The 72,089-nt window shown below is 36.3% G+C and overlaps 1 protein-coding gene across 5 annotated transcripts; it reads left to right on the forward strand.

The window, feature by feature from the left end:
• Window positions 1-4,730: 4,730 nt before the first annotated feature.
• On the forward strand, window positions 4,731-49,278 carry NEDD1 (NEDD1 gamma-tubulin ring complex targeting factor). Of its 5 annotated transcripts, none has more exons than XM_024127290.3 (15): window positions 4,731-4,808; window positions 7,046-7,189; window positions 10,086-10,180; window positions 14,286-14,402; window positions 17,218-17,358; window positions 29,671-29,900; window positions 31,550-31,751; window positions 32,132-32,327; window positions 35,893-36,021; window positions 38,374-38,421; window positions 39,353-39,555; window positions 40,421-40,574; window positions 41,513-41,669; window positions 47,663-47,729; window positions 48,210-49,278. In XM_024127290.3, exons 2-15 carry the CDS (start codon window positions 7,054-7,056, stop codon window positions 48,312-48,314), a joined length of 1,980 nt encoding a protein of 659 aa, XP_023983058.1. In that variant the 5' UTR covers window positions 4,731-4,808; window positions 7,046-7,053; the 3' UTR covers window positions 48,315-49,278. The 5 variants fall into 5 exon arrangements, with proteins under 5 accessions (XP_023983058.1, XP_028346267.1, XP_028346266.1 ...); XM_028490466.2 differs by lacking the exon at window positions 4,731-4,808 and adding an exon at window positions 4,832-4,851; XM_028490465.2 differs by lacking the exon at window positions 4,731-4,808 and adding an exon at window positions 4,899-5,075.
• The last annotated feature ends 22,811 nt before the right edge of the window (window positions 49,279-72,089 follow it).

The following is a 72,089-nucleotide window of genomic DNA, read 5'->3' on the forward strand; positions in this document are numbered from 1 at the left end:
TTTAATAATCAGGAGCAGTTAGTCCCTGAGATATTTTTAAATAAAATCTATTGATGTTTAGTATACAAAAAATAAACTGCATCATTTAAAATATACCCTTTTATGAATTTTGACAGAGATATTGAAACCACCTTGAAACCACCACAACAATCAAAATAAAGAACAATTCCAGGGCTTCCCTGGTGGCGCAGTGGTTGCGCGTCCGCCTGCCGATGCAGGGGAACGGGGTTCGCGCCCCGGTCTGGGAAGATCCCACGTGCCGCGGAGCGGCTGGGCCCGTGAGCCATGGCCAATGAGCCTGCGCGTCCGGAGCCTGTGCCCCGCAACGGGAGAGGCCGCAACAGAGGGAGGCCCGCATACCACCAAAAAAAAAAAAAAAAAAAAAAAAAAGAACAATTCCAATTCCATCACCACCAGTTGTTTCCTTGACTCCTTACAGTCCATTCCTCCTTCCACCAAGGCAGGGGCTGCACTGCTTTTTGTTACTATGGATTAGTTGGCATTAAATGTGGATCGATATCAGGGTAGGCCCTCTGACTTTGCCTTTTAAAAAAAAGTGTTTTGGCTGGGTCATTTGCATTCCAAAATAAAATTTTGAATTAGCCTGTCAATTGTCCCACACACAAAATAAACCTGCTGGAATTTCATGGAGATTAAGTTGAACATATAGATTAATCTGGAAAAACTTACATTCTAGCAATATTGCTTTCCATCTCATTAATATGATATAGCTCTCTATCTAGGTTTTTAGCTTCTCTCAACAATGTTTTATAGTTTTCAATGTATAGCTATTGCACATATTGTATTAAACTAATTGTAAATATTACATCCTTTTGAGTGCTACTGGAAATGAAATTGTAATTTTTATTTCATTTTCCAATTGTTTATTTCTAGTATATAGAAATACTACTCTAGTTTTGTATATTGACTTTGCATAAGCCTTGCTAAATTCACTTATTGAGTTCTAGGGTCATTTTCCTGTATGCCTTATGATTTTCCAGTACACAATCATACTGTCTGCAAATAGAGTTTTACTTCTTCCTTTCTATTCTGTGTGCTTTTTCTTTTCTTTCTTTTTTTTTTTTTCGACTTTTTGCACTGGCTAGGGCTTCTAGTAGAATGTTGAATAGCAGTAAGACAGGGCATCTTTGTATTGCTCTCAGTCTTAGGAGAAAAGCATTCAGTGTCTTGCCATTAAGTATGGTGCTAACTGTGGGCCTTCCATAAATGTTCTTGAACCGGTTGAGGATGTTTCCTCTCTTTTTTTCCTAGAGAGTTGATAATCGTGAATGGATGCTGAATTTTTAAAAATGCTTTTGCTTTATCTATTGGCATAATTATAATGCGATTCTCCTTTATTTTGTTAATATAGTGAATTATGTTAACTGGTTTTGAGTGTTAAACCAACCTTGCATTTCTGAAATAAACCTTACCTGGTCATGATGTGTAACAATCCTTTTTATATGTTACTGGGTTTAACTCACATTTATATGTGTATATATAATTTTTGTCTCTATGTATGGGGGATTTGAGTCTATTATTTCATGTAATGTCTTCGTCTGGTTTTAGCATCAGAGTAATACTGTCTTTAAAAAAAAATGAGTTTAAGGGATATTCCTTTCTCTTCTGTTTTTGAAAAAATTTGTATTGGGTTGGTATTATTTCTTCCTTACATGTTTGATAGAATTCAACAGTGAAGCCCTCTGATCCTGGAGTTTCCTTTGTAGGAGAGCTTTCTTAATTACAAATTTAATTTCTGTAATACATAAAGGACTACTCGTTATCTATTTCTTCTTGTGTCAGTATTAATATTTGTGTCTTTCAAGATATTTGTCCATTTTGTTATGAAATTTATTGAAATAAAGTTGTTCATACTATTCCCTTATTATCTTTTTAAATGTCTTTTGGTTCTGTATCGATAGCCTCTCTTTCAATCCTCATATTGGTAATTTGTGTTTTCTCTTTCTTCTTGATAAGTCTATCTAGAGCTTTATAAGTTTTATTAATAATTTCAAAGAATCAGATTCTGGTTTCATTGATTTTTCTCTGCTGTCCATCTGTTTTCATTTTCATTGTTCTCTAATCTTTACTTTAAAAAAAAGTGCTCTTCTTTTTCTAGATTCCTTAAGAGAGAGCATAGATTATTGATGTTGGATCTTTTTTTTTCATAATATAGGTATTTAAACCTATATATTTTTCTATAAGCATTGCTTTGCTGAATTTCATAAAGTTTTGTATGTTGCATTTTACTGATCATCAGTTTGAATATTTTCTAATTTATTTGTGATTTGATTTCTTCTTTGACCTATGCGTTGTATACAAGCAAAGGTGTTTAATTTTCAGATGTTTGGGGCTTTTCTACATGCTTTACTGTTTTCTATTTCTATTAATTCTATTGTGATCAGAGAACATACACTGTATGATTTATTCTTTTAAAATTTATTGAGACTTGTTTCATGACAGCATATGGTCTATCTTTGTAAATGTTCCATGTGTATTTGAAAAGAATATTTATCCTGCAGAGGTTGGGTACAGTGTTCTATAAATGTCAGTTAAAATACTGTAGTTGATTGTGTTCAGATCTTCCACATCTTTACTGATTTTTTTTTTTTTCTTCTCTGGATGTTCTATCAATTACTGAGATAATTCTGTTAGTCTCCAACAGTGATTAGGATTATGCACGTTCTTTTTTCCCCCTTTAGTTCTGATATTTATTCTTTCTTTAAAAAAATTATTTATGTGGCTGTGCCGGGTCTTAGTTGTGGCATGCAGGATCTTTAATTGCGGCATGTGGGATCTTTTCGTTGTGGCATGCAGGCTCTTAGCTGCAGCATGCGGAATCTAGTTCCCTGACCAGCGATTGAACCCGGGACCTCTGCATTGGGAGCGTGGAGTTTTAACCACTGGACCACCAGGGAAGTCCCTGACATTTATTCTTCATATATTTTGAACTTATGTTATTGGTCACATATTATTTATAATTAATATGGCTTCTGGTTTTGCTGACCTTTTTATTGTTATGAAATATCTCTCTGTTCCTAGGAATATTCCTTGTCTTGATGTCTACTTTTGGAAAGCTGCATATGTTTATATAGTTCATATATCAGTGAGGTCTCCAACATTTGGCTTCTATTACTTGTAGACTGTATTATACAGAACTAGGAAACACTATGCGCATAGATAGACACAGCGGTAGGAACAAGAATGGCAGGACCATTCCACAACCATGTCAGGTAATGAGGCTGTAGGACCACCAGCGAGAAAGCAGCAGAGGTTAACATTTGGCCCCTTATGCTCTTGACAATATAGCATAATGGTTAAGAGCACAGTTTTTGTAGTCTTACGGTTTAAGGTTTAACTGCTGTCCATACCATTACTTAACTGTGTGACCTTGGGCAAGTTACTTAACCTCTGTTTCTTCATATGTAAAATGCGGACATATAATAGTACACGTGTTTTAGAAACATAAAATTACATATATATAGTATATATATACACACTTTATATACATATCTACACACAGAAATATATAGTGCTTAGCAAAGTATCTGTTCCATAAATATTTTTATGTCATTGTATAATATATAATATGATATATTGCTATATCATATATTCATATATTTTAGTCTCCACTTTCCTGCTGACTTCAAATTTTCAGAGATTTAGTTAATTGTCTTTTCTTTCTCCTATTTGCCCTTATTCCTCCTGCCTCTACTCCTACTCTATTTTCTTATTTCCCAACTTTTTGGTCCCCACCCCTGCCAACATGTATTCAATAACCTCAAGAACTGTAAACTACAATTAAGGCTGTTGCTGCTTGCTGTCTTTGTTTTGAGGCTCCCCATCAATCTTTACAGCTTGTCTAGGGCTTCAATTTCTGCTCTGAAAAAATTTCTTCTCTGCATTTATTAGAGTTTTCTAGTTATGTGCAATATTGTTGCAAATAACCAGGGCTTACATACCTAGTTCAGAAACACACTCCAAGTATGTACTTGTGCTGAAAGAATAATAACACTGTTTACAGAAGAAATGCCCTATATTTTTAAAAAGGATTCTCAGCAGAGCTTATTAAAAGAAAAAAAAAAAAAAAGCCGTAGTAGAAGGGGAATATGAAAGCTCAATTCACCTACTCCTTTTTCCACTCTGAGAAGCACCTCCTTCAGAAGAATTCCCAGCCAGATGGTGTTCGATGTTCCTGACCCTGCAGCATGATTTGGAAAAAAGATCATAGGTTTTGAAGTCGGATAACTCAGACACTTAGGCTTTCTGTTATTTCTTAGCTTTTCTTAGCATGTCTCCTGGTCTGTAATTTGCATCGGCTATTATCGGCTGTCCATGGTTTCCTCTTCAGGGAAGACATTCCCAAACCCACATCCATGTTCATTTCCCTTTCATACATTTTGTACCTTTCCTCTGAGGCAACTCTCAGACTAAACTCAGCAAGCACTGTGCACCCAGAGTCTAGCAGAGTGCCTGGCACACAGTAGGCAGCCAACGAACAAATGGATGACAAAAGGGCAGCAGCCTCTGGCCCTAGCGCCATCGGTGGGGCGTGGAGGGAGCCGCCCAGGCCCGCAGATCCCTCCCAGGCGCTAGGACCAGGACCCCCACCCAGGCCCAGCACCGCCCCTGACCCTGTCCCTGCCCCTGGCCACCAACCCGAGCCATAGCTTGGGGCAGCGCCTCTCCCGGTGACGCCATTCGGGGGCGGGACTTCCGGCCGCCGAAGTTTAACAGTCCAGGCGGGAACCGGAAGCCTAGCGCCGGAGAGGGCCGCGCCGTGGTGCCCTGTGTACGGCGGCTGAGAGGTGAGGTTCCGGAGGGCCCGGGGTAGGGGCCGACGCCTGCCAAGTACTTGCCCTCTACTGGTACCCGCTCTCAGGTCACCTCAGGGGGCGGGTCGGAGGCCCCTGGGGTCCCGGGGCCCCGGCCGGCCTGGCGCTCCGGCCGGTTGCCGGGCAGGGGTGCGGAGGCGCGTTTGGCGCGGAAGTGCCAGGGAGCCGCGGGCCGGGGTCGCGCACCTCCCCCTGCGACGGGCTCCGGTCGGGCCTGAGAGGTGGCCCCGGTCAACTGGGGTAGGTCGGTGGCGGCTCTGGGGGCTGCGTTGCCTCCGGAAAGTTTGCCGCTTGTCCACAGTCCCGTTCTCTTTTTGTAAACCTCTCAAATCCAACTCGTTTAGCAGGCGCTCAAATGCATTTTACGAGGTAACCCCAGTTGAGCAAGACTCCTGCAAGTAAAATGCATTTTGGGTTTTTACTGAAATTTGTAGAACTTTTGTTTAAGCTAAGTCGTAGTGGAATTGTTTTTTGTAGCCGCGCTCCCCGAATCCGGGGCCGACGGTGCTACCACCTTGTGTCCTGACAGCTCAGTTTTGATGGGAGCCTCTTCCAGAGGTTGATACGATGCCACGCCCTTAAAATGTGCTCAGTTCTCGGAAGACTGAGGTTGGTGGGCCCTTCCCCGCTCCACTTTGAGAGGAGGAGACCGACGTTGAATGACTTGGCCAAAGTGACTGTCACCTAACTCTGGGGCAGATCATCTGAGCCAGGTCTAAAGGGATCTTTCCGCTACATCACGCCGCTCAACAGGAATGGTCTAAGATTATAGTAAAGATATCTTTCAGTGGTTTTTACTGGGTTTACAGATGCCTTTCCAGCACTTCACTGTTGTTGAGTAGGGATCCGAAAGGGCACATGTTGCCACCTGTTAAGGCACCAAATCCAGACACTATGTCTACATTTCAACAGATGACTAACGGCTCTTAGTAGAACTGTATTTATCTGATGAATGAAGCATAGTGAATCACATAGATGGCTTTTCTAGTTAACGAAAGTTTTAGCCTCTTTATAAACATATTGAAGATTTTGTCTCTGGAGAATGAAAGGGCCCTGTAACTTGTTGTGCCTTTAGCTTGTCCTCTGAAATAGAGCCTGCTCCTCATAAGTGGATGTTTTGTTGATGACTTGGGAACCGGTCTGTAGTGTCACTTTTCGCGCTGCTGCACTCTTGCACTGTCCACACCAGGAAGGTGTGAAGGGTATATTTCTAGGCCCCCGTCCCTTCCCTTCCCCTTTCTCCCAGGTATTTCTCAGCATTTTTTTCTTACCCGTCATGCATTACTACTTGCCTTTTGTCTTCTAGACTGCCTTGGTTTATGAAATCACTTTGTCAGAATTCTGTGTTTGAACTGTATACTGGGAACAGATAATACAAGCAAATGAATTGTAGACCTTGTGTTGGTATAGGGACTTAGTGACATCTTCTTAGGCTGTATTTGCTAATTTTAGACTTATTTGGAAAACCTGCCATGGCGGGATTCTGACCTGCAGGAGTGCTACAGTTTATTATAAATTTTTTAAAAGGTAAGGAAGTTACCTATACAACAGTTGTTTGTTGAGTACCAGCTTTGTGCCAGGAATGTTTCAAGACTGGTAGTAAACAAGATGAAATCCCAGTCCTAAGGATCTTTATTTTGTTCAAGTCAAGTCAAGGGGAGTCAGACATGAGAATAAGACTGCAGATAGCAGGAAGGGCCATAAAAAATGAAACAGGGTAGTGGGATATAGGACAACTGGTATGGAGCAGCTTTAGCCATGGTGGTCAGGGAAGACCTTTCTGAGGAAGAAACATGAGCTGAGACTGGAATGATGTGAAGGAGATGACCTTGGGAAATCGGGAAAGACCATTCCAGGCAGATGGGGCTGCAAACAGAAAGACTCGGAGGTGAGAAGGAAGGCCAGTGAGTTTGGTGGCCCTGGGAAAGAGAGGTAGGAATGTTACAGCAGGCCAGTTTGTGTAAGGCACGCTAAGGAGGTTGGATTTCATTGTAATTGTTCTGGAGAGTCATTGGAAAGGTCAGGTAAGAGAATGTGATCTGGTTTATGTTTTAGAGAGATCACTCCAAAAACTTTGTGGTGAGCACAATCTCTGGGACAAAAGTGAACGAGTAGAGCCACTTATTTTAGATAACATGTCTCATTTTAACTCTTTTTTAAAAACCTATCCTTAATTGTTTTTAAAATATGTTGTTTTAAACTATTTGCAGGTGCAGTCATGCAGGAAAACCTCAGATTTGCTTCATCGGGAGATGATGTTAAAATATGGGATGCTTCATCTATGACATTGGTGGATAAGTTCAACCCACACACATCACCACATGGAATCAGCTCAGTGTGTTGGAGCAGCAATAGTATCTTTTTCTTTTTTAAACAACCACTTTTTGTTAGGTTAAACAACCAGTATCAGTGAAACTTTTGCGTGTGGTCCATAATGAGAAATATATTGGGCATAACTGTGAAATATAAAGTGAAATAGGAATTTAGTAAACAGTATATCATATGATGCACACTGATATTCTCTGTTGATTTCATTAAAAACTTATTTGCAATTCACTACATTGAAAAACACTGCTATTAAAAATATGTTAGCTACTAGATGCAGATCATAGAATTAGTTTTGTTATTAACAGTTTGTTATTGAATCAAATGGAATAAGGTAGGTAATGGTGGGAAAAGTTCTGAAAGGTTCTGGAATGATGTTTTGCATCTGTGTTTGGATATTTGTGGATCTGGTTGGGAAATTAAAGATAGAACTTGAAGGCAGAAGCAGAGGTTGAGGGAAGAGATAAAAATTGTCAAACATTCCCATCTTACTGATGTATTCTCTGTATTTCTCTTCCTTTCTATCTGTGATGAAAATAGTCTTGTTTCCCAAAAGGCAGGAAAATTATCTAGATTGAACTTTCCTAAGGTTTTTATGTTTCTGATTGACATCCTCCCTGTCTTAATAAGTTCCTAAATGTGGATAAAATGAACTCATAAATAGGGATTTCTCAGTATCTCACTATTGACATTTTGGGCAAGATAATGCTTTGTTATGGAGGCTGCCCTGTGCATTGTAGGATGTTTAGAAGCCTTCCTGGTCTCTACCAACCAGATGCCAGTAGCCCCAATGGTGACAGCCAAAAATCATCTCCAGAATTGCTAGATGTCACCTGGGAGCCAGAATCACCCTCGGTTGAGAACCATTGCTGTAAACAAAGTATTCTTACCACCTTTTGTTGAAAATGTTCTGTATACTTGGTATGCTAGAAATAATCATTCGTCTGTGGAACTTATAGGCATACACTATTTCTTAAACAACAGATTAAGCTTTAACATGTGTCTGATCTTATCAGTATCAAAGTGGTAATATTCTGCTTCCTGATGAAAGTAAAAATATCAAAGCTTTAAAATATGAATGATTCATGAACAAAAACATTAGAAGTTTTCATGCTCAATCTAATTATTTTTGCAAATACATAACAAAAATGATGAATTTTCTTATTGAATTAAATTTACCTCTTCATCATTCCTTGATTTTGTATTAAAGTAGCAAAATAAATAACTTTGGTGCTCTATTAATCAAACTCATGGTGAAGGGACTGCATTTTTGAAGGACTCTCCAGATGTATAGTGGGGTAAGATGTTTTAAAAAGAGTCACAAATATGTGAGGTTGCTTCTATTATTAGATTTTCATTATGTTTAGAACTTAATTTTCCTTGTTACTCACTGCATAAAAGTAGCAGTTCTTAATGAGATTTATTATTTTTTTCCCCAAGGAGTTTTATTAGGAGTTGATACATTTACTGATAAACCACTTAATGGTCTATCAACAAAACTGATGTAACTATGTGATGGTGTCCTATGACTTTTGGAAACTGGTCTTATTTCTGTATAGTTTTGTTGTACAAGTACATGTGCACTGAAAACCTTTGTATAGTTTTATACCTATTGAGGCTTTGATGCCTTCCATAGAGGTTAGTTACTGAAGACCAAGGAATTCCCAGACTCAGAGATTTAGGGACCACTTAGCATGGATCCCAAGGACAGCGTTAATGGTGAGGTGCCAGGGAGATTAATTTTCTTTTTTTTGGTTCTCTAGGTAATATTCCTCACTTTCTCATGATTTCTAAAACTACATGAGAAATAAAAGGAGTAACTAGAGTACCCTCTTGTATTATTTTCTTTCAGTCCTTTCTTTAATATATTCTAAGGAGAAGAGTAACAATAAACATAGGAAGAAGCCAAGGAAAGGGAAATGATTTATTTTTCTCAATGCTGTAATATCTAGGTAGGTGGAAGTGATTTTGTTTGAATCATATATCATAATAAAATTACAGTCTATGGTCTGTTCACAAAATATCTGAATGTTATGTAAATCATCCAAAAGTAATGCAGTTAAGACTTTTCTTGTTAAAAGTATAGGTTTAAACTTCTGATATTTTAATTTGTTTTGACTCAAAATCAGATTGTTGGTCTTGGTTATATTATTGTATTTAGTCATTTTGGTTTTAAAATACTTACATTGTTTTGTGTTTACTGATTATTCCACTTATAATTTATGTAAAATAAGGAAAATATAATTTTAAATTATTAAATTAAATTTTAAATAATTATTAATTTATTTTAATAATTTAAAATTATATTTTAAATAATTTGAATTTAATTGAATTGAAATAAAGTCAAAACTCTCATAACATAGTTGCTGTGTAACCACACTTATTTATATTTGCTACATATACTGTAATATTCTTAACACATTTAAGATTAAAACACTCTATCACAAAAATTCCATCCTGAGAAAATATCAGGCTTTATTTTTTAGTGGAAAAATAGGAGACTAATGTGGATATTTGCTTCCTAGCTTAAATTGGTATCAAGCACTGCGTTACTAAATAGCTATCTTAAACAGTATTTATAGATGAAAAAGCTGATTGATATTTGCCTGATGTTGCTATTATCATGCTCTCATTCTTGAAGGATAAAATTAGACCTTCTGGCCTACACTTTGAAAATGGAGTAGTATTTCACATGGGTTAAATAGCTTTCAAGCGATAGCAAAATCGGAAAGGATAGTTCTTCCCTGCAGTAGTAGAAAAGAGAATTAGTCTTAGTAATTAGTAATCTGAGCCAGTTTTGAAAGCTAATGTATCAGCTATATTTGTTGCTTAGTGTGCTTGCTTTTATCATCTCAATTCTTATAATGATAGTCGAGTGCTAGAGCTGCTCATGGATTGTTCGATTCTCCGTAACTCTTCATTTAGATAACTTTCTAGTGACAGCATCTTCCAGTGGTGACAAAATAGTTGTTTCAAGTTGCAAATGTAAACCTGTTCCACTTTTAGAGCTTGGTGAAGGGGTAAGTGGTTTTTTTTTTTTAACTTTAAAAAAATCTTAGTTTTGCTTGAGTGGTAATTGCTTATTTATTATGGTGCTGACAACTAAATATAAAGGTGTTTAAAAGCATTATTCTTAACCTGAGCTTAAAATAATACAGTAACACTTAAAGGTGAAATAAGTGTGCTTACTGAAACATCTTTAGGTAAAATAATATTGGGTACTAGGGCAGCAATCAAGGACTTAGATTTCGTCAACTAGGCAGTTACTTTCTCCATTTCCCCTCTGTGGGAGGTTCTCTGGTATTGCTGTGGTTTTTTAGGATGATGTTCCACCAAGGTCACTGAGTTGATTTGAGCAAAAGAGTCCTAATGATATAGCCCTACCTTTACTGACATTGGGCTCAGGACTGTCAGCTAAAGAGCCTTATCGGATGGTAGCCTTCTGCTTTAGCTTCTGTCCACATGGTACTGCCTGAGTCTCCCCAAGCTCTCCTGCGACAGGATGCCTTGGTCCCAGAGCATTTAAATGAAGCTCTCACTATATGTTCTTACCCTTTAGTTGTACAAGTTAATCCCTCTGATTCAGGATAATGCTGGCTTTCTTATTTCCAATCACACACTTCTTGAAAGCTATTTCCATTTTAAATAAGATCTAAATAAAAAGGAATAAGTAGTTAGTTGGTAGCTTGTTCTTTTTTTAAATTTCATAGTTTTCATAGCAGACTCTAAACCATTATGAATTGTCATAATTTTACACACTGGAGTAGATAAGGCAGCCCAATTAATAATTGTTCTACTCCAGTTACAGTGGAGTAGAACACAGCAGAACATTGGAATATAAGCTCATCTAACGTAAAAAGGACTTAGGATTTCTATCAGTCCTTTCACAAAGGTATCTGTTGGATTGATCTCAGCATCAGTTCCAGCCCACAGATATTAAGAGACTGGGGCAGAGAGAATGTCTGCTAAGGGTAGGAATGACGTTTGCCTATCAACCTCAGTAAGTGAAATTGAGGCAGAGAGTGTCGCTGGGCAATAAAGGCAAACTGTACTCTTCAAGAGCAGGCAGAACATCTTAGTCATCTTTGGATCTTCAGATCATGTCAAAGGTGGGCAGCAAACATTTGCTGAATTAAATATCAACATCAAAACAATTTCGATTTCCACCTCTACCACTATTTATCTGTCTATCTACACACATGCGTGCGCACACACACACTACTTTTATGCGTTGCCTTAGAACCAGTTTGGGACCTTTTTTTGTTGTTAATGTGTAAAATATAAAAATGATATGATATTTACAAGTGTGACACCACTTTAAGGATTTTGTGAATATTTTACATTAGTTGCTGTAGTTCTGTTTCCCACAGTTAAGTCATATCAGAATGCAGGTTGATGAAAGTGCGATCATTGTAGTTATAATTTAAATCTGCTTTAGTTTACTTACAAAAATATTTTACAACCATTGGTCTTTTAGTCTTTATTAGTAATTTTCTTATAACCTATTAGTGTGTTGGTAACCTTTGCTTCATAGGATCCAAGTCCTATTACTTCTGTACCATTTGAGATATTAGACCTTTGCTCATTGGGAAAATAAAGTTCTATCCTACTTACTTTAACATTATTTTTAAGGTGGAACTTTATTAAGTTTCATATTTATTTTCTTTGATTTTGTATTTTACCTCTTTAAAGTAGACATTTTGGTCTTAACAGTATTATAATGGATACGATAGGCTACTATATAGCCTAGAAATTTGACCTGATGTTATTTTCAGATTTTAAAATTCCACACATTGCTTGTGTCTTAGGGTACAGGATTTCTGTAATAACCACTCAATTTCCATTAATTATTTAAGTTCATTAGCTATGTTAATAATCTATTAACATAAAAAGATCTTCTATCATGGTAAGCAGCTATAAATACAGGTTTTGTTCTGAGCCCTTAAGAATAATTTGAGTGGTTTTTGATGATTAGAATCCTAATATATTGATCTTTGATGGATGCCCTTCTTGTCTGTCTTTTCAAAAAGGTTATTTTGATAGCTCTTAGCACACTGTCCTGATCTGCAATGATAACCAGATTCTAACTTTTACTAGTCTGTTTAGACTAAAGTCAATTCCTAGAATGACCTGCAAGAGAATTATAGCGACCATACTGAAACATTGATGTAACGTGCTCCTGATATTTTTGTATGTGTTAATGATTTTGACTCAGTCAAAATTTCAGAGCTGGAAGAAGCCTTGGGGGAGGGAGAGGGGGTTATCTGCACCCTTTTAAGGGTGCTCTCTTGAGCAGAGGATGTTTTTGAGATGCATGGACTCTCAAGAACAGTAGGTCTAGTCCTCATCTCTCATTTCTCAGATGTAGAAATGTAGGCTCAGAAAGGTGAGATGACTTGCCTAAACCTACATAGTTTGCTTTTTAACCTTTAACTAAGTCACAAAATGTGCCCTCTGGAATTCATTTCTCTTTTTTCCCCTCATGGTATTCAGCTGGAGGTGAGAATAATTAATGTAACTACGCAGTGTATCTGAAAATTAAATAGAGAAAAACATGCAATACTGTGCTCTTTGTAGCATAGTTACTGATGGTACTACCAGATAGATGACACTCATAGATACTCATTGTGAGAAAAACTTGGTTACCTCTGTACTTTAGCCGTTTGTTCTATAAATATTTATTGAACAGGGATATGGTCTTTGCTCTAAGGAAACTGACATTCTGGTGAGAGACAATAAACTAGTAAACAGAATACTGAGTATAGTGATAAGTTGTTATGCAGAGAGCTAAAATATATTGAGATAGCAAGTTACGTTAAGTGGCCAAGGGAGGTCTCCTGAAGTTGTGGCATTTAAGTTGATATCTATTGACCAGAAGCAGCCATTCAAGCCAAGATTCAGGGAAATTAACTTTCCAGGCAAGACTAGCTGTGTAGAAGCCTTGAGGCAAATATAGTGTTTACGGAATGGAAGATGGTCAGTGTGGGTAGAGAATTAGTGGATAAGGAGGAAAATGGTGAGAGACCAGGTAAGAAGGGGCCAGATGAATAGGGCTTTGAAAGCCACGTTAATGATGAGTTTGGAATTTATTCTAGGTGTGATTGGAAGCCATTGAAGATTTTTAAATGAGAGACACATGATCTGATTACATTTCTTAAAGGTCACTCTACTTATGGAGCATGGGATGTAAAGAAGCAGGAGTGGAAGCAGGACAACCAGTTAGGAGGCTGCTGTTGTGTTTTGTCAAGGTTTGGATTAGGGTGCTAGCAGTGACAGTAGATAAAGGGGGGCCCATGTGGGATAGATTTTAGGCTTGGAGTTTAGAGAACTTACTGATAGATTGGGCAGAGGGAGAACAAGGAATCAAGGTTAATTCTGGACTTTTACCTTGAGGAACTGGATGAATGGGACCTTTACAGTGGTGGGGAGAGTGTAGAGGTAGTTTCTGATGACATGATGTTTGAGACTTGGGCCATTAGGGGGAGATTCGCTGTGACACTGGACTAGTACCTTATCCTCTTTATAAAACTTTGCCCCTGCACTGCCATGTCAAAGAATTAACAGTTTTTAACAGTTTGATGTCATACCTTAATAAGATAAACAAACCAACCTTTGTACCTTGTAATTAGATTAATGTCATATCAAGAATAGTAGCTATAATGACATACCAGCTACTGTGGCAGTGCAGGGGCTCTATGAGGGTTTTAAACTAGGCATTCTTTATAGTTCCCTCTACCTTAAGAATTTTCTGAGCTGTGGGTTGATTTTAATGTGAGATATTCTGTGGGAGGCTAAGACCAGGTTTTATTAAAGGGAAATATTAAGGGCAAGTAAGCCCTGATGGGAGCCCAAGACTTGCTGGTATTCCCTAAGCTTCCTCTGTCACCACCTTTCTGTGCACTAGAACATGAATCTGGTTGATTTCCTTAAAGCCTTTTTGAACACTCTGCAGACTATTGATTCCATGTGACAGATAATGAGAGGTGAATCTTTAGTACAAGAATTGGCATGTTTATAGCATTTAACTCAACAAATATTTTTCATGTGCTTACTAAGTGTTGGGTGAGACTTGAAAGTCAGCTCTGGGCTCTGTTTGGTTAATGTGACTTTTTATTTCTTTAATAGCAAAAGCAGACATGTGTCAGTTTAAATTCAACATCAATGTATTTGGTAAGCGGAGGCCTAAATAACACTGTTAATATTTGGGATTTAAAATCAAAAAGAATTCATCGATCTCTTAAGGTAAGCAACTTTTTTTTTTTTAATCCTTACAGAAATGGGTATCCCACAATGTGTTTATTAGGAATAGTTACCAAACTTTTAATTTTGAGCTTTTATGATAAAAATAAGCTGCTTCAGAATTGAAGTGAGATTTGTTAGGGAAAATAAAGATGCTATGTAGCCAAAAACTTAATTTTTTTGGTTTATTTTTCCCTCCACGTATGTTACTATATTGCTATATTGCTGGGGTTAAAACTTTTTCCTTATTTTTTCACTTTGGTCTGCTCTTGTGTGAGTGAACCACTTATTCATTTAAAAAAAATGGTTTGTTGTCATGAGAGATCTTTTTAAGGCACTTTGAAATAATGAGAGTGGTTTGGGGATGACAGTATTTGGGGATATGGCTTCTTAGTTCTCTGCTACAGTTTGTATGTATGTATTTTCATCTTGGTAATGAAATGTTTCTAAAATAGTTTACTACTTACAGTTAGTGTTTCTTTAAATAGTTAGCTTTTTGCAGTTTCAGAAAATGAAAATAATCATCATGAAAGCCCCTGGTCGCCATTGTATTTTTGGACTTCTGTCCTTTTAATATTTGGAAGTTCATTTTTTAAATTATTTTTAATTTTTATGTCTTTTTAAAAAGTTATAATATGCAAAATTTTAAACATATTTTTGTCTATATACACACATACCTATATACACAGAGAAAGAAATTCCTTTAACTCATCATCCATGTATTCATCACCTGATTTCAGTGATGATCAACTCATGGCCAGTATTGTTTTATCTATGTGCTCATCTACTCTCTCATCCTCAGACCTTCAGAGTATTTTGAAGCAAATACCAGAGATCATTATAATTTTATTACATATCTTAATGTCATTGAGTTAATTCTTACTAGAGAAATAGTATATAGAAGAATGGTTTTCTCTTAGCTAAGTTGAAATATAATCTTATGATTGCTGTTTAAAATATTACTTTTGGAAGTTCATTATTTTAAGTATTAACTAAACTTTGAAGAGTCTTCAGGAAAATTGAAAAGTTGCCAATAATGAGAATACTTAACTTTTATTGAATTCTTTGACATGCCAGCCACTGTGCTTAACATATTTTATTCTATCTATTCTACAACTCTGCAGAGCAGGTAGTATTATTCCTAAGTACAGATGGAGAAACTCCAACTCAGAGATGTTAAAGAACTTGTTCAATGTCAAGCACCTAGTAAGGGCAAAGATGAGAGGCACACTCAGATATTATTCATTGTTTAATCTTTTAAATTATAAAATAATTGAATTAAAGCTATTTAGGGGGATATACCTATTATGAATAAAGAATATCTTAAAGAATTGAGAAGAGATTAGAAGTTTGTGGCCAATTTTATCACACAGTGTCACACGTTTTAGGAGCATCACTTATTCCCATCCCTCCTTACATGGCAAAATTCTACTCATTTTTCCATCCTCAGCTGAATGACTTATTTTCCACAGTTGAAATCAGGAAGACACACCTGCCTCCTTACAAAGTCATAGAAATTGTATTGGACCCCACGTTATAATTTCTCAAATGGGAATGATGCCTATATGTCCACTCCTTCTTTTTCCTTTCTTATTAGATATTCTTTTCCTCAGGATAGCATTTGTTTGATTTAAAAAAGCAGTAAAATGTAAATGCATTTCCCAGCATGCTTTAAGGACCATTTGAAAAAGTTGTAAAATAAGTGGAATATTATAGCTGCTATTCTTGATATTACCTTAATCTAATTACAAGATACAAAGGTTGGTTTGTTTATCTTATTAAGGTATGACATCAAACTGTTAAAAACTGTGCTGATCACTATGCTCCTAGGCTAGATATCTCTAATTTAATTTTGGAAAACATAGTCCTTGTGAACTCAGTTTGTTTAAAACTGAACAGTTTTATTTCCTCAAAGTGGATTCCCCTTTGGATTTGGGAGACAGTCGAGTATAATGAGAGGAAAATAAGCTTTGGAATATGACCTGGATTGAATCCTGGCTCTACTGGCAGTTCTGTGAGCTTGCGCAGTTTCTTAACCTTAGTTAACTCATCTATCAAATGGGGAAAATGGCCTTGCCTCCCATGATTGTTCTAAAGATTAATAATAATATATAAAACTCCCAGTCTTAGTCGGTACTCAGCAGATGGAAGCAGCAGCCATCAAATCTCAAACATGCTTTGCTCATTCTGGCTTTGGGGCTTTTGTTTTTTGCTCTCTTCTATTTTGCGGTGTCAGTTTTCTTTCTCCTTCCCCTAACTTACCTCTTATTACTTTTTTTAATGTTGAACTCAAGCTTTCTGTCTTCCATAAAGCTTCCTCTGTCAACTCAGTTCACAGTGATAGCTCTCTTTCCTCTGACACTTCGCCTCTGCCACTCGTTTAGCACTCATTCTGCCATTTGCATGTTCACTTAAATGTCCTGTCTTCTCAGTTGAACAGTAATATTCTCAAGGGCAGGGACTCTCATAATAATCAACTTGCAATAAATGTTACTTGTCAGTGGAAGTGAATTCTTTAAGGTAGACATAATGCAATTTAGAAAATTACCTTTCCTTTTTGTCTCTTGTTTCAGGGTGCCTGACCATTATTATGGTTATGAAAAATAAATCTTTGTTCCCTGAAAAGACTTGGTGTTAATCAGATAGTTTACTACTCATTTGAGTAATTTTGTTGGGGGTTATTTGAGGAAAATGTTAAAGCATATATTAGATTGACAAATACATAATAGTTACAAAACATGAAATTTACAAAAAACCATGAAAATATGCTGTTTGAAGGTTGTGTGGCACTGTATTTACTTTCATTTCTCTCATTCAGGATCATAAAGATGAAGTAACTTGTGTAACATATAATTGGAATGACTGCTACATTGCTTCTGGATCTCTCAGTGGTGAAATTATTTTGCACAGTGTAACCACTAATTTATCTAGTACTCCTTTTGGCCATGGTAGTAACCAGGTACAGTATGGGTTTATTCAAAATAAAGTTGATAAGATAGATTTTTTAATTATCTTACATAAGACAATGAATTTGAGTTTTTAAAATTGAGTATCTTAAATTTGCATTTAGCTCACTCAAACTTCGGTAGCTACTCTTTAATGGTAGTATGTAAAAGCTAATTCATACTAGATGATGGGTGCTTATATGAGTTCAGTTATGCCACTGAATAGTCACATGCTCCTAGAACTTAACTATGTATAACAAATACAGATAATTGTTAATAGATTAAGCCCAAAACATGGATATAATTATGACATTACAATTATAGAAGTGTTGCATACCTTAAACTATGTCAGCTACAAGACAGATACTTATGTTCATAAGTACTCTGTTTGGTGGACATGGAATAATTGTATTGGGTTGGCAAAAATTTGTTTGGTTAATGAATCCATTGTTCAATAAAGTTCTTGGTGAAAATGAAAAATGTCTTTTATTTTTACTTAAAACCGAACGAACTTTTTGGCTAACTCAATATTTAGGCACAGGGTAAATTGAGTTTTCTTTTTTGTTTGTTTCAAGTATGTGATAGAGTATCAAAGCATATTTATGTATTTCAGGTTAATATGAGTATTTAGGGAAAATTTTTATAAAGGAAAATTAGTCAACTATTGAATTTTTTTCTTTATAAAAAATAAGTCTATAAAATTCTTAAAAGAATAAATTCAGTTTCTCAAGAAATCTAATTCTTGGCTAACTTTCCATGAAATTCTCCACAGGAATTTCCAATGAGGTGAAACTTCTTTTAATCTTTTTATTGTAATCACTTTGGCCATAAGTATTATTAGATAAAATATGGGAGCTCTTCAATTTTGAAAAGCATTAAAATCATTATTTGAATAGTATTTAGTGTTTAAGGAAAATTTAATGGATATTAAAAATGTACAGAAAAAAGTCTTTTCTCAGATTTCATATGTATTGAGGTAATAAAAGAGATGTACATATAAATGATTTTATGGAAGATTGATGAATAACATTCTTATGGTGATCCAGAACAGAGAAGACTGTCTGATTGGGAATAAAATAGAGAAAATTGAAGGAGGGAGCATTTCAGCTGGGTCTAAGGCTTCTAACTGATTTTGTTTTGTTTTGTTTTACTAGTATATAAACTGGCCTCTGACAGTTATTTGATTCCAGCTTGTATTAGGGTTAGCTCTTTACATGTCCACATTATAGTTGGAACCGTGTCTTGTTTCTTTGTACTCAGCCATTGTCTAACTTTGTGCCTTATATGGAAAAGATCCTCAGTAAATATATGAGTAGATGAATACATTTAAAGATAACAGAGATTTTAATAGGCTAATAAAGAACTTTGGGAGAGGGATGTTTTATATGGAGGAAATCATATGAACAAAAACAAGGAGAAGAGGGGCTTCCCTGGTGGCGCAGTGGTTGCGCGTCTGCCTGCCGATGCAGGGGAACCGGGTTCGCGCCCCGGTCTGGGAGGATCCCACATGCCGCGGAGCGGCTGGGCCCGTGAGCCATGGCCGCTGAGCCTGCGCGTCCGGAGCCTGTGCTCTGCAACGGGAGAGGCCGCAGCAGAGGGAGGCCCGCATACCACACACACAAAAAAAAAAACCAAGGAGAAAGGAAAGCGTATGGGTTTTATATAGGGCTAATGTGAGAAAAAGGTTAGAAAGGTAAGCAGGAACATAGTGTTGATGTGGGACTTTGAATGTCAGACCAAAGTTTGGCTTTTATTTTGGAAGGCGTTTAGGGAACTCAGAATTTTTTGATTAGTTGAATATTAGAATTATAGAAACCTTGAACTGAGAAAAGCCTTCAGAGGTAATCTCACTTTCTGCATTTTATGGATCAGGATAAGTGATTTGCCACAGAGAATGTATTAATATTGTCATAAAAATAGGAAATAATATTTTGTTTTTGTAATTTTTTTGGTTATTTGTATTATGATAATGGAGACATAAAACCTAAGCCCACAGAAGTTGGAACTATTGGAAAAAAATCGTATCTAGTGTTCAGATGCCTTGCTTTTTAAAGAAATAGAGTAATCTTCTTCTCCTTCCTCTTTTTTCTTCTTCCTCTTTTCTCCTTCCTCTTCCTCTTCTTTCTTCTTGTCTTTCTTCTTCCTCTTCTTCTCTTCCTCTTCCTCCTCCTCTCTTCTTTGGTATATTAGAAGCATGCTAAATTTAGATTTATAAATTCTGGGTTGACTTTTCAGTAACATAAATATTAGGTCAGATACTACCATGTATATTCTTAGATTTCAGTTTTTATTGTATTTTGCTAGAGAGTTTTCTTATTAAAACAAAAGATGAAGGAATAGTCGTGAAAACATTAGGTTTGGTTATTGCGCTTGGCCTTATTGTGTGTAAAATCTTAAAGTTTTAAAAATTGAGATAACTTACATATAATAAAGTACATATATCTTAAATACACAGCTTGATGAATTTTATACATACATACACCTGTGTAACTACATACTACCAGAATCAAGATACAGAATCTTAATCCTTTCCAGTCACTACCTCATATTTCTTAAAAGAATTGTATGTGTCTGGTTTCTCTTAGTCTTCATTATGTTTGCTTTGTTGCATGGAATAATAGTAGTTCATACTGTTTTACTACTATGTAGTATTCCATTATATGGATGTGCCACAATGTATTTATCCATTCTACTGTTGATGGACACATGAACTGTTTCCAGTTTGTAGCTATTGTGAGAAAGCTACTATGAATATTCTTATATAAGTCTTTTTATGAATATATGTTTTCATTTCTCTTGAGTAAATACTCAGGAGTGAAATTGCTGGGTCTTAGGGTAGGCATCAATTTTTACTTTATTAAAAAATTGCCAAAAAGGTTTTAAAGTGCTTGTGCCATTGTATACTTCTCCCAGCAATGTATGTGAGATCCAGTCGCTCCATGTTTTTGCTCGTACCAAATATTGTCTATCTTATTAACTTTAACTACTTTGATGGTTGTGTAGTTGTATCTCATTGTGGTTTTAATTTGCATTTTTCTATGTTGAATGAGTTGGCACGCTTTTATATACTGTTTTTTGTGAGGTCACTGTTCAAGTCTGTTTCTTCTTTTTGTTTGGGGTTATTTCTGTTTTTCTGATTGATTTATAGTTTATTCTGTATTCCAGATGGAGTCATCTTTTGGATATACACGTTGCATATATCTTCCTTTAGCCTACGGCTTGCCTTTCCACTCTTAATGCCTTTAAAAAAAAATGAACAGAAGTTCTTAAATTTACGTCTATTATGCTCCATTTCAAATTAATTTTTGTATATGGTGTGAGATGGGGTTCATCTTTCCATACAGGTATATAGTTATGCCAACATTATTTATTACAAAGACCATCCGATTGCCACTGGGGTGAGTGTAGGTGGTGAGAGGGTTCAGAGAACATTCAGGCAGAGGTTATCACCTTGTAGAATTCTTACCACCATTTATTGTGTTTCAAGTACAGTGATCATTGCTTTATATTACATTTTCTCATTTATTCTTTGCTACTTACTTGTGAGGTATAGGTTATTCTCATTTTACAAGTGAGAAAACTGAGATTCCAGGACTTTCTGATCACAAGATTCTTAATTGACTGATCTGAAGGTCGACTCTTGAAGAGTGGTAGCATTGTTTCCTTTTGAATCTCTTTCTAGCTCAGAGGCAGCTGAATGTATAAGGATTTGAGGATCCAGACTTCTGGAAACTTTGCAGTATTCTCTTGTCACTTTGTGTAGGAGTCCAACATTTATTCTTATCTCTTCTTCACGTGAAAAATAAAATTTTTAAATTCTAGGTGACAGGTTGCTGTATTGTTGATTTTCAAAGGATTTTTTTCATTGATTACTTTGCATGGCAAAACTGAATATATCTTCTAGTTTAGGAAAACAGTAATGCTCAAAGCTTATCTCTTGTGCAAGGTCAGATGAACCAGAACCTAGATTTTCATGTTCTTGCTGCCTCTTGCTCGGGCAGTTGGCATCTCTATAAGCTTTTTTGGTATAGCTTTATGTTGTAAATCCCACATTTATTTGGAGGGCTAGCTGTGTGAGCCTGGGCAAGTGACTTAACTCTCAAGCCTCCTTTTCCTTAACTGTCAAGTGAGAATGAAAATATACTTTCAACAGGGTTTTGTTCGGCTTTGGTGTTTTTTTTTTTTTTTTTTTTGGTCTAGATGAGATGCTAACATAGTTCCTAACGTGGAGGTTAGAGAACTTCAGTGTGAACTTTTAATGAATAATCATATTAATTTACTAAAATAGCTTTTGTGATTTACTTCTGCAAACTGGTTTGAACATCTTTAGGTTTAATGCGTTCCCTCCAAACCCCTGCTAATTAACCAGTTGTAACTTGACCTCAGTAATCATATTTTGTGTTTTAGAGCAACTTAGAATAAGGAGAGCATTAAAGAAGGTGAGGAAATCGAACTGGAGTGTGTTGGTTTTTTTCCCTTTTCCTGGAACAAATGTTTATATATTTTTCGTGTACTATATTATTTCATTTTTCTCTACAACATTAAAGCAGAGTGCATGGGTTAGGAAATACCAGTTGGCCTCTGTGTATGTAAGTATGCAGTCTCAGTTTTCTTAGTGAAGAAAGTCACAGTTATGATTTTGTATAGTTATGTTTCCATTTTACAGGCAGCGTAATTGAAATCTGTGGAGGTTTTTTTTAAATTTAGATTCCTCACAACTCATTTACGATTTCAAGTATATTAAATATTCATTTTTAAAATTTAAACAATGTTCATAAAAATTTCAAGTCTGTCTAAAAATTGACATGATTCAATTCCAGTGCACTGTCACCCAGCCCATTTTCTATGCTGACAGTTTTACTATAGGATTTGGGTTTTTGAGAAAAATAGTAGGTAGGGCACATATAATGATTAAATTAAAATTTTCTGTTTTTGTTTCCGTGAACAATCAAGAATTTGAAATCTTTAAAATCATCAAATTGATTTCTTAGCAAAAGTGACAAAACCATGGAGTCTCACTGAATCTGCATTATACTGAATTTCATATTGGAAATGAGATTGCCTGAATATATTGAGAATCTTACTTTGAAGTGTCTGAGCTGAATTGAAGCTATTAGTTTTTTGTGGATCGCAGTGTCTGTCTGCAGGGGAGAAAGAGCCTTACTGCTTCTGCAGAGCTGCCAGGGCTGGCAGACTCCTTAGAATATAATTGCAAGTCACTATTTGGCAAGTTCAGCAGCTTAGGCTCACAAATAGGTTAACCTGTGTTGCCTTTCTCAGACTGCAGCCTTTTTGAAAGCAGTTAAAAAGTGGATCTATTTTATTGATTCCTTAGATTTAAAAGTGATTTTTAAATGCAATGTCTGTGAGATTTTAAATATAACATTTTCCGATATGTGTTAAATAAGTCCATTTTCTTCAGTTAAATTTTTGACATTTTAGCTATAGCTTTTGTAAGTATTAATAAGCCTTATGAGTACGGAGATCTGGTAAATAATTATTAATACATTTTTAAAATAATTATTTTATCAAGAATGAATTTAATTCCGGTTTGGTTAACTTGATTGACTGGTTTTGTTTATACCTGAACTTTGGCACTCAAAAAGTTTGACTGACTACAAAGCTTTACATCTAGAATAGTGGTTTCCTTTATGTTATATGGGAATGTTGGTATACAGTTGTATACTATGGTATAATATGTTCTTGATCCTCTTTATATATTTCTTTAGTATTTGTGTACTTTTCTAGCCTTTACATTGTATTTTTAAGCAGTTTTATGTTTGACATGTTGGCATAAAATAAACTTCTATATTTTTATATATTCTTAAAGTATAGTTTTTCCTTTTGTTCTTCTCTTCTAAATTTTCTTTAATAGGAAGTGATTTGAAGAATGTTTTCTTGCAGTTTCTCTCTATAGCTCTGTCTTCCTTCCATAAAGTTATAATCATTCTGTTGGTCCAATCTTGTCTTGGATTCCATTGTTCAAATGCCACAGCTTATTTAAACATTTCTGTACTTTAGGTGTTTTCCAAATTTTTATAATCACGAGTAACATGTTAATATTGGTTCCATAAGTGTATGTTTTCTGCTTTTGACTTTTTCTTTGAGATTACAAATTCTCTTTCAACATAACTCAGTAGTAGCAGGCTCACATTTTCTTTCCTTGAGGAGTTCAAGTGTTGTTACTCTATCATTTTTGGTCTCAAATGTCTGATGATAATTTAAGTATTTTTTTCTTAGAAGTCACTTGTTCTTTTTCCCTGTATGTCCAAAAGATTTTTTTTCTTTTAAAATTCAGTAATTTTACTAGACTATGTCTTGGTGTTGGTCATTCGGTACTGCTATTCATAGGTACATGGTATGCTCAATTAGCATGTAGTTTCAAATCTTTTCTTCTTTCAGGAAGTTTTCTTGAATTATAGTTTTTAGTATTTGATATTTTCTTTATCTTTGTTTTTTCCTTGTTGGATCTTCTTATCTTCAGTGATTTACTAATGTCTCTCAAATCATTTTTAACTTTTTCCTTATTTTTGATTTTTAAAAAGTCTTTCCTTTTGACCTGTCTTTACGGTATTATTTGTTGTATTTATTCATTCTGTATTCCTTTTACCTTTAATGAAGGCTACATAATGTAGCCTTCATTTTTAAAAGGATTAAAATTTCTAATTGTTTTCCAAGTTCTGACATCTCATTTCTGAGTTTTCTAATGCTGATTTATGTTGTTTTTCAAGGTCTTGTATCATTTTATTGTCTTTCTGGTCATCTGTTGAGAATGTCTTTCTTCTTGCTCTCTTTGTTCTCATAATAACTTTGTATGGGATTTATCTGTGAAGTCAGTTTCCCTGAACTCCTAGACAGAGATGGAGTTTAGAGGGTATCTTTTCTAACTTTTCTGAGGTTGCTTGGCTTTGTGCTACTCCTGTACTTGTATGTGAATTTTCACTTTCCTTCAACTATATTGACTCCATCCCATTCAGTTTGTTTCCACTCTTAGTAGTGTCTTCTCAGTATGGTGCCCTGACCTGGGAAGGAGATGCCTTGGCTGGACAGTTTTGGGAGTTCATTGGAGCTAAACTGCTCTAGCCCTTCAGACCTTTCTGCAAACCTCTTGCCCAGAACCACTAATGCATTGGATATTCCTGGTCCGGCTGATGTTGTCTATTGGACACCATGCTCTCCTGTGAATACCTTTTGGCTATTTGGGGCTTTTCCTGTTCTCAGATCTGTCTCAGTCCCTGTATTTCCTTCTGCTTCCTCTTGCACAGATACTAATACTATGAAGGACTATGGCTGTTAAATGTTTGACTTACTAGTGTGTATTTTGGGGCTCATGGGGATACCTGATGGTCTAGTTTTGTTGTAAACGTTTTCATGGGGTTTTAGTTTCGCTATTTGGTTTGCTATCTATCTGTAAAACACACACACACACATACGCACACACCCACATACTTCTACTCACTGTCTGTGCTGGGATTCCCCAAGACCAGGTTTGATGTTTCACTAGGAGGACTCACAGGACTCAACATGTAGTCATACACATGGCTATGATTTATTACAGTGAAAGGATACAAAGCAAAATCAGCAAAGGGGAAAAAGGTGCGTTGGGTGAAGTCCCAAGGAAGCCAAGTATAAGCTTCCAAGAGTGTTATCTAAGTGGAGAGGATGTACTTAATTTCCCCAGCATCAAATTGTGACAACATGTATGGAACATTGTCTACAGGGAAGCTTGTTAGGGACTCATTGGCCAGGGACTTTGTGGAGGTTGGTTACTTAGGCACCCTCTACCTGCATGTACCGAAATTCCATACTCTACTAAGGAAAGCAGGTGTTCAGCCATGGTTCAGCCATAAACCATATCTTTTGCACAAACAGTTTAGGCACAGTGAGCCACTCTTATCAGCCACTCTCTTCAGCTAGGGTGGTGGGAACCCTCCAAAAATCCAAGTTCCAAGACTCCAGCCAAGGGCCAATCTTGAAAGCAGGACTTTCTAAAGATAAGCAGTCTCAGGCCAGCTTGTGCACACATACACACACAAATGGGGGGATTCAGGGAGATTAAAAAACTCTGCCACTATCATAACCTCTGTCTTCTCAGAGTCCTCCAGTTACAAGGACTTTAATCAAGACAGAATTATGTTCAGATTTCCAGTTTTGAAGAGGTTATTGCTGCAGTAGTGTGAAGGATGGATAGCAAGCCATTGAGAATGGAAATGGGCAGTAGCTCCGGTGACAGATGATTGGTGCTTGAACTAAGACACTGGGAATGAAGAAGAGGGAGGAATGGAGTTGAACGGATACTGTATATTTATGAGTGTGTAAATGTATGTATGTTTGTATATGTACATGCATATATATATATATTGTCATATGTATCAGAGACTATAAAGCTATAAGAATGTGAATGTACATTCGTATCTCTGAAGGGGAGGCTTTTCTGAGTGTAGGAACAACGTCATAAGTCATGGGACAAGTTTGATGTATTTAAGTACATAAAAATCTAAAATCTGACAAAAAGCAAGATGATAAATATCAACGAAGGTGAAAAGAAAATGGGGAAAATATTTGTCTATGAGAGCATTAATGTCCTTATTATATTAAGATCAATTGCAAATTAGCATTTTAAAAATCTTAATAGCCCAATAGAAAATAAGCAAAATAGATTAATGGGCAGTTCACAAAAGAAGGAAGACAAAGGGTTGCTTAGCATTTTCAACTGAGAACCTTTAAAGCGTGAACAACAATAAAATACAAATTCTTTTATAAAGTAGCAATTTTAAAAAATAATAGTAGTCAGGGTACTTGGAAATTGCAAATAACCTAAGTGTCCATCATTAGATTATTTAGACAAATTGATATACTCATACATTCATATATTATCCAGCTATTAAAATCATGTAGTAGAAGATATCAATAACACAGCTAACTTTATAATAATAAAGTACGGTCCCAAGTTTGCTGTTGGTACTTGACTCAAACGCAAACATACATATACACAGAAAAATACTTAAAGGATATCCTCCAAATTATTAACCAGTTTTTCTCTAGGTGGTAGGATTATGGATGGTTTTTCTTTTCCTTTTTGTGATTTTTTTAAAGAAACATTTCCAAATATTTATAGCAGGGGTCAGCAAATTATGACCTATAGGTTGGCTGTTATTTTTCCTAGAAATATCTTGAATATGGAACAAGATAGGGACTTAATAAATGCTGTTGATACTAAAATGAGTTAATACTTATTTTAAATATAATTTAGATTAATATTTCATTTATCCAGGATCATTAGATATTCTCTTGATATTCCAAATAGATGATGATTTAATAGATGTAGAAAGTTCAGAAATGAAGGTCTGTTATCAAAGAGATAGAGGTGAGTTATTGACAGAAACCAGTGTGGCTACTTAAGGGTCTTTTGAAAACTTATATGTAAAAGATGCTCAAATGTATGGTGCATGAATGAATGTGTGAGTCATGAACCTGTGAAAATAGTAGCAACACCTACTATGTACCTGGCTTTTTGCAGAAATGCTATTTAATCCTTAAAGTAATCTTGACAGGCAAACAAAAGTGTTTTCTATGTTGTGCACGAGAACACTGAGGCTTGGAGAGTTTAAGAAGCTTTTTACCCAAGTCATACAGAGTTTGGCTCTACTTGAACGCAGGTTTATCTGAGAGGAAGATTTATGGTTATCTTTAGTCTTGTTTTTCTTTTCTAAATGAGTTGCCATATAGGTTCACAGAATTTGAGGCAATATATGGAATTTAGGTTTTGACTTAAGAAATTCATTTTAAATTATTTATTAAGTTTTACAGTGGTCCCTCCTTATCTGTGGGCAGTGCATTCCAAGACCCCCAGTGGATGCCTGAAACTGCAGTTAGTACCGAACCCTGTATATACTATGTGCTTTTCTACACATGCATACCTATAATAAAATTTAATTTATAAATTAGGCACAGTAAGAGATTAACAACAATAATAAAATAGAACAATTATAACAATATACTGTAATAAAAGTTTAGTGAATGTGGTCTCTCTTTCTCTCTCAAAATATCTTACTCTACAAATTTAACGCCATTTCCATCCTAACTAAGCATTTATCACACACTGTGGCTATAACTCACAGTTTGAGGTGCGCAGCAAAATTAGCACTAATTTCTTTATCCTTCCTCATAACTTCACGGATAGAAGATTCATTCTTACCATAGTTTTTTTTCTTTTCTTATGATTAAGTTGAGAACTTTTACCTTTTCACTTAATGGAAGCACTTCACCCAGCTTCTCTTTGGCATATCTGAATTGCCAGTATCGTTGGTGTTGCACTTTGGAGCCATTATTAAGTAAAATAAAGGTTACTCGAACACAAGCACTGCAATACCTTGACCCCTGATTTGACAGCTGAGATGCCTACTAAGTGACTAATGGGCAGGATACCCAGGACAAAGGGATGATTCACATCCTGGCAGGCTGGAGTGAGATTTCATCATGCTACTTAGTGCTCAATTTAATATTTTTGAATTGTTTATTGCTGGAATTTTCCGTTTAGTATTTTTGGACTGTGGTTGACCATGGTACATACCTGAAACCATGGAAAGTGAAGTTGTGGACAAGGTAGGGACTACTGAATATAAAACGGTAAGCTCCTTGTTCCCTGCTGTATTCAAGCAGATTCTGGATGGTCGGTATTTTAAGGATGTTTTAGCAAACTACTGCTGTGCCTAAGAGGTTGAACTTTATGACCTTTGAGAATCTAGAAGGTCTGTGATTTTATGGTGGTGTTTTGTTTTTAATGTTCTGCTTGTGCATTTTATCCAAATTAGATTATGTGAAGGACTATAACTATGTGAACTCTTAAAATGCTACAGAAATCTTTTATAAATTAATATTTTGCTTATGTTTAGGTAGGTTGATAATGACTCTGCAAACATTATAATTCACTAAGGCTCTCTATATCTTTTATATAGTCAAGGTCCATGTAGTTTATTTTTTCTTGAGTGTAGACCAGAGGAAAGATTTGTCTATTCAAATGGATATGCTTTTCCTCAACAAAACTGGAAAATATAAACCAAAATTTTGTTTGTACTTTAGCCATATGATACCGAGGAGCCAAATTTCATGGTTGACCATAGTAATTATCTTACCTTAGGCGTCGAGTTACAAATACTCATTTTCTTAGACAGAATTTGTGTTATGTTATTCCTAAATATTTTTTTGTTGTTGAGGGCTAACACTTACTATTTTGAAACATCTTAGAAGTAGAATATGAGTTTTTTAATATATAAAAGCTAGTGGTTTTAAATCTTTCTGGAGTGCGATAGATTAGATAGAACAAACAAAAAGCCCTCAGGTTTGACTTTTGTTCTGTGGCAGTTTTATCTGGGACCTATATGTGTAGTTGATACCTGCCATCTAGAACGTGATTCATTGCTTGACTCCGGACTATAAGTAAACTGTTTGAAGGTGTCTTATAGCTAGTTGCCCACTCTTGTGGATTCTACTTAATATTCATTTCTATACTTACATTGCTATTTCTGTGTGGGGGAAAAAAATAGCTTAAATGTAAACTACTTAATTCTCAGCACGATAATATCAGTCAAGTTTGAAAGCAACATTTTAGTAAAAGTAGATAAAATTCATCCAATTTTAATCTAAGACCTGTTTACTCAAACTGGATCTTTGTATATTCTTGTCCAGCAGAAACTAGAAAGAATGTCTCCACTGCCTCTAGAGATGAGTGTTTTAGAGAAAGGCTAGCGTTGCCCTCAGGCCAAAGCTTTTGAAAGAATGGGTATATAGTCCATCCCCAGTCTAGAGTGTTGCCAATTCCCCCTTTGTGTTATAGTTAATTTTTTATTGTGCTTCAAGTGTTGAATTGCCAGCACATCAGTTTCAAACATATCCAGATATCAAAAATATATATTGAAAACAAATGCACAATATTATTGCGTATTCTCTACCAGTGTTCCCTTATACTTATTCATGATTTGACTGTGACTGGGCCTTTTATTTAGGTGGAATGTTCTAATCCTGATGAATTAATGTAGTTTACCTCAATATATTGTATTTTTCTTCTGAAAAAGAGGTGACTGAGGTAACTCTACTACAACATAATAAAATCATGACAAATATTCAATTACTAGAATTAAGATGTCTTAGGGTCATCTTATAGCCCACTAAATGATTTTATGGTTGTCATGACTGAAACCTGTTATGCGATAAACCAGAGAAGTTCTAAATCCCTTGTGAATAATGTGGTTGTCCATATTTATACTTTATATAAAATGTTCTTATGTATGCTTACAATTCCGTAAAATTTATTTTTATTTTCATAGTCTGTTCGGCACTTGAAGTATTCCTTGTTTAAGAAATCGCTACTGGGCAGTGTTTCGGATAATGGAATAGTAACTCTCTGGGATGTGAATAGTCAGAGTCCATACCATAACTTTGACAGTACACATAAAGCTCCAGGTTCAGGCATCTGTTTTTCTCCTGTCAATGAATTGCTATTTGTAACTGTAGGCTTGGATAAAAGAATCATTCTCTATGACACTTCAAGTAAGAAGTAAGTATAACATGCTCATTTCTTAATTTAGTAACAAATAATTCTTTCATTAGCAGCCATATTTATGATTTGTATAGACCTCTGATTAATGTTAGAAGATGTAAAGTTTGTGTATTTGTTATCTAATAAGGTAAAATTTTCTTTTTTTTCCCATGCAGAAAAAGCTAGATGAGACGTGGGTGTTCTTTAGAGCAGCGGTCCCCAACCTTCTTGGCACCAGGGATCGATTTCGTGGACAGGGTGGGGTGGGGTGGGGTGGGGCTTGGGGGGATGGCTCAGGCCGTAATGCGAGCACAGAGCAGCAGATGAAGCTTTGCCCGCTCGCCCTCAGTCCGCTCACTTCCTACTGTGTGCAGCGCTGGCCGCAGACCCGAACCCGTCCGTGGCCCGGGGGTTGAGGACCCCTGCTTTAGAGTACTTCTGGATGATGAATATTGAGGGGTAGCATGTTAATGATTTCACATCTTTATTTTAGCATGCATGCATATTACTCTTTTTCAGAATACAACTAAATTTGTATATTTTAAAGCAATATGATTAATTTGCTTTAAAATTAATTCATTATCTAGAGCAGGGTTTCTAAACTGTGGACATTTGGGGCTGGATAATTCTTGGTTGTGGGGAGCTGTCCTGAGCATTGTAGGATATTCAGCAGCATCCCTGGCCTCTACTTACTAGATGTCAGTAGTACTCCCCAAATTAAAAGTAGTAAAATTACCCCCAGTTGAGAACCACTGATACAGAGCTAAAGGGTACATAATTCTCTAAGTATCTAGGTCTGTTATGCCTTCTTGTTCTTACAGTTATAAGTGTGCTTGGTTAGCTTAAAAAACAAAAAAAACCTGCAAGACTGCAAGAGGTGTATTCAAGACACCTAACAATATCTAATGATCATGTGAAAGGAAGTGGCATTATTATAATATTACTGCTAGGGAAGGACGTACTGTGAGCCCCTTTTTAAAGTTTACTGTTACTTATTTTAGTCTCCTTTTTCTTTTTTTATTATTGTTTTCTTTTTGAACTAATTTACTGAGAACCCTAACAGTAAACCATTCCTCTCGTATACCCGACACTCCAGCAAGGAGTTCAGCTTCAGCAGATCAGTATCCATACTTCTTTATTAGCTTCTGGGAGGATTAAGCCTCATGAATCCTGTTAGCTTTTGGGTCCAGAGATGCATAACCAAGAGCAAAGTAGCAGCTGCTTCCTTGTCAAAGGTCATAATCCTCTTGAGGCCTAAGGAGGTCACTAAATGGAAAGGGGATACTTAGAGCCTCCTTAACCCTGAGGCTATAGAGCCCTTATTTGTGGAGTAACATGCAGGAATTCTATCACGTTCACTGCCAAAATAATAATTACTCAAAGAAATGGGTCCTGTTTCTAGAAGATATAGAATGTATTGTATCTATTGGAGGCGAATAGAAAAATAGGATGGCATGCTTAGCAGTTCCTTTACATGCCATTGTGGTAGAAACGTCTCCAGGTCTAATTCTACATTTCTGCTTTAAACAGATATTTGAGATGGGTATTCCAAGTAACTTTGCCGAAATCTAAATAACTTTGGTTTTGGTTTACAGTTATTTATATGTCGTATAAGCTTAAATGTATACATTCACATATCTACATATACTTTGCTCTCCTTTCCAAAGGCTAGTGAAAACTTTAGTGGCTGACGCTCCTCTAACTGCAGTAGATTTCATGCCTGATGGAGCCACTTTAGCTATTGGATCTTCCCGTGGGAAAATATATCAATATGATTTAAGGATGTTAAAATCACCAGTTAAAACCATCAGTGCACATAAGACATCTGTGCAATGTATAGCATTTCAGTACTCCACTGTCCTTTCTAAGGTAAGATATTTTCTTTCTTTTCAGCATTTTTGATTTTACTAAATAAATCTAGTTCAGAATTTAGAAATCATATGTTGTCAATTAAACACAGTGTAGTTTTGCTTCATAATAATTTTTATATCAAAGCATTGTAAATAATTTTAGTACAAATCCATTTGATACTTAGTTTTAAAACTTTTTTTTCACTGTTCACATTTCTCTCTCTTCAAAAATATTAAAAGGCTTTTATGGTTCAGAGGGAAACTCTCACATCCACCAGCAAGCTTAAGATTTCTAAGGGAAAAACAATATTTTTTAAACTAATAGGGAATTTATAAAATATTAATGTCTCATATGGAGCATTAGAAACCTGAGCTTTTAAATATTCCCTTCCATTTCAGTCAGGTTTAAATAAAGGCTGTTCAAATAAGCCCACAGCTATGAACAAACATACTGTTAATGTGAGCACTGCTAGTGGAGGAGTCCAGAATTCTGGAGTTGTCAGAGAAGCAGCTACCACTTCCATTGCCACAGTTCTGCCACAGCCCACGACAGCAGTTGTGGGGAAAGGAACAGTTGCTGTTCAAGACAAAGCAGGTAAATGTTGTTTATATATAGTATTTGGAGTTCCCATCCTGTCTCCTCCCCAAATGGATATCATTATCACTTTCTTTAAGAACCTAGAACTTAAATTCACTTGAGCATTTAGGTAAAATTATTAGTAGATAGTGAAAATTGAAAAAGTGAAAAATTTAACTTTAGCTATAAATTTTTAAAAGATTAATGAAAGGTACTTCACTTACTCTGTTTAGCTGAACTTCTGTTGTAAGATATTTTAAAAACAGAATAATGCCCTCTCAGAAGTACCGCTACAGACTAGATGACTTTTCATTGTGCCTTTAGATTAATCAGTAGAGAATATGAAACTTTGATGCTTTCATTATGATTTGATCTCTTAGTTTAAAAAAAAAAGCTATTAATGGCCCCTATATTTCATTTTTCAGACTGGAAAGTAAGTCAGGTGATGAAATGAATATATTTAAGTGCTGAATAGTACCTGGCACATATTAAGCCGTAAATTAGTCATTCGTTAAATGAAAATAAATGAAAATGTTGAAATTTTTAAGTAATTTCTTCTACTCTGATAACCATATTGATGAAACAGTTCTTAAAGAAGAGTTCATTTAGACTTTGTGAAGGTATAATATGGTGATAAGCTTCCCCATACTTATTGTAGAAGATATCTTTGCCTACAATAAAGATCATAATTCCCTAAATTCCTGAAAGCCTTTTTGTTTCTATTTTAAGAAGTTATGCTATACTGTCAACTTTCAACATATTTTTAAAAGTCTGCATGATATACCAGTATGTCTCTAAAGTATTCTTACCAGAAATGAATGTACTCATGTCTTTTTGAATTTTCAGGACAAGTACTTAAATTGAACACAAATGTTTGTTGGTGCTTTTTCAATATGAGTTTACTATTTCCAAGTATAAGCAAAACTTTAATTTGTTAGTCTTGGTAGTGTAGAATTTTTTAAAAAAATATAAGTATATTCACTATAAATTATCTTTGAATATCTATATCATCCTTACATAAAAATCATTATATAGTATGTAGAAAAATAATAAGGTCCTTATTTAAGAACTCCTAGAAACTAATACTATTGCTATCTGTTTAAAAGAAGAAATGTTTGCCAAGATGTTGAATTAACTATGTTATGAAAATTGGTGTTAGTTTAAAAAATTATTATTAATTTTATTCATAATTTTCAAAAATTAAAATAAAGATTCTCTCATTTATTGTAAACTTTCTGAAGTCTCAGTGCCTTTCATTTAGTTTTTAATAAGGAAGTTTATGTGTAACAATGGCAGCATTAATTAGATATGGAAGACTTGGGTCTGCAGGGCCACCAATTAATGATAATTCTTGGCTGATTAGCAAAGTTTCTGGCAAAATGAATGCTTACTGTGTACCCACAAAGACTTAGAAATTTCTGTTTATTGATTTTATTTTGAAATAATTGCAAACTTACAGAAAAGTTTCAATAATAATACAAAGAACTCTTGAGTTCTAGTATATCCTGTAGCAGATTCACCATTTTATAAATTTTACCACATTTGCTGTATCATTTTCTCTCTCTCAACTCACACACACGTACATTTTTCCCCCTCTGAAACACTGAGAGTATGTTAGGCTTCAGTCTCAGATCTATCACTTTGCTACCTGGATGATTTTAGGCAGTTTTCTTTTTTATATATATATATATATTTTGGGGGTATAGTTGTTGTACAATGTTGTGTTAGTTTCTGCTGTACAGCAAAGTGGAGTTCCCTGTGCTATACAGCAGGTTCTTAATAGTAGGCAGTTTTCTTAACCATGCTTTTTTCTCATTTTTCTCTTCCATAGATAATATTTAACATTTGGGGTTATTGTGAAAATCGGAGAAAATGTGTTAAAAGGGCCTAGCACATGTAGGCACTCAATAAATTATAGTGTTGCTAATATTGTCGTTATGATCATCATTATTGCTATTACTTTAAGCATGGTGTAAAATAAATTTAAAATTTGAAATAAGATCATATGGCTTCTACTGAAGGTGTCCTAATTTAGTTATTGAAAAGAACCTCTGCAGGGACTTCCCTGGTGGTGCAGTGGTTAAGAATCCGCCTGCCAATGCAGGGGACATGGGTTCCATCCCTGGTCCGGGAAGATCCCACATGTCGTGAAGCAACTAAGCTGGTGTGCCACAGCTACTGAGTCTGCGCTCTAGAGCCCGCGAGCCACAACTACTGAGCCTGCATGCCACAACTACTGAAGCCTGTGCGCATAGAGCCTGTGCTCTGCAACAAGAGAAGCCACCGCAATGAGCAGCCTGCGCACCGCAACGAAGAGTAGCCCCCGCTCGCCACAACTAGAGAAAGCCCACGCGCAGCAATGAAGACCCAACGCAGCCAAAAATAAATAAATAAAAATAAATATATTTTAAAAAAAGAACCTCTGTCTGCAGACTTGTTGCTAGTGCTCATTTTCAGTAGGAAACAGCCATTTAAGAGAAAAATAAGGCTTTAGCACTATTTTCAAAGGATACCAAGCTTCTATTTCATAGTTCCAGAGGCTAGAGTTATGCATTCAAACATGTTGAGGACCTAGAAAAAGGAGAGAAATTTATTCTTTATAACCGATTACACTCTTGGTATAAACACCCTTCAATGACGGTGATGTACAAATGTTTGGTCATAACTTTCTGTGAGGTTATTAGGTTTATTTCATTAGCCAGGCTTGGACATTTTTGAATATTTTGAACAAAGCTAATCTTTGTTTTTATCCCAGGCTTTTCAGTTTTCATTTGGGACCAAGATAGCAAATAAAACAGTTTTAAAAATGTAAGACAGTAATATGCTACCGATTCAAATGCCAAGATTTCATCAGAGTTCTTGAATCTCCAGAACTCAGTCCTTGACCCAAAAATGAGCAAGAAGTTACTGAGCCTGCAGAGTTCCTATTATAATGTCCTTGCCCTAAAGTCATGCAATATATACTGAGAGAGGAAGTAAATTGCTGCATGCCTCTTTATTGTTGTCTACTATTCTTTATGAGTTTGGTATTCTGGTTTCCTTCCTCTCAGTAAACTATCCCAAGGTTAGTGAAGTCATTTAAGGTCAGTAACGCTGAGAGCAGTGTTAGGTTCCCACTGTTAGTGAAGAAAAAAATAAAAAGGAGCAAAAAGGGATCCATTCACTGCAAGCTGGGGAAAGGAACTAACGTTGCTTGAATACTGCTATATGTTAGGCATTGTACTATATGCCTTAGAGACTTTTCTTTAATCACTGGTAGATGATCCTAACAGTGAGTCAGTCACTAACAAAAATAAGTTGTGTAAGAAAAGTACATGAATTATTTTTAAAAGTTCTGTCAAAGTAGATTTAAAAAGTGGTGTTATATGAGTAAATAAGTTATTTGCTTTTGAGGAGCCCTTCATTCCATGAAAACGATGCTTAACTGAGCTATTGTTATATTCTGCTTTCTTTTCCTGATGCCCACAGTTGTAGTGTTACCAATGATATAGGTAAGGCATTCATTTTTAGAACCTAGCTTGTCATGATAAATTTATTATGAGAAATAATAAAAATGTTTATTTTTATATCCAATTTCTATAAGGTCTGCCTCGAAGCATAAACACAGATATTTTATCTAAGGAAACAGAGAGTGGGAAAACCCAGGATTTCTCCAGCTTTGATGATACTGGAAAAAGTAGTTTAGGTGACATGTTCTCACCTATCAGAGATGGTAAGTCTGTTCAGATCAGAGGATCATGTCCTTTTGCTCTGGTAGTCATGACATTTTTATTCTGGTTAAAAGATGTGGCTAATAGCTTCAGTCTCACTCTATTCATGACAGTTGCTAATTTTCTCAATCCCTGAGGTGGTATCTTTCCCTTTCCAAAATATATGCTAGTAATTTTCACATGGGAACCAAGCAAATAGCTCTCAAGTTAGCATTTGAATTTCCACAGAAGTTTCTTAAAGGAAGTTTTGCCTCCATAGACAATCTTTTACTTGTATCTACTTCTAAATAAATCTTCCCCAAATCTTGGATATTTTGATAGGCAAAAAATATCTTTGTAACATAAAAAAATTTGTTTCTTTGATTATTAGTATTTAACTGGTATTAAATGTTTTCATGGAGAAATATGGCTGGGGGTTAGATTGCCTCATCTTTTACACTAACTATGTATGAAAGTACCATACACACACACACACACACACACACACACACACACACACCCATTGCTAGTAGACGTTGCCATTAAAAAGAAAAAAGCCAAAAAAACAAACAAAAAAAAACCTTTGCCAGTTTGTTAAACGGAAACATTATATATCATTGTTGTTCACTCTTTGTGAACTAGGCACATTGTTTGGCTGTGCTTTTTTGGTACTAATGTTCATACTATTTTCTTTACTGGGATAGTCTCACTACTAATAGCAGTATTATTAACAGTATGGGTAAATTTCTAGAAGACGATTTGCAGACTTAAATATTCATTCTTTTTGTCCTGTTAATTCCATTTCTATAAATTTACCTAAGAAAATATTCAGAGAAGCCCACAGAGATTTGTGTGTTTACTGTTTATTTATAGTATTGAAAAACAGGAGTGAATCTAAATGTCATCAGTAGCAGGGTGTTTAAATTATTACATCCACTCATGATCTTATAAAATTTAATTTTTTACTTTAAAATTGGTTTCAAAATTTTCTTCAATTAATTTCATAAGCAGAAAGAATAAATATATATGTAGTGGTACAGAATTATTGAGTGTCTTCTGCCTTACCCCAGCTTGAAAATGACTCCTTAAATTGCCCGGTCAAATTGCTATCTTCCATCTAATAAAAGAGGAAGGATTCCTTTCTTTCAGGATGAAGATAGGTCATACTACCTAGTTGAGGGGTAAAGAGAGGAGAGATGTGGGCAGAGGAGGTAAAAGTGGCTTGGGCTGGAGTTGAGAAAGGTTTTGGAGGTTAGTACCCAATTGCAGAGCTTTGTTTATGAGAACCGCTGGAGTAATTTTTTAATTGAAGGGGCTTTTTGAAAGTGTTTGAGTTATAAATGAAATCCTTTTAAATGGTTTTTGAAAGTAATAAAGGATATAAATTCCTTTTAAATTGCTTTTGCTGTTTAAAAAGATATGATGAGAATTTGAGCCATAGGCCCTTCGTTTATTAGAGTTTGATATTATTGATAAGAAAAAAACATGGATACTAAATATAGTACTGTTTTTCACTGTCAAGAGATTTGTGTATTAATCTCAAATATTCAGCACTACTTAGGTAAAAGTCTTAATCTGTTTGTGCTTCAATTTCTTCATCTTTTAAATAAGAGTACCTCTGCTTTTTTTAGGAAAAAATGAGTAACTTATATAAAAGTGTCTGTTGTGCGATTAGTAGGTATAATACACACACACAGATAGATGAATGGATGGAGAGATGGATAATAGTCCTACTAATATGATAATCAATTTTTTGGCCATTTGAATTTCTGGTGAATTTTTTAATGACCTTTACCCATTTTTCTATTAATCTGTTAAAATGGAGTTAAGCAATTTTTGGTTGTTATTTGGTAAATGAATAATATTACAGTATTGAAATATTCTTAAACATATTCTACCATTGAAAAAATTTTAATGAAACCTTATATTTTTAATAACATTGTGTTGCTTACAAAATATTTTTACATTATTTCAGTTGATCCTCAAAACAGTCTTGTGAGATGGTCAGGGCATTGTCCCCGTTATATAGGTACAGAAACTGAAGCATAATTATATTAAAGTCTTGTCCAAGGTCACAGAGCTATTCAGTGGTATAAGTAGAACTGGATTACAGGTCTCTGGAGCCTACTCCAGTGCTTTTTCTAGTATACCTTGCTGTCTCATTAAATGACTCTATACATAGAATTATCTTTGCCGCTATGCATGAAGCTAAAAGAATGAAAAGGGAAGTTTATATGAATACTAGCTTTACCTTCACTCAGATTTTTCTTCTTAAAACTATTAGTCTCTGAACTCTGGGGAACGAATAGGAAGCCTAAATTGCTATGGCTTCTTTTTCACTATTTTTTAAATTTTATTTTCTAATTTTATCATAGATGCTGTAGTTAACAAAGGAAGTGATGAGTCCGTAGGCAAAGGAGATGGTAAGAACTGTTGAGAAGTATTTTTATCAAAGTTAAAAGTGATTTTGTGTTATCTACTGCTGTGTAACAAACAAATTACCCCAATATTTTGAAGCTTAAAAGAACGCTTACCATCTCATAATTATGGGTGAAGAATCTAAGCATGGCTTAGTTGGGTACCTTTGGCTTCAGATGTCTCATGATGTTTTAATTACGGTGTCAGCAGGGCTGCAGTCATCTCAAGGCTTGACTGGGCAAGGATCTGCTTCCAAACTCATTCATGTGGCTATTGGCCGAAGCTATCAGTTCCTGACTATGTGGGCCTCTCCACAGGGCAGCTGACAACACGGCAGCTGGCTTCTCTCAGGGCTGGTGCGAGAAAGTGAGAGGGCACTCAAGATGGAATCCACAGTGTGTTTGTAACTTTATCTTGGAAGTGAGATCTGCCACTTTTGCTATATACTCTTTGTTAGAAGCAAGTTCCTAGGTCCAACCCACATTCCAAGGGAGGTGATTACACGAGGCCGTGGACCCTTGGCAGGAGGCAGGCATCATGAGGAACCATCTTAGAGGCTCCCTACCGAGATACACCACAGACACATACCAAATTAACAATTTTGTCAAAAACTTTTATTTACTAAAACATTCATTGTATTTTGCAGTTTTCAATGTATCTTGACATACAATATCTCTTTTAAGCCTCACCACTCAGGGAGGTGGATATCATCATTCACATTTACAGATCACTTAACAGTCACAGAGAGTTTTATGACCTTTACCCAAAACCTCAAATGAAATAAGGGGTAGAGCTGATAAGTGAACCTGTCTTCTGAATCGAAATCCCATGTCTTTCTACTGTATTAACATGTGTATTGTGTTAAGTGCTTTTCTTAAATATCCAAGATTGGGGAACATCCCATATAAGTGCTAGTTTTTTTCTCCTCTTTTTCAGGCCTTGACTTTCTACCACAGTTGAACTCAGTGTTTCCTCCAAGAAAAAATCCAGTAACTTCAAGCACTTCAGTGTTGCATTCTAGTCCTCTTAATGTCTTTATGGGGTCTCCAGGGAAAGAAGAAAATGAAAATCATGATCTGACAGCTGAATCTAAGAAAATGTATCTGGGAAAACAGGAACCTAAAGACTCCTTCAAGCAGGTATCTGCCTATAAATGATATTGAACTCACCGTGTGTGTTTATCACTAGCAAGTATAATGTATCTCATCACTAGAAAGCAGGCAGCTGCCACTGGATATGTCCTGATTATTGACAGTGCTGTGCACTTACTAGGTAGAAAATATTCTTAAATCTTGATGTCACATGTTAAAAACTGAAGAATACTTTTGAAATCTGTCTTTGGATATGTTGGAGGTAACAGCAGGTGTAATCTTACACTGTTTGTTTCCTAAGACAAGATACTTGATTTAGCTGTCTGTGTAAGAATATTTTATACCTGACTTCTTTTAGAATGTATTTCCATTGTAGCACAAAGCACCAAGTTGGTGGTCAAGTCTTTTACCCTAAGTCTTAGAGCAAATTGATGGTGCTGAGAAGGTAATTTCTCATCATTACCTTCTGTTGTAATCTAATAGAGTCTTTAGTGCAGTATGTCTGTTTATTTTCATATTTATTTTTTTAGAATGATATTGAAAAGATATCATTTAAGAAGTACAAAAAAGTCTTTTGACTTATTTTTGAAATATTTCTGACCAGTTATGAGAATTTGGGGATTTATTTATTTAGTCTTTGGCCTGTGATTGCCATTTTAAATGATATTCAACTGCAGATTCTTAGTAAATGAGCTTTTGCTTATCATGTTATCATTGAAATTGTTTTTGATTAGTAAAGTTGATTTATTTTGCCACTGGCCCTAGCAACATTTTTTTCTCCTTCAAGATACCTTTCTTTTCTTCCTTTTCCTGACCGTACTTACTGGAAAAAAGAGAAAAGTAGATACAAATTATATGGATAATATGGATAAAACCAGAATTTATATATTAATTGTTTATTTTAAATGTGAAGTTTGCAAAGTTGATCTCCGGTGCTGAAACTGGAAATCTAAATACCTCTCCATCATCCAACCAAACAAGAAGTCCTGAGAAATTTGAAAAGCCAGAAAAAGAAATTGAAGGCCAGTTTATATATGAACTTCCAGTCAATGGATCCTCAACTCCAAGTAAGCACATAAAACTTCCTGATGTTTGAGTGCTAAGTTGAAAGCTACCAGTATTTAACTTGAAAAGGATAAGTTAAGAGAGTGATCATAGACGAAAAAGTTCAAGGAATTTAAAATTTATGACACTTCTCTAGTGTGTGACTCTCTTACTAGAAGACGATGAAATGGGTATGAAAGGTTAAATTCAGCCACATTGATTTGGTACTCTTTGGGTGTGAATTTCATTTTCAATCCAATATGTAAGTGTCTTGATCTACTATGGTACAGATAGGAATATAGGACCCTTTGAAAATGGGCCATTAAGTACCTGAAATTGTCTTTTTTTTCCATATGAAAGTTCTATCTATAGAGTTCATGGCAGAGACCCTAAAAACTCCATCACATTTAAAGCGATATTAGGTTCAGCGATGAGTTACCTATACAAAAAACTCTTTGTATAGTAGTAGCTCTTTTATATAGATACCTATATTTTAAGGTTTCTGTGGATATATTGCATTAGCTTAAACTCTAGGGCCTTGCCTGTAGAACTACTTTACTCCTCTGTTCCTTCTGTTTGTTTCTAATAGTCTTGGTTTATCTAGTTTGTGGTGTGGCTTGTCACATTCATCTTTTGTAAGAGAAAATGATTCAGAGATTCTTCAAGATTAATTCCTCTGTCATATGTTATTACATAAGACAGTTGGCAGTTTAGGTAGGTAGGTAGGTAGATAGATAGATAGATAGATAGATAGATAGGAAGATAGATAAATGACTTATTAGAAATAATGTCATTGAAAGTTTCTAAGATTTATATTCCAGACAGTGAATTTTTCTAAATGTCAAAAGATCACTGTTTCTTACCAGTTTTTCAAGTTTTCTCTTGCCAAATCATATCTAGAAGTGTTTGATGTCTCTTAGTCCAAGTTGACTATTAATATTTTGTCCATTTTAAATTTTAGATCCAAAGATAGCATCTTCTGTCACTGCTGGAGTTGCCAGTTCACTGTCAGAAAAAATAGCTGATACCATTGGAAATAATCGGCCAAATGCACCATTGACATCTGTTCAAATCCGTTTTATTCAGAACATGATACAGGAAACATTGGATGACTTTAGGTAATTGAGAAATTATCTAGACCTTGACTAACTTTTTTTATTAGGTGTAAAACTGTAACTATGAGTAATGTTTGTGGTTACTACTTTTGCCTAGGTTCTGGGGTCCATAAAACCATAGAAAATATGAGTTTTGTTGATCTTAAAATGCTGAGTTTATTTTATATCAGCTAGGAAAAGGCACATTTCCCTAGGGCAGTTATTAGATAACTTGGCAGGATGGTGTAGCAGGCTGGCTGCCATTGTGGATCTTTTTCATCATCAAACTATGGACAGATTCTGGTAAGCTCAAATGGGATTCTTACAATATTTATAGATCACCTGTTAAGTATGCTATGTGCAGTAATATAGTAGAGAAAGATATTGTTTAAAGGAATTCTGAATATTTTCAAATAGAATGCGTCAGAATGTAATACTTAATTTTAAAAAGTTGTTGCCTAGATCTGTCCTTGTCTTCTCATTCTTGGAATTTTGAACATTGTAAGAATGTTCTAGAATGCTGGTTCCTTTTACGTGTCATCTCAATATATTTTGATAGCTATTTTCAGTTATTAGAATCTTTTGCATTTTTTTTCCTGCCTCGGCAGGCGGACGCGCAACCACTGCGCCACCAGGGAAGCCCTGCTATTTTCAGTTATTACAATCTTTTGCATTTTTTTTTTTCCCTTTCTGACCTTTAGTTACTTAGTACTCTTGCTCAGATTTGGAATACCATGAGCAAGAATGTTGGAGAAGATGTGCAGTTTTTGTTGGTGCATGTTTCTTTTTAATGTTAAAAATGTTTTGAAAAAAATTTTTAAATGTTAACAAATATATTTTTAAAGAAAAATAATCATTTTGACATTTATAATGTGCCTAGTATGTACTGATACTAAGGATACAAAAACGGATGATCTGCCCACAAAAGCCTTATAGTTTAATTAGGGTAGGTATAGTGTGTGCTGCTATGATGTGTGTTTCTTTGATGTGAATTAACTCATTTGTAAATAGGGCAGTAATGACAACATGATAAGGAAATTTTGGTGGTTCATGTAACAGCCACCAAAACAAAGTACATGAACACAGGTAAAAGCAGCAAATCACCTATCCATGTCCATCTCTTCCTATTCCCTTCCTCTTAATTTGTCTTGGCTATGAGCTCTGTGTTAGGAAGTGCTTATTTTGTGATTTTTCCCCATCTTTGGGCATTTTATCCTTGCCTCCATGCTTGACAGCCCCAATCCTTTCTTCTATCTTCTTTCCCCTTTTATCAAATGATCCTCACTTTTTTTAAGGTAAAAATCTTTGATTATTCAATATTTAAACTATGCTAGTATTTTTATTAGGATTTAATTGGTTTTGTTAGTTCTCAGGTTACAAAGAATATATAGGTTTTGAGTGGTCTGCCCAAGTCCTTTCTCCTTAAATCCTGTTATTTTCTTTCTTTCTTTTTTTTTTGCTTTTTTCTTTTTTTTTTTTTTGCTTTTTCAGTGTTATTATGATAAGAATACTTACCATGAGATCTACCCTCTTGGATTTTCACGTGTGCAGTATGCTGTATTGTTAACTATAGACACAGTATTGTACAGCAGCCCTCTTGAACTTACTCACTTTGTGTAATTGAACTTTTATACTCGTTGATTAGCAACTCCCTGTTTTTCCCTTCTCCCCAGCCCCTGACACCCACAATTCTGTTCTTTGCTTCCATGAGTTTGACTGTTTTAGATGTCTCATATAAATGGGATCATGCAGTATTTGTTCTTCTGTGTCTGGCTTATTTCACTTAGCATTATGCCCTCCAGGTTCATCCACGTCACATGTCAAGATTTCTTTCTTTTTTAAGGCTGAATAATACTCTGTTATATGTACATACCACATTTTAAAAAATCTGGTCCTATTATTTTTCCATACACAGTTTTTAAAAATATGAGATACTTCAGGAATGCATATAGGGCAAAATAGCAGAATTGTCTGGTTACAGCTATAATAAATGTGAATAAAGCAATGTTGAAAACACAGAAAGGGAGCAGTTCTTCTGGGGCAAATTTAGAAAGAGATCATGCCTTGCGTGCCTGTACCTGGCGATTGAGGGTGGGTAGGGGCCTCTCTCTGCTCTTCTGCCCTTCTGTCAACCATAGGCAGCCTCTGCATAGAGGACCCAGAATGGCTCAGAGGATTTCTGCAAATTCACCTGCTCTGACATCAGCCTCCAGTAGGTGTTGCCAGCTGTACCTTACAACGGAGGGACAGAGTGGGCTATTGAGAGGCTCTCTGCTAGCCATTCTCCCTCAGCTCTGGAGCCTGACTTCTCTGTGAGGGCCTGGGGTGCTTCAGAGGGGTTACTCTCAGTTCTCCTCCCCTGCCCTAAGTCTTCACCAGGCTCTGTGCATCTGTGCCCTAGGGGCTGTCTCTCTCAGCCCTCCTGCTCTGCCCCTAATTTTTACGTGGGAACTCAGTGAAGGCCTGTGGCAAAAAGTTGTTGAGGGAATGGAGACTTTATTTTCAGCTGGGACTCCTTGGGATTCTAAACTGTCTTGACAGTCTTCACTTGGCCTTTAAAAATCTGTAAACATTTCAGCTAGTTCTCTTTACCCTATCAGTGGCAGCTTTCCTCCCCTGCTGCTCTGTCTAGGATGAAAACAACTGTGGGTCTTTCTTCTTCTGGAGGGACTCACCATTTTCTGGGTTTTAGTTCATTTAGATTTCTTTGCACTCTCAGAGTTGAATTTATTTAAAATGTATGATTTTATAGGTTATCTGGCTTGTTCTCATTATTAGGGCTGGGGAGCTAACATCCTAAGCAGAAGTCTGTGGGTTTGTTTCTGTTGTCTTTCAAGAAGATTTAAGTTTCTTCTGGCAAACAGATCACTTCCTGGGTTTTAGGTTTTCTTAGGGCTCTTTTATTTCTGGTTTGCCTTTATTCCTAGAGTTTAGTCTGTGCCCTTTTAAGATGTGAGCTGAATGTCTGCAGTATTCACCAGGCCTTTTTATCTTGGTGGGTCCCGAACTTTAACCTCCAATTCTTCATCACAGGACTCTCAAAATCCTTTTCTCTTCTTTAGCTGCCACTTTATGTTTGTTTTCCTGCCATCTAACTCAGTACAGGCATTGCTTAGGAGTCAAAGATGTCTTGAGGGGAAATTGCACAGTTTCAGGTTTACTTTCTACAGGTACCCCCTTTACAGAATCTTGGACCTTGCAGCCCTGGCTGCCTTGGGAGTTCTGAATTCTAATACTCCCCAACCAAGTGAGACTGTCTCAAACTCCAGGCCACTGCATTCATCTCAGCCTCTTTTCCTCGTAATGTGGAATCAGCACATCCCCCAGAGGGAAAAGCAGAGGTAAATGTGGAGGTTACCTAGTAGACTCTCCTTCTTTACAAGACCATGGTCCCTCCAATCCTGGCTACTTTAGTGGTTCTACGATGCCTTCATTTTTTGTTGTTGTTGTTTGTTTGTGTTTGTTTTTTAATACAGCTCTTGTCATAACTAAAAGCAGAAGAGAAAAAATTTTTTTTAAATATCTTTTAGTTGCAACAGAAGAAATAGGTACTTAGGAATAAATCTAACCAAAGATGGTAAAGATCTGTGTGGAAAAACATTAAAAAAAATTTATTAGAAAGCATTAACACTTAAATGGGAAGATATTATGAAGCTGTCAGTTCTTCTAACTTGGTCTATAGATTGAATGCAATTCCAATCAAATCCCAGCTGGGTTTTTTGGAAGAAGATGATGAGATAATTCCAAAATGTATATGAAAGAAGGAAGATAGAGGAATAACCAAGACACTGGAAAAGAATAAGGTTGAAGGGGACTAGTTTGTCAGATAGATAGGCTATCATTAAAATAGTGTATCATTAGCACAGGGTGGACAAATTGCCCAAAGGGATCAAATAGCTCCCCCCCCCAAAAAGCCTATGTATATATGGAAATGTGATATATGACAGAGGAAATGTATATATCCCTGTGGCATGCTATTTAAAAAATCAGTTCCATACAGGGTAAAAGTTTAAATGTAAATGGAAACATTTTAGGCACTGTAAGATAATTTATATCAATATATGACTTCAGGGTTTGGGAAGTTACTTAAAAATAAGAGGGTACACTACTTATAAAAATAGATTGATAGGGCTTCCCTGGTGGCGCAGTGGTTGAGAGTCCGCCTGCCGATGCAGGGGACACGGGTTCGTGCCCCGGTCTGGGAGCAACGGGAGAGGCCACAACAGTGGGAGGCCCGCGGACCGGAAAAAAAAAAGAAAAAAAGATTGATAAATTTGCATTAATATTAGGTTAGTAAATTTGAGAATATTAATAGGAATTGTTCATCCCAGGACACTATTAATAAAATGAAAAGACAAAAGGTATCTGCAGTACTCATACAACCACTAAAGGATCAGATTATGTAAAGAACTCTTATAATATAATTATTTTTAAAAAGACATTCAGTAGAAAAATAGTTTAAAGACATAGACAAGCATTTCACAGAAGAGGAATGGTATATGAACATAAGGAAAGATGCTCAGCCCTACAAATTAATCAGACAACTGAAAATGCAGTGGGATACCATTTCACACCCAGTAGATGGGAAAATATTGTAAAAAGCTTGGTAACACCAAGTCTTGGTGTGGATGTAAAGCTAGATGAGCTCTGTTATACTGATGATGAATGTGTCCATTGACACTACCACTTTGGAAAATAATTTCTGTTATTTTCTAAGTCTGAACAGTGTACCTCTGGGTCATACCTATAACTCAACATATCTACTCTTGGATATATCATCTACAGAAATTGGCACATGTGGGTTGGGAGACATATACATGATTGTTTATGACAACATTGTAATAATAAACACTTGAAAACAATTCAAACTGACAGGAGAATGTACACACTAGTATAAATCAGTGAATTACAGATATATAGAATATGAAACTTGAAAACATGATACTGGATTATTTTTTAAATGTCCACTACTCAAGCCTACATAGGATATGGTACCCTTTTTGTAATGCTCAAAAGCAAGCACAACGAAAATATACTGACTACAGATTCTGTGTTATACATACATACATATATATATATATATATATATATATATATATATATATATATATTTCTTTTTAAAACATTTCTTTGCTCAAACAAAATTCAGCAGCGTAGTGACTTCTTTCTTAGGCTTCTCCCAAGAGGTAAATGTTGGAGTCAGAGAGGAGCACACAGGAAGCTTCTATGATTTTGGTAATGTTCTAGCCCATAAGTTGTGTGGCAGGTGGCTGAATGTTCCTTTTATTGTTATACTTCATAACTTTTATGTCTTTTTCTTTGGCTGCACCGTGTGGCTTGCAGGATCTTAGTTCCCTGACCAGGGATTGAACCCGGACCATGGCAGTGAAAGTGCTGAGTCCTAACCACCGGGCTGCCCGGGAATTCCCACTTTTATGGCTTTTGTCGGCATGAATTAATTGCATTTTGTTGAGTAACCTCTGTTACAGCCACCCAAATAGGCTCTTTTCATTCTGCTGGAAGTTTTTCCTTTTTTTTTTTTTTTTTGATAGCTTAAACATTGATAACAGTTAAAACATTATAACCTAGAGCATTATCTGTATTTCATTGTAATATAAACCTGTGTCTTTCCTTAATGATAATTTCTGTATTAAGGAATGTAGTGTAATGAGAGTTCTGGAGGTAGGCAGCCTGGGGTTATTATATCCTACTCCACCATTTACTAGTTGTGTGACATTGGATAAGTTATAACTACTCTGTGACTCAGTTACTTCATTGGTAAAATGGAGGTAATAATTGCACCTAGTTGTGAAGAGTAAATGAGTTCTTACATCTGAAGTACAAGAAACAGTGCCTAGCACATAGTAAATAAATACTAGGTGCAGTGGTATTTTTACTATTGTAATAATTATTAACACTCAGTAACGTGAAACAATAAGAGTTTAGCCATTTTCTTGAATGATCTAGAACTGGTAAAACTGTTATAATTCTAATAAATATTTTACATTCTTCCCTAGAGAAGCATGCCATAGGGATATTGTGAATTTGCAAGTGGAGATGATTAAACAGTTTCATATGCAATTGGTATGTATTGACATATTTTATTGTAAGTGAGCATAGCTGTGGATCTAAAAAGTCCATAAAGGGGTGATGTAGTTTTACTTAGTTATATCTAATTGCTAAGAAATAAACAGGGAGTTTTAGAAATTTAATAAGTAAAATAGATTTTAACTAGTCACCCTTCTTTGTAACCTATGATAGTTACAAAGATATGATATGACAGTATGATAAAAAAGTATGATAGCTGCTTTTTCACAGCTTTTTTTTGCAGTAAGTAAGTAAAAAGCTTCCGAAATGTGCAAATGTAAGCTTTCCAAATATATAAATGTCACCAGTGCTCTTTCATTTATATTAACAAAGTAGTAAGGGTGGTTAAGTTAAAAAAAAATCATTCAGTTAGTTAATCGAACATGAGAAAAATGATAGCTGAAAATATGTAAAACAGCTTGCCAAATAATGTGAAATGCCAGTAATTTTAAAAGCGTTTTTTTTCCCCTTTTCTAGAATGAAATGCACTCTTTGTTGGAAAGATACTCAGTGAACGAAGGTTTAGTGGCAGAAATTGAAAGACTACGAGAAGAAAACAAAAGACTCCGGGCACACTTTTGAAATTTCAGTGAATACTTTAATGTTTTGTAATTTGGGAAGCTTCTGGCAACACAGAGCTACATGGAATCAGTATTGTTTTCATGGCCTCTGGGAAAATGTTTTTTCGAGTAAAAGGATGATGGGATTTTATACCAACCACTATTTCATCTTCTCTGTCAAAAATATTTATATTTTTATATTAAAAACTGTACACTGTGTCATCTACCTAAGAGGAAAGCCAACAGAATCTTTATTTTCTGAAAGCTTTAGCTATACACTAAGTGCCCTTTTTCATAAGAAAAGAAAATTGTGCAGAAAAAAAAATAGATGATGTATGTTTTTTAATAACCTCTTTTAAACAGATAATATTTTTGGTTGACAGTTGCCTTCCAAATTTTTTTGGATGTTTGATGATTAAAGAGTTTGAGATACCTTCTATTTTTATGGAGAAAGTAATTTTAATTGGTGTTTTGGGTTTCTAAACAATTGACTAATAAAACACAAGGTTGATTAGTAATTATTTTGTTAACTTGATGAAGTCAAGTATGACTATTATTTATTGTACATTTGATAAGAAAATTTTCAGAATTTCGAATTGCACAGATTACATTATATCTATTGCATTTACGTTACTGTATTATACTTCTAACAAATCTCTACTTCTGGTTGGTATTTTTTAGCTAATTTCACTTTATGAAAACTTTTAAGGGTTTATAAGACTCAACCAGAACTGCATATCTGCTGATTGTCTCATGAATTAATAACATACAAAATTATACTATAAAGTTTCAATCAATATAATTCAACTTATAAACTGAAAATTTCATATTACATACTAAATATTACAGTATTAGTGCCATTTTTTTTCTCCCAAATGAGGTGTGGTTTATTTTGTTTTGTGGTTTATATCATTAACTTTCTCTAGTTCTTTGTGTGTTGTGTGTAATATTTTTATACTATTGACCTTACTATAAAATAAATAAAATTTAAAAAAAACCAGGAAGGTTAATTGTCAAAAGAATTTACACCTCTTTGATAATATGTAGATGTGTACATCTGCCTGCTCTGATCTACATTTTTAGTGATATAAGATGAGGAGGGCTACTGGCTTGTTTACCTTCTTATAGTCTTTTGTCCCAAAGATTTAAACTATGTACCTTGTACATAGCACTCCTGCCCAATTTTGACTTCTGAGATGAAAGTATTTACTAAAATAACTCTATTAAAAAAAAAAAAAGAAATCTAGCTAGCTTACTAACTTCTTTCCCCTAAGTGATGAGAGATTTTAAGGATATATTAAATAAGTGTAAACATACTAATAATTACTTCAAGAAATAAAAGCAAATTACTTTGTCCTAGTGCAGCTCAGAGAATACATTTGTATTAAAGCATAAAGGAGTGCTTATATAATCTTTTTTCCTGACAGGTTATAAAAGCATTATGGCTTGTAACAGGTTTTCTTATATATCATTATCAAACAGATTTAGAAGACATAAAAGTGTGTTTTGCTACATGCTGTATTTAAACCTGTTAATATTTTCCTATTGCCTTTTTCTATAAATGCACATAATGTGTATTAAAAGAGGTTGGATAAATAAAATAATTTTAGTAACTTTATGCATAAAGATGAAACTTTTTTTTGTCATGGAATTTAAAAGCTAAATAAGCACAAAAAATTTTAAATGGTAAAAATGGGAAACCTGAAATTGAATTTTAGCCTCTGGCCAAGATAGCATAATAGAGATTGGATATATACAACTGAATTTTAAAAAGACACAAAATATTTGAAATAATTTTCAAATACAGAATTTTTGAAAATAAAAAGCTCAACTTAGATTCTGTACCTAGTGAGAATACCTTTTGAAAATGAAATAAAACTTTTTCAAACCTAGAAAGGCTGAAAGAATTTATCACAAGAAGACTTTTGCCCTACAGGAAATGTTAAAGGTACTGGATAGAAATCTTCTATGCAAAGGAATAAAGAGCAACAGAAATGGTAAATATGTGTACAAATGTAAGACTTTTTTTTCTTATTTTAAATTTTCATTAAAGGCTAATAGAAAATTTAAAGCAAAAATAATAATGTATTGTGTGGTTAACATATGTAAAGTGAAATGTCTGAGAAGAGTATCATCAAGGGTGAGAGGAGGGAAATGAAAGTATACTATTCTAAGATTCTTATACTAACTGTGAAGCAGAATAATACTACCTGAAAGTAGAATGTTATAAGCTAAGAATGTACTGTAAACCCCAAAGCAACCACAAAAGAAAAAGTTATAACTAGTAACCAACAAAGATGATAAAATGTAACCATAGAAAATAATCCAAAAGAAGGAAGGAAAAGAAGAAAGGGGAACAAAGAATAAATGAGACAAATAGAAAATAAACAGTAAAATAGTGGATTTAAACAGCAGTATCAATAATTGCATTAAGTATAAGTTGTCAGTTACCCTTATTATGAGATTGAATCTTTTTTATCCAACTGTATACTGAATCCATGAAGTCCACTTTAAATATAAAGATACAAATAGTTTAAACATAAAAAGATGAAATTAAAAAATTAGAATGTATATTGAACTGAATGCAAATGAAAACAAATTATAATTTGTGGGAATCAGCTAAAGCAGTACTTATCGGGAAATTTATATCATTAAATACCTGTATTAGAAAAGGAAAGGACTCAATAACTTCAGCTTCCACCTTAAGCTAGAAAAATAATAGCAAGTAAAACCCAAAAGGAGCAAATGAAAAGAAAAAAGAGAAGAACTCAGTGCAATAGAAAACAAAATCAATTGAGAAAATCAGTGAAATTAAAAGCTACTTCTTTGAGATCAATAAAATTGATAAGCCTTTAGCTAGACTGATGAGAAACATAAAAACCCCCTTAAATTACCAATATCAGGAATGAAAGAAGTGACATCACTACAGATTCTGCAGATATTTCTGACAAAGAAAATGCCAAACCTAAATGGCTACACTGGTGAATTCTTTAAGATATTTAAAGAAGAAAATATCCCAATTCTCAACAAATGCTTCCAGGAAATAGAAGAGGGGATAATTCCCAACTTATTCTTTGAGGTCAGCATTACCGTAACACCAAAATCACAGGAAAACTACAAACCAATATTTATCAGAAGTACAGGTACAAAAGTACTAAACAAAATTTAGCAATTGGAATCCAATGATGTATAAAAAATGATAATACATATGACTTAGGCTTATCTCAAGAATGCAAATTTGGGCTAACATAAAAATGTAATTCACTTTGTTAACAGACTAACGTAGGGAAACCATATGATCATCTCAATAAATGCAAAAAGCATTTGACAATATCCAACATTTATTTCTGATTAAAGACTCTCAGCAAAGTAAGAATGAAAGAGAACCTCTTCACCTTAATGAAGGGCGTCTTTTTCTTTTCTTTTTTTGCTGCGCTGCATGGCTTGCAGGATCTTAGTTCCCCGACCAGGGATTGAACCCAGGCCCTTGGCAGTGAAAATGCGGAGTCCTGACCACCGGACAGCCAGTGAATTCCCAAGGGCATCTCTTTTTAAATTAATTTTTAAAATTGAAGTACAGTTGATTTACAATAGTATATTAATTTCAGTTGTGCAATATAGCTATGAAATATTTTTATAGATTATGCTCCATTTAAAGTTATTACAAAATAATGGCTATATTTCCCCGTGCTGTACGATATATCCTTGTTGCTCATTTTATACAAAGTATTTTGTGTCTCTTAATCTCCTACCCTATCTTGCCCCTCCTCTCTTCCTTCTCCTCACTGGTAGCCACTAGTTTGTTCTCTATATCTGTGAGTCTCTCTCTGTTTTTTTATACACATTTGTTTATTTTATTTTTTAGATTCTGCGTATAAGCAATAACAGTATTTGTCTTTGTCTGACTTATTTCACTAAGCATAATACTCTCTAGGTCCATCCACGTTGTTGCAAATGGCAGACTTTCATTCTTTTTATGCCTGAGTTATATATATATATATATTACAATATATATTATACATGTATTATATATATCACATCTTCTTTATCCATTCATCTGTTATTGGGCACTTAGGTTGCTTTCATATCTTGGCTGCTATAAATAATGCTGCTATGAACACTGGGGTGCATAAATCTTTTCAAATTAGTGTTTTCGTTTTCTTTGGATATATACCCAGCAGTGGAATTGCTGGATCATATGGTAGTTCTATCTTTAGGTAAAGGGCATCTTAAGAAAAACTTGCAGCTAAGCGTGTACTTAATGGTGAATGCTTTTTCCCTAAGATCAAAGACAAAGCAAAGAAATAAATGGTATCCATATTACAAAGGAAGAAGTAAAGAAGTCTCGTCACAGATGATATATTCAACTATATAGAAAACCCTATGGAATATGTTAAAAATTTAATACTAATAAGTGAATTTAATAAGGTTACAGTATACAAGGTCAATATACAAAAATCAATTGCATTTCTATATACTAGCAAAAAACTAAAATTGAAATTAAAAGTTAATACTATTTACAGTAGAATCAAAAATATGAGATACTGAGGTATAAATTTCATAAAAGTTATGCATGACCTGTACTCTGAATTCTACAAAACATTACTGAGAGAAAGTAAACCTAAATAAATGACATGCCGCATGCATAGACTGGAAGGCTCAACATTGTTAAATGTCAATTTTTACCATGTTGATTTTCAGATTCAATGTAAAAATAAAAATTTTAGCAGAAACTATTTCTCTCTTCAGCTATGTCTAATTTAGTATTTACCTAATCTGGTAAGTGTTTAATATCTATTTTATTTTTTAGCTTAGAATTTCCATTTTGTTCTTTTTTATAGTTTCTAATTCTCTTGGTGAAATCTTTTAATTTAGTTCCTTAAATATATTAATTTTAGGTTTTTTAAGTTAAATTTTATTTTTTGTAAACTGCTGAAACAAAGCTATAGAAAAAGTGTGTGTAGTACATAACATACACATATGTGTGTTTATCACATATAACTATTTTATAGTTAATTTGAATTTATCTTAAGAAAACAAGGATAATTTAACTTTAAACAAATCCATTATTTTAAGTCACAATAAGGATAATCTCAATAGATACAGAAAGAGTATCTGATAAAATTCAGCAAATTGTTTGGTAAACTATGAATAGAAGAAATTTTCCTTATCCTGAGAAAATATATCTTCCAAAATCCTACAGCAAATATTTTTTCTTTTTTCTTTTTAAATTGAGATATAGTTGATTTACAGTATTATATAAGTTTCAGGGACTTCCCTGTTGGCACAGTGGTTAAGAATCCACCTGTCAATGCAGGGGATACAGGTTCGAGCCCTGGTCCGTGAAGATCCCACATGCTGTGGAGCAACTAAGCCCGTGCACCACAACTATTGAAGCCTGTGTGCCTAGAGCCCGTGCTCTGCAACAAGAGAAGCCACTGCAATGAGAAGCCCGCGCACCGCAACCCCGGCTGGCCACAACTAGTTAAAGTCTGTACGCAGCAATGAAGACCCAATGCAGCCAAAAATAAATTGATAAGTTTCAGGTGTACAACATAGTGATTCACAATTTTTAAAGATTATACTTCATTTATAGTTATTATAAAATATTAGTTACATTCTCTGTGCTGTACAATACATCCTTGTAGCTTATTTATTTTTTACATAGTAGTTTGTACCTCTTAATCCCCTACCCCTATCTTGCCCCCCCCCCTTAGTTTTTGAAAGTCTGTGTCTGATAACTAATATCTGGATATCCTATGCTTTCGTTTCTATTTTACATTATTTCAGTTTTTGGTCACATTGTGTCATCTGGTCTTCTTGAATATTTCTTATTGAGTGATTGATATCATGAAAGATTGTAGAAATACTTTGAGTCTCTGACTGCTATTATCTTCTCCCTGAGAAGATTTACTTCCACTGTGGCAGGCAGTTAGGCTAGGGGAATGAGCACGCCCATGTCATCGTAACGCAATCAGGGATTGAGGTGTTTCCAAGTTGAGTTTAAATTCCTGGTTTATTCTTATTTTTAAGGTGTAACCCTTCAGAGTTCCAAACAAACTCTTGGGGTTCCAGTAGGACCATCCTACTTGGCAAGTCATGAACTCTAATTTTTAGTCTCTCCACTCTATTTCTTTTCAAGGTTCTTCTTACCTTGTATCAAGAAGGTTTAGATATATTACTTTGCAGGTTAAAGTTAACAGAATGCCAGACAAGTTAATACTGTAGATAGTCACTGCATATTTCTAGTAAAAAATTATTTTATGTATTAAATTATCAAGTTCCACATACTTAGATAGATGGAGCTCTCAAAGACTACAGAGTTAAAAATGTAAAGAGAGAGTCTGTTTAGATTTATGTTATTTGTGGGAAAATCAAGGGTGTGGCTATGGAATCTATAGTTAGAACCTCTGAAAGGAAAAAAAGTGTCTTTTAGTAGACCAATAATTCTCCAAATGTGGTTTGGTGAGCCCTGAGAATTCCTAAGATCATTTTGGGGGCCTGTGAGGTCAAAATTATTTTCATAACAGTACTAAGACATTGTCCTTTTTCATTCTTATTTTCTCATGAGCATAGAGTGAAGTTTTCCAGTGGTTATGTGACATGTGATTACATCGTTGCCCTGATATCTAATGGAATGGGTTCTTGTACTTTCTAGAATTTTCTAAGGTAAGCTCTTTGGAGTCATCAATAGTTGTTAATAGTATAAAAGATACCTGAGGCTAAGAAAATGAGAACGTGTGGTATGCCTTTTCAACTGGTAAAAAGGACATTTAGGAAGCTTAAGGGCATGGTCCCACATTAACCTGATATGCACTTATTAGTAGCAGTAATTAAGTCAAGAGTGAGAGAGAGAAGCATGTCTAGAAAATAATTGTGGGTATGACTTTTGACTTTTGGCTCACTGGGTAGACTGGAGTCAAATACATAAACATTTACAAAGTGTTTTAAACAGTTGATTTAGCAAAATCACTGCTGCCGCTTAGGACTAAAAGATTGAGGCTTTTCAAAAATATAAAAAAATTCTCCAAGCCCTCAACTTTGTAATCCAGGAGGCAGGCTGAGAAAGTTGCTCTGTTGCCAAAATGGCCTATCTTCCAAAGCCCTTTTCAGAAATGGTTGAGGAGGATGAAAAAGGAAGGACATCTTGAAGAGGAGTCAAAAACATTGTGGAGAACAATGGATTTGGGAGGCACTCCCAGGAAACAGAACCCAGGCCTAATTAAGAAACATTTCCCATCCACAGAGCAGGTTGGGCCCAGTTGAATTTCAGAATTGCTGTAGGCCATTGACTGCTAGGAGCCTCCCATTCTTCTAAAATGGGAGTGTTTATTGCTGTTATTCTGTCCTGGTTTCAGTTTGTAGGCCCATGTGTATCTCAGGAGTGTATCTCAGGAATTGCTCATTCTTCTGTTCATTGTTCTCTGAACAAAGAGCAATCCATTGTTCTTATCAAGATGAAACATATCTGAATCTAGTGTAGATTACAAGATCTTGAACTGAGCCTGATGCTGTGATTGGATGTGACTTTTAGAGTCCTTGGGTTGGGGTGAGCATATATTGCATTTGGGAAGAACGTGAATTATTGTGTCCTGGAGACCAGAATGTGGTATTTTGCATTATTGTCACCAGTCCTAAACCCCTAGTTGTATTCCTGCCCTTTGCCATTTGACTTTGCAGTTCCTACTACTAAAGAGGTGGAATATGTTTCCCCTCCTTGTGACTTTGGGTTTGGCCATGTGGCTTGCTTTGGCCAATAAAGCAGAAATGATGGTGTGCCAATTCCAAGCCCAGGCTTTAAGAGGTCTTGCATGTTTCCACCCGCTCTCTTGTACCTCTGACATGGACCTTAAAAAACAAAACTAAACACAAAAAGCTTCCTAGGCTAGCTGCTGGTCCCGAGGAAGATGAGATCTGTGACGCAGAGCTGTCTCAGCCAAGCCACTCAGCCAAACCCAGCTTTAGTCCAGCGCAATAGATCCTCAGATCTATGGGAACAAATGCCTACGATTGTATGCCACTGGGAGTTTCTTGGTTGTTTATTATGCAGCAATAGGTGACTGATAAACATCTTGACTCACCTTTATTCCAGCTGCTGTGATTTGGAGCTTCTTCATACTTTGCTGAAATTTATTGTAAGAGCCTCTTACCTAGGCTTTTTGCCTTACTCTGTTTCTTCTTATCTGTTGCATACACTTCTATAATACTAGTGTTGTCCTCACCCAAAAGGTAAAACTAATTGTCCATAGAAAAAGCCCATGTGTAGTCTTTGATGTGGCATCCTGATCCTTCCTGCTGCTCCACAGCCCTGCCCCAGATATTTCAGTCTCAGGTACCAGAAAGTACCATGCCATTTCATAGCTCTGGGCAATCACTTTCATTGTTCTCTCTACCTCACAAACTTCTACAGATCCTTCAGGACACTTTTCACATGTCACCTCTTTTGTGACACTTTTCCATGACCTAAAGGTAATCATGCTCTCTTCCATGCATCCAAAAATTCACTTCCTATCACTATTATAATTCTTATGGAATTGGGTTGGTTTGTCTCCAGGTCTCTCTTCCCACTGGGCAGAGGCCATTTTGGAAATCTCTCTGTAGTTGCAATATCTAGTATGGTGCTTTGACCTCCATGGAGGTTCAGTATCATCTCATATCTAATTTTATCAATTGTTGAATAATATGGAAAACATGTAGGGATTGTTATAAATTATTAATTTCTGTATGGTATTTATGATATTTGCAATAAACTGGAAATTTGGTTAACCATAATTCTTCCTTCTTCACCCGTCAAATAATAGGATTTATAGTAGTAGGATAAATTTATGAACATAGAAAAATGACAATAATGGTTAAAGATAGTTGACATGCTCTTCATTTAGATATTGTGTCCTTTTCAAGTGAAATCTGACAACCAGCTCACTTAAAATTAAAATGTTAAAAATCAATTATGCCTCATTTTGCATTCTGACAAATTGAACTTTTCAAAATTTGTTTGAAGCACATCTTATGTCAAGAGACACCTACTCTATTATTTGAATACTAGTGAAATGAGAAAACATTTTATTTCTCATTTTTTAAGATGATCATGAACACTAAATCTTTATCTGCCAAAATGAAACAAGAATATCTGGATATCTAAATATTGCTATCGTTACTGAACTCTTTTTAAATATCAAAGTTATTGACTTTGGCAAAGAACCAAGTTGCCTAAATTTAGTAGGAGGGAACAGCTGGAATGTGGGCCATACGAGGAGCTTATACAAGAGAAGACTGGAGAGGAAGGTGGTCTAGATCAGGAAGGGCTTTGTAAGACATAGCTAAGAGTTTAGAATTTATCCAGTAAATAGAGGGATGTTTGCCTGTAGATTACAGAATGAGGGGACTGACTTCTCTGTTTCTACCCTTCTTGTTAGAAAGTATGCACACTCTTAAATGTGACCACCATCTTCAGCTTTGTCAGGTAAGTGTAGCTGACATCCATTTTGTACAACAGGTTTGGCTTTTTAAGTTTGAAATGGGAATAGCACGTCCTCTGAGTGTGGGTGTGAGATGATTTGGGTAGATCTACAGGATATCCCAGATGTAGAAGTTTGGCTTTGCTGGGGTTTCTCTCAGGATTAGTGGTAGATAATACTCTCAGGCATTATCCCCTGGTCTGGGCAATTCCCACAGAGGATTCCATTCCAGACGTGCTTCAGAAGAGGTGTTCCAACTGACAGGGCTCACTTTTGCTCCCTCGTCTTCATTTTTCTTCATCATTCATTCAGTGAACAGCAGTCACCTCCTATGTGCTAAGCACTGGGGATCATAGTGAAGAGCACACTCATCGAGCAGAAACGACAGATACAGAAACTGAATAATCATGTGCTAAGAGTGGGGAATGGATATATACACAGGGCACTTATGGAAGCAGCAGAGAGGAGTATTAGTAACAATCTGAAAAGACAGAGTAGTATCTGAGATGGCTTCTTAGAGGAAATAGGAGATAAAAGTCCTGAACTGAGGATTAAAGATGCATAAATACCTGGTAAAGAGGGAGGAGGACATGCCTCCCAGACAGGAGGCTGGAAATAGCATGCACAGGACCTGCAAGGGCCAGGCAGGGAAAGCAGGATGTGAGTTGCAGAGATGAGCCATGTCAGATCATCAAGCAGGCACCTTGGGAGCATGCCAAGTACTAGGTTCTCTTTGGAGGAACCAATAAAGGGTTTTAATCAGGGACATGACACAATCAAATTTAGAAATATGATTCTGACCACAGTGAAGAGGATGGCTTTGAGACGAATTAGACTAAGGGCAGTAATGTAGTCTTAGTGTGTTCGGGCTGCTATAACAAAGTACCATGACTGGGTGGCTTATAAACAACGGAAATGTATTTTCACAGTTCTGGAGGATGGGAAGTTCAAGATCAAGGTGCTGGCAGATTCGGGCCTGCTTTCTGGTGCACAGGAAGCACCTTCTCACTGTGTCCTCACATGGGAGAAGGGATGAGAGATCTCTCTGTGGCCTCTTTTATAAGAACACTAATCCTATTCAGGAGGGCTCTGCTCTCATGACTTAATCACCTCCCAAAGCCTCCACCTCCTAACAACATCACCTTGGGGGTTAGGGTTTCAAGATATGAATCTGGTGCAGGGGGCAACACAAACATTCAGACCATAGCATTCATCATTTAGGAGACTGTTTAGTCCTCCAGGTAAGACACATGAAGGCCTGAACCATCAAAAGATTAGAGAACTGTTTGGAAGGTGAAATAAGCAGAGCTTGATCAAAGATAGTGGATTTAAACTGGAATGTATCTAGAAGCTACCTGTTGTACATTAGGTGGGCTATTGGTTTGAGAAGGCTTTTTAATATTTAATAATTATCCTATAAGCTCTAGTTTTCAAAGTGTTTTAAACATTAAAGGTACGAACAGAAATTTAATAGTTTCCAACATCTGTTGAACATCCCCCTCTTTAATACCTACAGATATGAATTGTTGTGATTTATTTTTGAAAATGGACCCATCTTTTGTTTGGGGGATAAATTCTACATGGTCAGGGAGGATTCCTCTTTTCATATACTATTGTATCTTTTCCGTGGTATTTTACTTCAGAGTTTCAATTCTATTTTCATAAGCAATATAAATTTATAATTATCTTTGCTAGATTTTTGTATGGGGATAAGTTAGCTTCTTAACAAAATTAGGTTAAATTAAATGATGTGTTTATCTGATCTAGCATATTAGTTAGATTAAAAATGATGTTATAAAGTTATATTTTAAACCATATATGTTTATTATGTTACTTGTGAACTTATTTTATAAGCAAGATGAATGGTCTTTTTATGCCTATCTTTATAACTTGAAACATAATATCTTCATTTTAAATTATTGTAGAGGCTCTGAATCCCTTCTTTGCTTTTATTATATATAAATTGACCGTATTAGTCATAGCAATGACTTATTTGATGCTGGGTCATCAACTTCCTATTATAAAATTATTCCTGTGGGAAAACACTGACTCAAATAGCAGAGGTGAGGAAGCATTGCAGCAAGACAGGCTGCGGACTGTTTCGTGTGCTGTAGTGTGTTGTGCAGTAAGTGTGCTCTTCCATTTGTTCTTTTATGGTTGTGTTTTGATCTTTATATCTGCTATCTTTTTTTTTTCTTTCACCTGAGAGCAACTAGTTGATTAAAAGCCAAAGAAACTACTAAGAATGAAAGCCTGAGGGGGTGGGGGGGGCGGAAGTTACACATTCCAGTAAAGTAGAGTAAATCAAATTAAAGCATTCAATTGTTACTTCATTTTACTGGGGAGTTGGCTACAAATGCGCTTAAATTTTGTTCTAACCAATGTATTCTTTCAATTGTCCCTTTAGTATTTAAGCCATTTGGGTGGGGGGGGAAGTAAGAAACACATGACAACAACAAAAACATCTTCACTAGCTTAGAATGTATATCAATTTTCTATTTCTGCATAACAAATTGCCACAAATTAGCAGCTTCAAATAACCCACATTTATTGTCACACAGTTTCTCTAGGTCAGGAGTGTGGCATGGCACAACTGGGTTCTCTGCTCAGGATCTCACAGGGCTACAATCAAGGTGTTGGCCAGGGCTGCATTCAGATCAGGAGGCTTGACTGGGGAAGAATTCATTTCTAAGGTTGCTGGCAGAATTCGTTTCCTTGTGGCTACATGCCTGCAGCCCCTGCTTTTTGCTGGCTGTCAGCTGCAGGCTGCCCAAAGTTTCTTGTTAGTTTTTCCAACATGGCTGTTTACTTCATCATCTTCACAAGTGGAGTTTCTTGCTTCGGGGAACATCCAGTCTCTCTTTTGAGGGATTTCATCTGAATAAGTCTGTCCTTTCCTCCTCCAACCTGAATAATCTCCCTTTTAATTGGTCAACACTTGATTTAGGACATTAATTTCATAGGCAAGACTAGTTTTGGCTGCAAGAAAGTCACGAGTTCCACCCACACTCAAGGGTAAGGGATTATACAGGGTAAGAACACCAGGAAGCAGGATTCACTGGGGCCACCCTAGAATCTTTCCACCAGAGAGTTTCTCTTATTAATGTTTTATTAGAAAGTTATACTTTTTCTTTTAGAGTGAGGGAAAGGGGCAGTTGCTCAAGACTGTGATTGTCAGCTGTGTCCAAAACATAATGGCATGGGCTTTTGATTTGGACATCTCACCTTTTGGTCGCACCCTCTGCCCAAGCCCTGTGTGCCACACAATGTGGGCCACTTGCTACTCCCAAACATGTCACTGTCCTTCATCATGATTTACCAATGATAAATGCTTATCCTTGAAAACCTCTCCTTTCCCATTCTTACTCACTTTTCAAGACCTAGCTAAAGTTATACATTCTGTAGTGGAGCTTCGATGACTTTCTCAGGAAGAGGAAACTTCTCTGTTCCCATGATAATTTTTAGAAGTCTTTTTCATATCAACTTTTATCTGGGGTTATAGCTATTTGTTTATATACCTGTTACCTTGCTTTCTTTGTATCACAAATCATGGCTTACTCTGTTCTGTATGTCTAGTCCAGTATCTCTAGTACAGGACTTGACACATAGTAGGTACTCCCGAAGTTAAACTTAAATGAATGAGTGAAGAGTGAAAATGAGCTAGAGTAATAGTAAAATAGAAAAATAGAGTAAGAGAAAACAGGAAAATAACAGTATGGACAAACTATGTATACAATGGCAGAATTTTTACTGGGTTTTATCAGAATGTGAGGATGGGAATGTGAAGGAGAATAGTTGTGACTAAGTCGATAAAGGTCAGATGATGGAGGGTCTTGAAATTTTCTAGGCTAGAAAATGTGGAGTTCACGGAGCTTTAAATCTAGTGGGGAATAGACACAAATAATTTCACAGATACATAATTTCAAGTTGTGAAAATCTCTATAAAGGAAATGCACAGTGTGTTAAAATAACAATTACCAAGGAGACCTGCTTTAGCAGAAGTCACCTTAATAAGTCACATTTGAGGTGAGACCTGAAGGTTGAGTAGGAGTTATGTACTTGAAAGGTAAAGAGTGGTATAATCAGGCTGAAGAGGAAATTCAGAATCAGGTCCTGCAGAACCTTACAGGCCACATTACCATTTTGGTATTTATCCTGTAAACAATGGGAGGAAATTGAAAAATTTTAAACAAGGTGGGCTTGGAGTGGGGATGGGAGAGTGAGAGAAACAGATGATTTGATTTGTCTTTTTTAAAAATTTCCCTGAATAATAGACTAAAGGAGTGTAAGAATAGATGCAGAGAGATGAGTCTGGTTAGGAGACCTTTTACTGGTACAGAGAGTAGACCACAGTAATTTGATCTAGGGAATGGCAGAGGAGCTTGAAAGAATTGGACAGATTTAAGATATATTGTGGAGACTCAGTTGACAGGAGTTGGATATGGAGAATAAAGGAGAGGGAAACATTTCTAGCTTCCACAGCTAGATGAATGGTGGTGCCCAGAAAGAACAGTGGAATATGAACATGTTTGGAGATGTTGGACACCATCTGGTCTGCTTTGGGAATGTCAAGGTGTATATGTTGAATGGCCTGATGGATACATGTGGGTCTTAAGTTCAGAGGAGAAATCTGTGTAAGAGATAATAAGGGTTCCTGTATATCAGTGGTCAACTGACTTTTGACAAAGGTGCCAAGACCATTCAATGGGGAAAGGAAAAATCTCTTCAACAAATGGTGCTGGGACAACTGGATATCCACATACTAAAGAATGGAGTTAGACCCCTATGTCGCATCATTTACAAACAAAAATTAACTAAAAAAGAGAACTCAAAAGACCTAAATTTACGAGCTAAAACTTCAAAACTCTAAGAAGAAAACATAATGGCAAATCTTCATGACCTTGGATTTGGAAATAATTTTTTTTCTCTTTTAATGATTTCTTATATATGACATGAAAACAAAAGCAGCAATAACAAAAAAGGATAATCTGGACTTCATCAAAATTAAAAACTTTTGTGCATCAAAGAACACTATCACAAGAGTTAAAAGTCAACCTACAAAATGGAAGAAACTATTTGCAAATCATATGTCTACTAAGGGTCTAGTATCCAGAATATATAAAGAACTCTTACAACTCAGAAACAAAAAGACAAACAACCCAATTTAAAAATGGACAAAGGACTGGAATAGACATTTTTCCAAAGAAGATATATATAAATGGCTAAAAAGCATATGAAGCGATGCTCAATATCATTAGTCATTCATTAGGCAAATGCAAATCAAAACCACAAAGACATGGCACTTTGCATCCATCAGAATGGCCATAATTTTAAAAAATGAAAATAACAAGTGTTGACAAAGATGTGGAGAAATTGGAATCCTCATACATTGCTGGTGAAAATATAAAATGGTGCACCCATTATGGAGATCAGTTTAGCAGTTCCTCAATAAGTTAAATACAGAAATACCAGATGACCCAGCAATTTCACTCCTAGGTATATATCCAAAAAATAAAAAAATTGAAAACAGGTATTCAAGCAAAAACTTGTACAATAATGTTTATAGCAGCATTATTCACAATAGCTAAAAAACTGAAAACAACCCAAATGTCCATCAACAGATGAATGGATAAACAAAATGTGGTAGAGCCATACAGTGGAATATTTTTTAGCCAGACAAAGACAAAGGGATGAAGTACTGATACATGCTACAACATGAATGAACCTCAAAAACCTTACACTTCTAGGTGAAAGAAGCCACATACAAAAGGCCCCATATTGTAAGATTCCATTTATATGGGATATCCAGAATAGGCAAGTCCACAGAGACACAAAGCAGATTAGTGATTGCCAGGGACTAGGGGTGTGAGAAAATGGGGAGTGACTACTCAGTAGGTCTGGGGTTTCCATTTGAGATGATGGTAAAATTCTGGAACTAGGTAATAGTGATGGTTGCACAATATTGTGAATGTACTCAACGCCATTGAACTGTACACTTTAAATGCGTGAATGGTAAATTTCTTGTATATTTTACTGTAATTAAAAACAATTAATCAGGGACTTCCCTGAAGGCGCAGTGGTTAAGAATCCACCTGCCAGGGCTTCCCTGGTGGCACAGTGGTTGAGAGTCCGCCTGCCGATGCAAGGGACGTGGGTTCGTACCCCGGTCCGGGATGATCCCACATGCCGCAGAGCGGCTGGGCCCGTGAGCCATGGCCGCTGAGCCTGCATGTCCGGAGCCTGTGCTCTGCAACGGGAGAGGCCACAGCAGTGAGAGGCCCGCGTACTGCAAAAAAAAAAAAAAAAAAAAAAAGAATCCATCTGCCAATTCAGGGGACATGGACATGGGTTCGAGCCCTGGTCCAGGAAGATCCCACATGCCGCGGAGCTGCTAAGCCCATGCACCACAACTACTGAGCCTGCACTTTAGAGCCCACGAGCCACAACTACTGAGCCCACGTGCCACAACTACTGAAGCCCGTGCACCTGGAGCCAGTGCTCCACAACAAAAGAAGCCACCACGGTGAGAAGCCTGCACACCTTAACGAAGAGTAGCCCCCGATTGCTGCAACTAGAGAAAGCACGCTCGCAGCAAGACCCAACACAGCCAAAAATAAATAAATGCAACAAACAAACACACAAAAAACAATTACTGAGATTCGTTGGCATCTAGATATTAATGAAAGCCTCAGTAATGATGGGGTCACCTAAGGAGAAGGTATAGAATGAGAAGGGGCTATAGTCAAGATTTAAGGAATTCTAACATGTTAAAGGACAGGTAGAGGAGAGTGCTTCAGTACTGGAGACTGAAAAGGAGCCGAATGATGAGTAGGAGAGGAAGTAGGGAAATGTGTTATCATCACATAATTAGTGAAATCCTGCCGAAGGTAATAAGGTAGTGTTGAAGGTTTTGAAACAGTGATGAGATCAGAGCTCTTCCTTAGGAAAGTTCATCTGGCAGTAGTGTGCAAGGAAGATTAGAGGAGAACCTGGAGTGAAGGGGGGCAGTTAAGAATTATTCCACAGAAAAGGTAGGTTAGATTTAAGCAATGTCATGGAGGTAGAAAACTTTGACAACATGCTGGGATTGGTTGGGCTCTTACAGCTTGGAGTTTGGACATTAGATGTTTTATTAACGGGAACATAAGGATACAATACTCCTCAGACCAGTGTGTGTTTGAGCTGGACTCTTTTTCAGGCTTGTACCATCTTTTAGTTATGGTAAGATGCTTGATGCAGTATTTTTTTCATATATATGAAATTTCAAATTCCAAGAGTCTTCTCCAAATTTAGGGATTACTCCATGCTCTATTAGTCAGTGTTTTAAGTAAGTTCTATAGACTTCTATCTGCACCCTTTTAGATTTTCTTTTAATGGAGAAAAATCATGTAATCATAGGGCTGGTGGGGGTACCTTAGAGATCATTGATTTCAATCTGGTTTTCTGTGAGTGATAGGAGGCCCATGGAGGGTCTCTATCCATGTACTAGTGGTGTCACCATCCTTAGGGGCTTTTCTTCTTCTCTAGTTTTTCCCCTCCCTCTGTCAGTTGTTCCACTGACTTTTCAGTGTCGTCAGATGGCAAAGGTATCAGAATGTAGCACATATTTATTAATAAAGTACATCTTAAGAACCTACCATGTACTACTTACTGTTTTAGGTCGTGGATATAAAGAAGAAAGCAGATGAGTCATGACCCCAAATTTTCCTATTTTGAGGGTAGTGTTTAATTAGTTTCCAGTACTCTTTTTAATATCGCATAACATGATAATTTTCTTGGCTGCAGTCAAATAAAAAGTAAATGACATTATATATATATATAATGTGAGGATGCAGGGAGAAGGGTTTAAGAATGGATCCCCCATAGACATGGAATATGGATTTCAAGATTTAGTCAATGCTGTAGTAGCCACATGTACTCGGCATCATAATTCTTTTACATCTTGTAGTTATTATTTATAGCATGTACAGTGTAGTGTAACTTGGTGTGGAGTCAGGCAGCAGGTTCTTTCTATTCACCCAGATTTTCTGTTCTTGAAGCTTTTGATAGATAGTATTCTTTGAGACAGTCAACTTTTTTTGCTTATGAATTTTCACTTTGTCCTGGTGTTTATCAATCTGATGTTTGACTTGATGTCTAGGATATGCAAGCATACTCTTACCTTCAATATAGTTTTGGAGTAACAGATGCCTTACTCCTGTGGTCATTTATTCAATCAATTTATTTGTTCAATTTATCCTGTGACTCTAAGTCCACAGCCTTTTATCAGAAACACTTTGGGGCTTTGGAATTTATAATTCTTTGATTTAATAAAGGTAAGAGTTTATACCTTGTATAGTCTGACCATTCTGGCAGGGTCTGTAAGCAGCATCCTGTAATCACACACATTAGTTGTTCCTTAGCAAAACAGGAATATTCACATTAAGTGGGATAAGGAAGGACTGTGGGCAGCCTTGTGTCCATGCAGGTCATGTCTGTTTTGACACCAAATGAGCTACAAAGGGACTTTTGGTTTTCAGAGGTTTGTGGATTTTGGAATCTCAGATAAGGGAATGTTTGCTTGCTTACGAACAAGGTGGATAAGAGGTAGTGTTTTCACTCAAAGGACACAGACACTTCTTGTTTTGTCCATTAGGCCTTTTCTGTTTGTTGTAAGCCAGTTCAAATGTGTTTAGATTAAAAAAAAAAAAAGGGGGGTGGTGGTGGTGGAGTAACTTATTGATTCAATAATTGAGAATTCTAGCAGACAGATTTTGGACAATGCTGTACCCAGGGCTCAAATGATACCATAGGCTGGGTTTCTCTTAATCTTTCATATGCCTTCTGTTCCGGGGGTTTCGGTCTCTCTGCCTCTGTATGCTCTAGGCCAACTCTTTGGTGGTGGCAAAGATGGCTAGAGCAGCTCATTTCACAGTTAAGTTTTCTAGGGAGGAAAAAGAGCCCCTCTTCCTGTTGGAGCATTCCCAGCAAAAATCTTCTTGCATTTCATTGGTTCCGATCTGGTCACATGCCATCTGTCACTGAGGTCAAGGAGATGAGATGTGCTGATTGGCTTAGACCTGGATCATGTGATCCATTTTGGCATCAGCAGAGTCAAGCACATGAACTGAGCAGGTGGGGCTTTCTCCAACACAGATTGGGAGCTGTTGCCAGAGGACGTGGGGAATGTTGGGTGGCAAAGCATTAATGTAGCCCTGCAGGTTGACACTGGATTTTCTTTGTAATTAAAATTCTTCTGATGGAATCCAGTGGAGTTAATGTCAGTATCTTTTCAGCTATTTATAGCTTTCCTGCTGATCATATAGCAAAACATTATTACTCTTTTATATGTAACAAAATAAATATACAAGAGCCTGTAAGTCTAGAATCAAATTTGACTCTAATCTGAACTCATCATCAAACCATAATCATTAGGAACTTGTATCCCCAAGGACAATGTGGCAAGCCTTAAGGCACTGAACAATGTCATTAGAGAGGAAGTTCTGCTGGGGGATGCCTGGATTGTCTTTTTTAGTACAGAAATGATAACTCAAAGCTCTCTAGCTAGATATGTTGTTACTATTGTTTTACTTTTTCATAAAGAAGCAGTTTTGCAGGATGGTTAAGAATATACAGTCTGGAACACAATTGCCTTCATTTGAATCTTTGCTTCAACTATCAATACTTACTTGGATGAGTTACTTAACTTCTTTGTACTTCAGTTTTCTTGTATGTAAAACAAGTGTTATGGTAGCATCTACCTCACTAGGTTGTTTTGAGGATCACATGAATTATTACATGTAAAGTATTTAGAATGGGGCTTGACACATAGTAAGTGTGCTATAAACATTAGCTATTATTATTATTATTTCATAGGGTAACGCTAACTCTGAAATTCCCCATAGTGAAGTAGGAATCTTTACAGCATGGATATTAACATTTCTGTGCCTTTAACTAATATTGCTGGTGCCCTGTGTACATTATTATGGGAAATACCGTTTGTTTTATTATCAGGTTAAAGTTTAAAAATAAGCCAACCATAATTTTTTTTAAAAAGCATTTATTTTGACACAAGAGGTTCCAGTCAGCCTTATAAACTTAGAAAGTGGAAATCTTCCCTGAACTGATGGAAAATGAATCCAATTTCAAATCCCAAACCAGATTCCTGTTTTTGTTGCTATTCTTCTCCTAAAAGACAAAACCTGATGTTTTCACAGTGTATATAAAACGAATTTTAAAATCCATATATAGCACAGTGTTTACCACCCACCCCTGTCTGTGGTCATGAATATTACAAATTCTTTAAATTTCCCAAACATGAGATAAATGTCAGACCATTCTGTAAATTGACTTTATGAAGCATTTCTGAGCTGAGCTTTCTGACATTCACACCAATGTTTCCATAGTAACTAATGTGTTCAGAAGGGGAAAAGCAGGAGGAGATGAAAAACAAAGGAGATGATCCAAATAAAAGAGATGCATAAGTAAGGGAGAGTAGAAGGTTCCATAAACTTTGAACCATTGCTTCTTGCAGGAGACAAGCATTCTTGTTCACAGGAGCAACTTGCCCCACTGGCTGACTGATTCAGGGGTCCTTACTGGAAAAAACTCCCAAAGCTTGACCAGGTGACACCCGGCTACACTTGGACAATGACTCAACAATGCCAATTTGGAATGTTCCTTTCCCCTTTTATTTTAATCTTATTTTTTCTCTGTTTGGAGGTCCCTTAGTTACCACGGTAACAGTGAAGTAATTTGTGCCTGTCACTGAACTGTCAAAAAAAAAATGCAGTATCAAGTCAATTTAAAGAATAGTTAGAAACAGGGTGGGGGCACATAGGTGTTAGTGATCATCACAACCTGCAAACATTGAAGTAAAGAATGCTAGAACTCTACTAAAATATAGGTTCTCTTTTCACATCTTATTAAACGGTGGCCTATCAGTTGCATTTAAGAGCAGATTTTAATGATCAATTATTCTCTTATGATGTCCAGAGCACGGTACCTTTTTCTCACTAAACTTCAACGAACTTACTTCTATGAAAATGTGTTTAATCCCCAAGTTGATTGTAGGCTTGATCAGGTCAATGGTTAGAGATGAATAGTTTTTTTTCTGAATCATCTGGGGAGAAAAATACAGGCATCTGACTCAAGGAAATAGTACTTGTTGATAAGCAAAATCATGGCCCCTCAAAATCTCCATGTCCTAACCCCCCAAACTTGTGACTATGTTACCTTACATGGCAAAAGAGACCTTGCAGATATGATTAAATTAAGGATCTTGACATAGGAAGAGTATCCTGGATTATCCAGGTGGGCCCAAATGTAATCTCAAGGGTCCTTATTAGGGGGAGTCAGGAACGCCAAAGTCAGAGAGGGAGGTGTGATGGCAGAAGCAGAGATCAGAGTGATGTGGGCCCAGGAGCCAAGCAACGCAGGCAGCGTCTAGCGCTAGACAAGGCAAAGAAACGGATTCTTCCCTAGAGCTTGAAGAGGGAGCACAGCCCCGCTGACACCTTGGCTTTAGCCCAGGGACACTTCTGACCTCCAGAACTGTTAGGGAACACATGTGTGTGGTTTTAAGCCACTACGTTTGCAGCGATTTGCTACAGCAGCAGTAAGAAAATAATACGGCACTGTTTGCAGTCTCTGGTCCCACCCTCTAAGACAGTGTCATTTGATATTTACTCTTACTTGGCAGAAGAAAACGGAGCCAGCTCTGACTAGGCTGAACATTCTGAGTGTCACTAACTGAGGGTCCCATGGGTGGGACTCTCTCTGTGTGATACTTTAGGGACCTTAGATCTGGTCCAGGGACCAGAAGGACTCTGGTTATGGCCGGCCAGCTACTGAGGCAACACAGACCTCTGAAGGCCTGGCTTGAACACTATGAGAGGCCAAGTGCTTCCAGGTCCTGGGTGAAAAGTCCTTGAGAAAGAGAACTCTTGTGTTCATAATCTATCTCTCTATGAAAGGACACCTGTTTGCTTGCCTTTCCAACTAGATTGTACATGTGTCAATGCTAGACATCCTGCTTTAAGGAAGTCTGTAAATCTTATAGTTCCCAGCACCATTCTGGGCACCCAGTAGATGTTATGAGAAATAGCAACTCCTCCTTCTCTGAGCTGCTTCCTAGGTAGGTTTTATTTTATCTTTTCCAATTATTTTACCCTTGCCATCCAGGTACTGTGTAAAGCACCTGATGTATATTATCTCATCCGATGCTTACGACTCTGAGGGAAAACTTGTTTTTGTTTTACTGACCTCAAAATAGAGATTCAGTGACTGGACTGAAAGTTAATAGGTGAGTAAGTGGCAGAGCTGGCCTCTGAACCCAGGTGTGTCTTCCTGACCCCTCCACTTCTAATTGCTGCCTTGCTGCCAGGTCAGAGGCACCATGAGGTGGGTGTCAGTGGCCATTCCTCTCTATGGCCCTCAGTCCATGCCCTTTACCCTCTGAGCTCCAGCTTTGGCTTTTACTCCCACTCATGCAGTGGGTAGAGGAGGGGAATGAGAAGGCTGGACAGGGCTGAGGGCTCGAGACCAGACAGAGGAGGGTATTTTGGGTCCTGGAGACCTCCTTGGCCTTTAGACACTAATTATTTTAGGTAGGAATCTGGTGTCTGTCAATTAGCACAATCCTATAGCTTTATAATTTCTTGGTTTATTTTCCTCATTTTTTTCCTGTGGCAGGCAGAATTCTAAGATGACTTGAAAGATTCCCACCCCCTGGTATGCATGTTTTGTTGCTGTGAACTGAATGCTTGTGAACTCCCCTCCACGCCCAATTCACATGTTGAAGCCCTAATCCTCATTGTGATAGTATGAGGAGGTGGGGCCTTGGAAGGTAATTCCCAGGCATAGAGCCCCTCATGAAGATAGCAGTGCCCTTAAAAAAAAGAGATACTAGAGAGATGATCTCTTTCTCTTCCATGTGAGGATACAGCGAGAAGGCATCCATCTGCAAACCAGGAAGTGGGCTCTCACCAAGAACTGAACAAGCCAGCCTCTTGATCTTGGACTTCTCAGCCTCCAGAACTATGTGAAATTAATGTTTTTTGTTTAAGCCACCCAGTCTATGGTATTTGTTACAGCAGCCCAAACTAAGACACCTGTATAATCCCCTCCGCTATGACTATGATGGGATATCCTCACTCCCATTCTTAGGTTCCTAATGGGTGGACTTCGAGTTAATCAGGTAGGAGAGTATCTGGGTGGGCCTGATCGAATCAGGTGAGTTTTAAAAGAGAAAAATGGAAGTATGAGAGGGTATGGAGGGGACCTTGTGGCAAGGACCCGAGAGTGGTCTCTAGGATCTGACGGTGGTCACTGGCTAATAGTTAGCAAGACAATGGGGACCTCAGTCCTACGTCCAAAAGGAAAAGAATCCAGCCAAGAACCCGAGGAAGCTTGGAAGTTGGTATTTCCCTAGTGGACCCTCCAGGGGAGGATGCAGCCAGCCAGCACCTTTAGTTCAGCCCTGTGAGATCTTGAGATAATAACCCAGCACCTGATGCCCAATCCATGGATACTGTGAGATAATGAGTGTGTTTTAAGCCACTAAGTTTGTGGTAATTTGTTACGTAGGAGTGGAAGACTAATACACCTTCCTGAAATTCATTAAAAAGAAAAAATCAGTCTCAGCGGGCCCAGGCAGAAGAAAGAAATAGACCCTGCCTCCCAAGTTCAGATGCTGTTTGTGGAGTTAAAACCTTAAACACCTCAAAAAAAAAAAAAAAAAAAAAAAAAAAAAAAAGGTTAAGAAAAGCATTTCCATTTGCCTAGGATTTGTTTTTACAAAGATGTGTCTCCCTTCCGTGATGTAAGTTATCATCTCTGATCAGTTCCTTTGATGGGGAACTTTGAAAGTTTTTTGGGGCTGCTGAAGCCACTGGCAACCCCTAAATATACCTACAAAAGGGGGAGGGGATATCTAACATTCCAAAATGCCACTGGCAGCTTTTAACAGGAGGAGGGTCTGGGTTCGGGGAGATCCCTGTGTAGGCCCGCCCCGCTTTTAGCAGAAGAGGCTCTATTTTTCTTGGGAAAGTGGTCAGTCCCTCAAAGACGCAAAGCCTTTCCTAGAAGGAAGGGTACCCTGAAGGTTCCATACCAGCCCCAGGGCTTTGTCCCTTTCATTACCATTGAGCTATTAAGATAAGGAAGTTTGTGCTCTCCCCTGGGGAACCCAGGAATGAGCAAACTCTCTCCTGCAGATGGAGGATGAACTTTTTGTAGACACAAACACCTAATAATAATAAGCCCCAACAGTTTCCGAAGGCTGAGCATGAGCTAGGAGTTGGACTAAGACTGCGACACGCGCATGATCTCATTTATGCGGCTCCAAGCGAATCCCATTA

This window comes from Physeter macrocephalus, chromosome 6, assembly GCF_002837175.3.
Source record: "Physeter macrocephalus isolate SW-GA chromosome 6, ASM283717v5, whole genome shotgun sequence".
Taxonomy (NCBI): domain Eukaryota; kingdom Metazoa; phylum Chordata; class Mammalia; order Artiodactyla; family Physeteridae; genus Physeter; species Physeter macrocephalus.

What these genes read in the sequence shown, in the direction of transcription:
- NEDD1 (XM_024127290.3), top strand. Translation starts at nt 7,054, where the DNA reads ATGCAGGAAAACCTCAGATTTGCTTCATCGGGAGATGATGTTAAAATA. An exon ending in CTAAAGACTCCTTCAAGCAG is followed by an intron (nt 39,556 to 40,420) that starts GTATCTGCCTAT and finishes TTAAATGTGAAG; the next exon opens with TTTGCAAAGTTGATCTCCGG. An exon ending in CAATGGATCCTCAACTCCAA is followed by an intron (nt 40,575 to 41,512) that starts GTAAGCACATAA and finishes TTTAAATTTTAG; the next exon opens with ATCCAAAGATAGCATCTTCT.